At 37.6% G+C, this 72,089-nt stretch overlaps 1 protein-coding gene across 1 annotated transcript; it reads right to left on the minus strand.

Annotated features, from left to right (window-relative positions):
• Positions 1-4,001: 4,001 nt before the first annotated feature.
• Positions 4,002-46,467, minus strand: E2f7 (E2F transcription factor 7). The gene is made up of 13 exons (XM_046430596.2): positions 46,255-46,467; positions 45,515-45,607; positions 38,175-38,450; positions 33,411-33,576; positions 28,765-29,055; positions 27,414-27,572; positions 25,956-26,090; positions 14,610-14,792; positions 14,061-14,133; positions 11,642-12,125; positions 10,320-10,575; positions 8,368-8,783; positions 4,002-6,714 (listed from the first exon to the last, which is right to left on the minus strand). Exons 2-13 carry the CDS (start codon positions 45,605-45,607, stop codon positions 6,544-6,546), a joined length of 2,703 nt encoding a protein of 900 aa, XP_046286552.1. The 5' UTR covers positions 46,255-46,467; the 3' UTR covers positions 4,002-6,543.
• Positions 46,468-72,089: the final 25,622 nt, after the last annotated feature.

The following is a 72,089-nucleotide window of genomic DNA, read 5'->3' on the forward strand; positions in this document are numbered from 1 at the left end:
TATTAGACAACCTAAGACAGGCATGATCCCTAAGCCACATTGCTTGTTGTTTAATTAAACAGAAGGGGGGAGATGTTGAGAGCCACAGCTGAGTCGGAATGGCCCCTGGCATTTTGCCAGAAGTAATGGTTGAGAGGCGAGCCATGAAGATGATGCTGGATTGATTCAATTGTATATAGACCCCCTGCTGTCCGCCTCAGGCGCCCACTAATTTGGAGTTCTCAAGGGAATTCCTGGGGAGTTCGAGTTGGTTGGTGAAGTTCCGGTGGAGGGAGTTCTGGTTGGTGTGGTGTGCCTGAAAGGGCCGCATGGGTGGCGTTCGGGAGAGTTCCCGGGGAGTGTGCGTGGAGTGCTGGTGGAGTTTGGCAAAAAAGAGTTGCTGTTTTGAACCTACAAGTGCTTCGTGGCAGCTCGGTTATTTGTGCCCAGCCAGACTGCGGCACTGCTGTCCTGGGGTCCAAGCTTAACATGTGGGCCTTTGGGAGACACCACCCATATTTGAGCCATAGCAAATATGCAAACCAATTTAGGCCATAAGAACTTGGAGTTTTCTAGGGAACTGGGAGAAAGTTCTTTCTTCTCTGAATTTCCAAAGATTTGTTTTTCCTCTTCTTTTGAACTTGGCTTGTATGAAAATGTAATTGTTCCAGCTTATGGATAAAACTCTGACATAAGGAGTAAGGAGAATCAAAGGAATCAGAGCAAAAATGAGCTAGAAGTCTACCTCTGTGATTTAGTGATGTAATACAAGAAGGCCTCTCATTGTTTAAGTTTGTTTGAATTATGTTTTAAAATATTATGTTTTAAAATATTATGTTTTAAAATATTGGCCACTTCTAGAGTGTCAGGGAGTGTATGTGTGGAGAGCAGAAACTTAACTCCCTGATACCCTGAACAGACTGAGATTAATTTCTGCCACAAGATAGAATGATGACTTGAAGGCCATCCTTGCTCCACCTGGTTCTGATATGCCCATGTCAGTTAGCATGGTTTAGTTAAACAGCACCAGTTCTTCAATAACAAGGTTCAGATTTCAGTTTCTGTGCCATGCTATATTAACTCAAATTGCATAAAGTACAAATTTTGCTGCTTCAGTCCACAAATCACTACATAAATAACAGATGTTCATCATGATCAATGTCCAATCACTTCACTTCTTTGCCCAGAGTCTGTCTGTTCATGCAGACAGAACATGGACTCATGTTGCCTCTTTGTTTCCCAGTGATGAAAACACATGTTCATTTTAATGAAATGAATAATCCAAAGGGAGAATTGGCCAACAAAGATGAAAGTGTGAAGCAAAGAAGCAGAAAGTGATAATGCTGGAAATGAAATTGGAAGGAAACATAAATAGTGGGAATGATAGTGGGGATGCTGATTGCCATCATCTGATGGTGACTCTATGTATTCAGGTGGAGGAACTAAACCCAAGTGAGAAAAGTAAGAAGGATGAAGATGCTCCAGAGGAAGTAAACTTCTAGATAAGTCTCTCTATCTAGAGACTTCATACCAGATAGGCTCTGGGGACATTTTGAAGAACTAAAATTCAAGAATAGAATGTCAGAAGCTGATCCAAACTTGGAAGGGAGTGTGACAGTTCACCAAGACAGAAATGATGTTCAGTACTTATTGTAAGTTATATGATGAGAAAGTAAGTGCTCTTCAAACTATTCTTGATAAGTGTTTCACAAAGAAAGGGAACATTTTAATGCTCAGTGTTTCCAATATTTTAAACAATATACTAAGTAAATGAGTGTTACTCATTTTTTATTTCCCTACATATTAATAGCCAAGAGTATGAGAGTTCTTATACTCTTGATAAGAGCATAAGCAAGTTTGATAAAAAATGATTGAAGGTCACAGAACATTTGCAATTGTTTCCTTGCTTTACACCAGTCATTCCCTTGGTCTAAAGTGCCTTCCTTCCTCCCCCATTTCTTATACCTGGAGGTCTCACATGCATCTCCCTAAATTCAGTGCAGATGTGAAGACTGCTCTGCATGCTTCAGACTTACAGGGTCATGTTTTTACTCTTACATTCCTCCTGTCTAAAGGGAGAACTACACACCCAGACTTGAGGTCTATAAATCCATACAACCTGAAAATTGTGTGGATGACCTGTGGGGTAGGTTTGTATGGACCGATCTTTCAACATTTTGTTGAAACCATTTGCCTTCTCCTGGGAAGTAGCACAGCATAGGAATGGGCATGCTGGACTACAGTATTTGGGGTTTGTATTCTGGTCTCTGCTTTGTGGTTGAATTACCTGTAATCAGGTAATTTACCTCTCTGTTTTTCTTTCCTCCTCTGTAAAATGGACTGAGGATAAATAGTTTTAAGGTTTCTTTGTGCACTGAATTTCCACAATTCTCTACCATTATTAAAGAGAGAAATGTGTATAATACCTCCCCAAGACTACCTGTTAGGAACAGTAAGTGTATATTGAGGGAATAAATGATTAACATGACTAGTGAGATAGGGCTGTGCAGGAAATGTTAGATTCCAGTGAGACATAGCTGTTTATTTTAGTTTTCTCATGCTGCCATTGTGTGTGAAACCACAGCTACTCCAGTATCTTAGATGCACTGCTGTGTGCCTTCAGCTTGATTGACCGTCATGGGGCACAATGCTGGGCTATAGGTGAGAAAACCTTAATTCCTGACGTGGAGGATCTCACAGTGTCCTGTGGAGGGACATGAGAAGGTTTTGAAACATGCATGGGAGACAGCCTATGCTAGAGAAATGGCGAGGAGGGCATTTTAGGAAGAGAAATGGCTCGTGTAAAGGTGTGGATGCACAAAAGATATGAACATGTGCATGGAGACTGGAGTGACAGAAAACACTAGATATTTACAGCAGGAATGTTTGTTTTGTTGTTTTTGTGGTAGTGGGAATTGAACCCAGGGATGCTCTAACACTGAGCTACCTTCCCAGCCTTTTTATTTTTTGAGACAGGGTCTCCCTAAGTTGCTGAGGTTGCCTTAAAAGTTGTGATCCTCCTGCCTCAGTGTCTTGAGTAGCTGGAATCACAGGTATACACACTGCACCATGCACAGGAAGATTTTAATACAGGGAATTGATGCTTACACTGTGTCTTAAGGAAAGTAAGTGGAAGTCAAGGGATTGCTGAATGATGTCACCATTGCTATTGCCTAGTGGTTGGGAGGGGTGCTGTTTCCTCCCAATAGTTGGGGACAGTATGGAACTACTGCTGATATAGCTGGTACACAGTCTGGGATAGTAGCATAAAGTATGGCTGCTGAAAAAACTGAGCTGGATGAACTGCTTTTACTGTAGGAGGAAGAGCCTCAGTGTCCTTTACTACCAATTTCACACGAGCATATCTTCCTGACAAAATCTCACCTAGAAGCTGGTAACAAGGGAATCTGGGGAATGTAGTTTCCAGGCTTCCAATTCTGTGGTAAAGAGAACTTAGGGGTTCAGTGGACAGTATCTGGCATAGCTAGCAAGGCACGTTGGATCCTGACTGCGAAGGGACTGGAAAGCCAGCCCAGAGTTAAGAGTATGGAATGGGATGCTGCTGAAACTTTAAAAGCAAGGTTGGCATGATTAAATTCATTTTATAAATTATTATTATAAATTATTGAATTCATTTTATAAGTTTTTATAAGCATCATGGAGCCCATTCTTCAGAACTAAAAAAACAAAACAAATTCCCCAATTTAAAAAAAGACAAGCTACAAGACAATAATTTATTGCATAGTTATTATGTAACTTGGAACCATGCAATGAAAAAGCATTTTAAAGAAAAATATTTAATAGTGACTCTTCCATCTAGTCAATAGTCTTCCCCCCAATTTTTTATTGAGTGCACATGTTGTGGCAGACATGGCAAATACAGATTTTGTGAGGGCCTGGTTGGATATGTTGTAGCTGCGAATGGTTTTACCGAAAGGGTATGCAAAGAAAGCCAATCAGGAAATACAACCAACACTGCTTACTAAATGCATTGATTTTTATTGCTATATTATAAAGCTTGATATTTTTCTAAAAAGAAAAAAAATTGGTTTACATGTAGTACAGTTACAAGTAGATAGCTATAGATAATATAACCATTAGGAGAAAGAGCAGAGCTAAATAATATGAAAACAAAAGCAGTATAAGCAGCAATAAAATTAATAACTACACAAATCTAGCAGTGCAATAAGACAAGCAGAAAGCAGCTTTACATTAATAAAGTTATTTAAATACAGAAATAGCACCTTACAAAAAGTAATTGAGTAATGTAAACTTGGTAGGTAGATTCAAGTATAAGTTATACCCCCAACTCTTGTACCAGAATGAAAGGGTTTCACAAACCCTGGACAGTGTAGGGCACACACCCTCAGTGCCAACTCAAGGCTGCATTTGCTTAGCAGGATCACCAACGATTATTTTTTTCTTTTACTGAATTATACAATGATAGACTCAAGATTGCCATTGCTTCTTCACTACCCAGAATATCCAACCAAGTCTAGCTCAGCAGCTTCTCTACCATCAGTCGCTCTGTAAGAAAGATTCATTTTCCTAACAGAACACACCACTGATTATTTGAGTGTACATATCATAAAGCACATTAAGTGGGTACTGAATACAGAAGTAATTTTTCTTGGTTTTGTGCTGCTAAATGTGGTCCCAAAATCGTAACATTTATGCATGGTTTCTTAGCACCTCTCAAGAACCATGAATTCTCTGAGGTTAATGAATAATATGACAAAAAAGTTAAGTAGAGAGCTTGGTGAGGAAAAAAAACAGGTCTATGTTTTTAATCTAAACATAGAATTTTAGTGAAAATATTCTGTCAAAGTTTTTGAGCATGATAGATTTAAATGCAGTATCCCACAAAGACTCACATGCTGCATATCCTGTAGCCTACCTGAAAAATGAATAATTTTTATTTGTCTTGATAAGGAACCCATCAGTACTAGTTCAGGGCAAACATTACCATGCAATTGATGATTAGAACCACGTTTTAAATCTAAATCTAGAGAAGACTTCAAAAAAGGGAAAAAATCCTCTTGTAAACTTTAAGTTTAGTGTTCATAGAATTTGATATAAGTAGCAAATTTATTTAATCTGGCTACCTACCTCAAGTTTTTAAAAATCTTGGGGGGGTAATAAGGCTAATAGTATTCTGTAGTTAATATAAAGCTACTTTACTCAGACTCCCAGAGTCTCTTAAATTAATATTTTTATTCTTTTATACAATATTTTATTGGGTCTAAAAATAAAAATTAGCCCTATATAAAGATTCTAAATCTAAGACAGAAACTCAGAGAAAAGAAGGAAAAGCAGAGAAAAAAGGAAGGAAGTCTTTTACTCTGAAGAGACCAGAGTGAGGTAAATATCAATACATCTAGAACATAAAGAACTAGTTTGGTTTCTTAATGAACCCCTATAGTAATATGGTTTACAAAGGGATCTTGCGTAGCAGTTTACAGTATTGTGTTTGTGCTGGAACAATAAACCCCTGCAAGTACATTATGACTATAGTTTGAATATTCTTGGAAATGGAACATAATGTGTCCATTTTCTCTTTTACCCTTCCAAACAAACAGAAGAATCACCTATTGCCCTATATCAGTTTCTACACCATTATTATTCAGAATTTGACCAAAAGGTTTCACCTGGGTCCCAATTTTCCACACAATTACTTTCTACCATCTTGATTCAGTTTACAAATAGCAATTGTTAGAAGGAATCCATACCTGATACTCTACAGTTAACGTTTAAATAAAAATGGAGGGCATGTACTGAAGGAAGCTGAGCACAGGAGAGTTTCTGAAATGAACAATAAAATCTCATTGTTTGCAGTTATCTGAGAAGCCACTGGGCTTCTAGTTCCCCTTAGTTCTCATGCCCACAGATAGGGTTAGCACAGTTCATTTATAGCCAGGTGTGTCATTCACAGTTATTTTGGTCTTGACATTTATCACGTATGTACATTTATCCACATTATTACTAGGTCGTAGAGTAAGTGCAGGGCAAATTATAGAAAAAAGTATAAACATTCAAGTCGTCATACCCTGAAATAAATGTGTTAAGCTGTAGTTGTAAACTTTTTGCACTAAATCCCATTTCAGGAACAAAATAAATAATACCATAGGATTCATAACTGAAGGCAGCTTCCTGATGAAGCTTAAGGAAGCAGTAGGTTTTTATAAACTGCAAAGTTCTCTCACCACAGATTTACTCATGTAAAGAATGCTCACCCTGGTTAAGTGCTGGACAGCCCTCCTTCAGAAAGCCACAAGGCTCCAGTAGCCTAATAGATCTGACTGCAGCAATCAGAGGATTTGAATCACAACCACGCCAGTCTATCAGTGCTTTCACTGTGACACCACGCAGAGCCTGAACTCCAGCTGGTACTGAACGCACAGTTAATAATTAATAGATGCCCCATGATGCTGGGAAGTTAGCAGAACCAGTGGGTGAGAGGACCAAGGACACGAGCTGAGGGTGGGATGGTTCGTGTTCCACTTAGGACATCTCCTGTGACAGAGATTCAGGGGGTCGGATCCCACCCACTGCCAAGGTGTCAGGTTAGTCGGGCCCACCACTCGGGATTTCTAGTCTCCTCTGGGCTGAGCTGGTGTTTCGTGACTGATTTCTTTCTCTTCTCCTGAGGACAGGGTCTCCAAGGCTGCCAGGTGTCTTGAAAAATGTTTCACGATGTGTGCGTCGGGTACTCTTGGGGGTCACTGGAGCAGGTGACTGAATAAAAACAGCAAAACCAAAAGTGAAATCAATCTAACAGTCTCTAGGCTGGGAGCCCTTTCCTGACCTGTGTCATGGCCCTGTGCAGGTATCCCCTCCTGTGCTTTCCAATCACATGATTCCAACTTGTGTTTTTCACAATCCTGGCCACAACTGGACATTAGGCTGATGTTTACTTTAGTAGAGTGCAGAAAGGCGGCCTACCAAAAGGTTCCAAGTGTGGTCAGGGTCTAGAGCCAGGGTCTAGTCTCCCATCCCTAGGTGGGTGACTTTGGGCATCTGTCTCTCAGTTCAGTGCAGTGAGGATGATAAAACCACCAACTTCAGAGATCTGTAAGAATTAACTGAGATGACCTTTGTAAAGAACACTGAAGTAGATAATAAGTGTACATGTGTGGTATTCATGTACTTGCTAACACTTATTATCATTCATGTGAAATGTTAAATATTTGTTCCCTTAATGTACCCTAAAAGGCAAAGAAGAAAAGCTTGTTTATTGCTATGTCTTCACTGACTTGATCAGTGCCCAGCTTGTAACTGGTGATCAAAAAGGCCTGTTGGGCTGGGAACACAGCTCAGTGGTAGATGCTTACTCAGCATACGAGAGGTCCAAGGTTCAATCCCCAGCATTGGGGGAAAAAAGTTTAAGTCATGCTATAATCATCTTATTTAAAAACCAACATGATTATTTCAATACCTAGCAAGCTTCTGAGCCTTTAAATAACTTGTCTAAAATAATTTTGGTCAAACATTACTTTTATGCCAGGTGTAGTGGCGCACGCCTGTAATTCTAGTGGCTTGGGAGGCTAAGGTAGGAGGATGGCAAGTTCAAAGCCAACCTCAGCAAAGGCGAGGCACTGAACAACTCAGTGAGACTCTTTCTCTAAATAAAATACAAAATACAAAATAGGGCTGAGGATGTGGCTCAGTGGTCAAGTGCCCCCAAGTTCAATCCCTGGTACCCTCCCCCAAAACCAAAACAAAACATTATTTTTTCTAGGAGAGTAAGTAATCACTCCAAAGAGATGTTTAATGACAACTACAAATGGCATTTGAGGGACAAATACAGTTCTGATGAACTTGTATGGATTACATATGTACATTTTTAGAGTATTTATATAGGTAGATATCTAGATATCACATTCTTGAAGAAATGATTGATGTTAAGAATCATTCATTCAGCATTGGCTGGGTCTGTTTCTGCTCATCAAAGTGTCACCAACACTGATGACTACGCTTAGAGTAAGCACTTGGAGCTCAAGAAATGACAAGAGTTAGTATCAAGTCTGTTTCTCTGGATTGTTTCTATACCTGAACGATTAAAATTTAAGATGGTCTTCTTAAATGACCTAATGAAATAAAAGCCTGGAGATCACTGAAATCATCTAAGTATGTGGCATGCCTCAAAAATCTCCCCTAACTATGCCTAAATAGGTTCCTTCTAATTCTAGGATACAGAATGACAACTGAAAAAATTACTTTTGTCTTGAAAATATAGGATCTCCTACCTTATATCTCATATATAATAAGCAGATAACTGTGGGTTCACAGTGGAAGCCAGTAACACCTCTGTCCTGTAGCCATGTGGCTAAAGTGACAGCTAACTAAATGTAGACACCCCACCACAGTGACAGAACCATCAGGCCTCACCTGTTGTACTGCTGAGACTGGATGACCCATGTACACAGGAGAGTCAGGTTGGATGAGGTGGTGTGACCTTGACATCACTGGACTCAGGTTCAGAGAGGGCTGACTCTGAAGCTGAGGGTCTGCAGAAGGAAGCGTAGAGGACTTTGGATTGACCATGGCTGCAGGGCTGAGAAGAAGATGTGCTGTAGATCCAAGGCCAGGCAAGCTGAAACTCACAGGTACCGTATTTGGGAGAGTGCCAGGAGCAGAAGAAATCGGGCTGGGCATCGTGGGAGAATAGAGAACAGAAAAAGGGCCCAGAGTCGGAGATGGTAAGACCATACAAGGAACACTGAAGGATGGCAGCTGACCTGAGGATGGTCCCATAGCATGGGGAGTTTGACTGCCAGATAAGAGCACATTGAAACCATTGATTCCTGAAACAAGAATAACAAAGTGAAGATCAACATGACATAAAGGTTCCACTCCTGCTGACATTCTTCATGGCCCTTTCAAATGGGAGTCCCCAATAAATCAGCGAATGGTGGAAGCTTCCCCCACCTGATCAGGTCAAATGCCTTCTCTTTGCTCTTCTAGCCCACATGGCTCCTTCACACTGGTGGCCAAGACTGTACCCCCAAATTACTTGCATGAAAATGCAGGTCATGCCTGTGGAAGGTTCTTAACGTGAGTACCACTGAACTCAAGGAGGAAAGTGAAACTTGGATGGGAAAAAGCATATCTTTATTTTTATGAATTTCTAACTAAAAATTTATCTTTCCCTCGATGATCACAGGCAACAAATTACAACAGTATTTACAAAGATGTTCATATTTCTTTATATAGTTATTGGGATGATTTTAACTCATCACAACTTTGAAAAAAATGGCAATTTTAGACTTGCTACCAGTTCTTTTTATTGCTACAAATAAATTTCAAATATTATTTTTCTTCTTTATTTTAATATAATTGGTTCTTTGTAATTCTATGTATTCAATTCTCTGCATTTGTAAACATTTTGAAGAGAATCCACAGATCTCTCCAGGCTATACAATGGTCTATTGCTGAGAAAAAGTACAAAATTCCTATGCTGGGATATAATTTTCATTCAGCATTGGCTGAGTCTGTTTCTGCTAATCAAAGTGTCACCAACACTGATGACTGTGCTTAAAGTAAGCACTCAGAGCTCAAGAAACGACAAGTGGGTAATGGACTAAGGCCTACCTAATCTGTTCTGGAAGGTCAGGTTTAAGCCACCAAGAAACCGAGAGTCAAGTCTCTGGATATTCTTCTGTGCATGTAGAAACTAGCTTTATCGTACAAAGAACATATCTTAAAAATTAAGTTCCTATTGTAATTCAGCTTTAATTCAAAACAGTAACAGCATTTGACTAAGTCTTTCTAAGTACCAGACACTATTATTTTAGATCCTTTAGACTTATTATTAAATCTAATTCAATTTTCACAGTACTCTTATGAAACAGGTGCTATTATTACTGTGTTTTACAGATAATGATGGCTGAATACTTAAGTTCTCTCAGATTATAAGTGGTTTTAAATGTCAAGCCCTCCAGATCACCAAGTATACAGGACTTCTGGAATCTCAAGAGACAGAACCTAGCTGCACACAATGGCCAATAGATTCACACTATTACTCTTAACCAATGCCCAAATTCTGAAAATAAAATCTTTTAAATTTGTTTTGATTTTTAAACAAAAAAATTCTAACGAATTTTTAAAAAAATCATTCGCCCTAACTGTTTTCCTGTTGTCCTGCTGTTGGTGAAGCAGAGCAGCCTCATCCTTCATTTTATACATGAAGAAAACAAGGAGGCTGAAAGTAAAATGGCAATAGGTAGCAGCCAAGTCAATGAACTTCTTTCTTTGGTCAGATGACACAGACAAAAATTTAAAAATTCAATTTATGATCCAAATCCCACAGGGACTCTTTAAGACATGATGACATCTCTTACCAGCTGGAGACTGCACATAAAGACACTGCAGCAAAGAGGGCTCTTTGGTGCTTTCATTTTCTTTTGAAGGCTTTTCAGTATCTATATTTTTTGAAGGATTTCCACACTCAGCAGAAGTGAAGCAGTTTGCTGCAGCCTTTCCTGAAACCTCTTCTGCAACAAGGAGTTGACTATTCACATGAGCATCTTCCAGGGGCATAGATCCCCTGTTTCCCGTTGACTTGGGAGACGCAAGGTCTGTGGAACCTGAGGATTTCTAAGCATAACCAAACCAGGAAGCAGAAAAGCAAGTCAAAATTCCAGTACTCAGTCTTATAATAGGTTTGTCAAAATACCTAATACAAAAACAAAAAAAGTACAACACAGCTGTGTGCCTCAATGACTTGTGTATGTTCTTTTCATCCTATTTATAGGAATAGCGTGAAGATGGATGTAATGCCATGTCTATCTATAGACTTATGACTCCTCAGTTAGAAATGATAAAGATTTTAGTAATGGAAATCTGGCCCTGGTGTTTAGATTATGAAATAATTTTCTGAGCTGTTAACACAAAAAGGATGTTGATGCTGCAGTCTCATGTGGCTTTCTAAGAACTGTGGCCTGGCTCAAAGCCACATCAGTGGTCTAACACGTGTTTGTCAGTCTTTCACTTCGGATCCGCAACCCCAAGCTATAAACAAAATTAGGAAAATTCATCCTGTCAAGAGTAGAAAAGAAAGGTTCATAATTAATGGAATGACCTCCATGCAGTGTGCCCAGCTGACTCCTGAAAACTGCTCTAAGGACAGTCCTTCTGCTTCATATTTTACTGGGCACATCTCATTAACCTCTGCATGGCTACTAAGTGGGGAATGTGGAAAGCTCATATTTTTGTTTTTTATTCATTTTGTAGCTATGCAAATGGACTCACTGGGCAGTAAAGAGAACCAACCAAGTAAGGGCACAGCCAATCAGCTAGCACCCATGTTCCTGACTCTGAACTCAGCTGCATCCTGGACTGAGCTGATTATTGCAGGGATTCCAGCTTGATTTCTTTTTTTTTTGTTAATCGCATATAAAAAGACTGGGAAGAAATATGCAAACAGGTTAGCAGTGATTGCACTATGGGTAAGTTAATGGATAGGTTGTTTTCTTCTTTCCTACAGTACTATTTTGTGGCAAGATTTTTGGGGGAGCCAGTTCAGAGTTTAATTATTGATATAAGTGACACATGAAATATCCTTATATTCCAGATTCTATTGGCTATTAGTATCTGTGTGTCTATATTAAGAAGCTCAGGGATAATGGGAAATCACCAGACACATCTACCCATATTCCTTTACCTTGGGCATGACAAGGGATAAGGGGCTATCTTCAAATTCCTGACTTTGTCTTTTAGCAGCGGGCTCATCCTCTTGCAGCTTCCTCTCTACACAGAGGCGCTTCTGAGCTGAGGGTGTGAATGAAGGCTCTGATGCAGCAGGAACTTCTGAGCTTCTGCTGTCTATTTCTGATGCAGAATCAGGGGACAGTCCCTCCTGCAAGCTCCCATACAGCATGAACAGTGAGGCGGAGGGCACATACACCAGGGGCTGCCCGGCAATTAGAGCAGGCTTCAAGCTCTCCATGTCAGAGGTTGGGGAAGTAAGCGGGACACCAACTTTTCCATTGAGACCATTCTGCATGGAGAAAGCCTGCAAGTCTGTTTGAGCAACAGAAAATACTTGGTGGGCTAAAGGATTAACACAATAGTCTGAGTCAACAGGAAGGACAGGGTCCAAGCTGCTTGCTGGAGGCACCACTCTCTTACTGGCAAAGGCTTTTGCCCTGTAATAAAAAGAAACATAATGAGTACCATCAACTACCACATTCTACCAGCTCTTGACTCTTCACTTAAGAGAGCCCTACAAATCAGGAGTGAGGTACTGCTCAGGGTGGTGTTCAAATATACTCCCTGAGCTTACGTTAGCTTTTCCCAAGGCAGAAGAGCAGGCACACTATGCATGGATGGTTAGGGTTGGAGATGGGGTGCTGATGTGGGAAGAGCTGTTAGGGACTCTCAGATGATACTTTTGGCACAGTATTGAACATTTTATACAATTATTACAATAGTAGCTATTCTTATTCTCTCCCAACCCCCCACCCGTTTTAATAGTGAGGAAAACTGAAACTCAGAGGTTTAATCAACCTGCCTAAGGCAACTTAGCTCTAAAGTGGTGAAGATGTGCATTATACCATGTTTGATGGCAAAGCTTGTGTTCTCAGTCACTCAAAGAGATCTTGGGCAGAGTTTGATTTAAAGAAAGAATTTGTCTCAAATTCAGTGTGAAACAAATGAAGTGGGCAGTGAGTAAGGAAATAAGATTATTTACTAAATGATTACTTTGTCATTCTCATTTCACTCTTCTCAGTATTACTACAGAATTCAAGACAGTATATGTCCAAAGTTAGGATCCATTAATATATGAGATTATAAGTGATGCTTCTGTCTCTATCATAAAAAACTCCAAATATTCAAAAGCATATTTGCATTGTTAGTACATTTTTAGAAAGGGATGAGGGAAATTGTTCAAGAAATGGTAAACAAAAGATAGGGATTTTTCTCCAGCCCTTCTGATGGAATTGTTAAGACCCACTTTGTCCACCTTCTTATCATCCATTTTATTGCTGGGAACAAAATGGAGCACTCAGGGCTGCAGAGATGAGAACATCTCTTTAGCCATGGCCTCCCTAAGTGAGGAATTCATATTACTCAGTTGAGAAACTCAACTAGCCCACATGGAGGGTATCAACCACCAACCAACCCCAGCCAGTTGCTTTAATCCCATCTCCACCAACATCACCACCACCTGCCCCCAGATGTTCTTTCTGTCATCTCTGTCTTTTGAGCAAGTCTTGCTGACTCTGTCTTACACTGATTTCCCTTCCTTTCAATCTCTAGCTGACCTGGCTTAGATCTGCACCACAGCAAACCAGAACCAACACAAAGCTTGTTCTGTGATCTGATCTTCTTCCAATCCCACCTACTCAAAGCAGCCAGAAGGTTCTTCTTTACTAAACCTGCAATAGTTCTTTACTATCTAGTGAATCCAAACTCTTCCACCTGGAGTTCAATGCTTCTTGCCAACCTGACCTATACTCAAGTTCTTCTTATGAATGGTGTTTCCTTTTACTATTCTATTTGGACAAATCATGACAGTGAAACTAATCAGATTTTGTCCCTCTGCTTCCTGACCTTGGCTCAGATAAGACCTGGGAATTAGTAGACAAAGTTAGCTATGGTGGTCACAAAGTGATTTACGGGATGAAGATGCATCATTTCCCAGTGTCATGTTAGTATAGTGACTTGTTTTTTTGTTTTATGTTTTTTCCCCCCCAGTATATTATCTTTTAATTTTGTTCCCTACATCCTATCATAGCTTAGGGGATGAATTTTTCACACTTTCATGTCCCAGATGCTATGTTTTGAAGTGTTGGGTAGAGCAATTCTTTTTTTAAACTATTTTTTAGTTGTAGTTGGTCACAATACCTTTTTTTTATTTGTTGACTTTTATGTGGTGTCAAGGATCAAACCCAGGGCCTTGTATGTGCTAGGCGAGCACTCTACTGCTGAGCCCACTACAATCCCAGCCCCAGGGCACAGCAATTCTAATAAAAATGATGACTCAAATTTTATCTTTTGATGAGTAGCATTTCAATTTTGTCAAAAATTAATAGTACAAAATAGAAAGAATGCACTCTGAGTTTTTAAAGAGTACTTACTGTGAATTGTCTTCTATTTTCTGTCTGTAGACAGCTGCTAGACTTCCAATTTCTAAGGAATAGCCACCTGATCCTGAAAAGGAAAATGAAGATTTACAATAAGGGATTTATGCATACTAATTACATAAAACAGAATTTATTACTCATAGTTCAAGAATTATAAGACTATCTCAAATATGTTCTGGTTTTGATTCAGAAGGAAGTTTCCAGAAGCTAGCTGTTAATGGTGAATTCAAATCTCATTAATAATTAGTAAGGAAATCAAACCAAATCAGTGCTTTGAATTTCTGAGATATATTGAATAGGTCTACTATGGCAAACCAATTGATCAAGTGACCAGATCTATTTCAGGCATGGGGAAATGTCCATATACTGTGAAGTCAGCATCTCCTTTGCTGTCAATAATTATTGTACCTCAGGCAAATGAAAAGCAGACTTCTGAAAAAACAGGCAAGATCTAGAGTCAGATCATTTTAGAATGCTAGCATGTGGGGAGGGCTACAATTACATGGTAACCGATGGATTCCATGGGTCATGTAGGGCAGATACCTTGTTCTCTGCACGGGCTGCTGGGTTCTGAGCTCACTTTCCTCTGTATCCTCTCAGAAGTCTGAACTGTGTTAAAGGAACCATAACGAGCCAGCCTCTGTTTTGCACATACTTGAATCTTGCCATATGTTTCTCTTTTTAATTCTGGTAAGACAGATGCAGAAACATCCACTAGTTCTTCATCTAAATAAATGAGAATTGGTAGTGTTATTATACAGCTATAATTCAGGATAAGTTTAGTCCTTTGAAGAAATGGCTTTGAACCTATAATTGAAATGAAGTTACCCTATAAATCAAAAACTAAGACAATTAAAGGAATTTTATAAGCCTTGTCTCAAACCCCAATTTCTTTCAATGTACTCAATTTTTTTAAAGTTAGTGGATGACTATAAAGTAAGAATGAATCCATATATATTCTAAAATTATCTGAACTACAACAAAAGTAGAGCAAGATGTTCTTTAACCCAAATTAGAACAGGCCTGACATTTTAATGCTCTGTTGGGGCAGAGAGTATCAAAGGAAAACCTGACCATGTTCAACCCAACATGCATATTTTCAGATTCACTTTCAAGATTAATTGAGATCAGCTCTTATGCCAAAGCTCTAGGGCAATGAGTAGGAGAATCTTTGTTTTCTATTGTACTTTATTATTTCTTTCTTATGCAGCAGGAGGCTCAGTTACTAAGTGACCAAAGGAATATGGTCAACAGATTTTGTGGTTGAAATGCTGCAGAACAGTGAGGATAATAGAAGCCATTTTGTGCTTAAAGGGTCAGGATAGAACTTCCCATGTAGACTCTGGCAGTTATTCCTATTTGTCCAGGTAGTCATTTCTTCCTTGCTTGTTTTTTCTAAGCTTAAAATATGCCTATTTTAATTATAAAACTGATTTAATACACTGAAAAGTACAGCAAGACTTACATTTTATAAAATGCCTACTTTCATGTTAAAGCAACTTTAAAATTGAAACAAAAGAAACCTTATCATTTTGTTTTTAATATAACAAAAGCCCAATAAAATTCCTTTTAGAAAATCAAATCACAGAACCATAAAGAAGAAAATTAGACCAAGTCAGAAACAGGGACCATATTTGCCCTCCATCCTGAATTGAATAAAAATATTTGACAAAATATATAAACAATGGCTTTTAGGACACTGGACATCAGACAGTGACCCCCTTAGGGACAGGTATAAGGTGAGTTCTATGACTGTCTTGAAGCCAGAGGAAAGACTGAGTACATTATTTGGAGACATTAAAGAAAAAAGTCTAAATTAAACATTTAGAGGTAAAATGCTGAAGATGAAAAATAGTGTATGAGATTAATGGTAGATTAGATATTAAGGGAAAAATGAAAAAAGAAAAGTGAACTTGAAGATACAGCAAGAGAAACTGAAATGAAAGAGTTAAAAAGATTGAAAGACAATTTCAAGAAGCCAAATACAACTGGAATTCTAAAGGACAGGAAATAGGAAGACAAAAAATATGTGAAGAAATAATAACTGGAAATTTGCCAGATTTGAAGAAAACTTTAAACCTGTAGATCCAAGAAGCTCAACAAACCCAAGAACATGAAACACAAAGTACACCAAGTCACACATCATCAAATTGTTTAAAGTCAGCATAGACGTAAATTTTAAAGCATTGACACATTATATACAGAAGAGGATGACAGCAGATTCTTTGTTAAATAATGCAAGCTAGCAGACAGTGGAGCAAGTTCTTTAAAATGCTGAAAAGAAAAACTTTTGGGCTCGGGAGGAAGCTCAGTGGTAGAGCAGTTGCCTACCATATGTGCCCTGGGTTCAATCCCAAGCACCATAAAAGAAAAAGAACAAAAACCAAACCAAACCCCAGCACCAGAAAAGAAAAAGAACAAAACAAAACCCTTTAACCTAGCATCCTTTATCCAGTGAAAATATATTTCAGATCTAAAGGTGAACTAAAGATGTTTTCAGACATACAGCAGTTGGAAGAATTCTTTACTGGCAAATCAGTACTACAAAATGTTTTTAAAAGTCCATCAAACAGAAGAAAAATGATACTAAATGGAAATCTACATCTACCAAAAGGTAAGATGTTTACCAGAAATGGTAGCTATAGGAAAAGATAAAATTGTTTTTATTAAAATAGTTTTAAAAGATGATCATCTATCTAAACTAAAAAATGCATGGTGGGGTTTATAATATACATAGGAGTAAAATGTTTGACAATAATAGCATAAAGGACAGGCAGAAAAAATGAAAGGTAAGGTTCTTATACATGTTGTATAATATCACTTGAAAATAGACTGTGATAAATGTATACAATGAACCCTAAAGCAGCCATTAAAATAATACTAAAGAGTTACAGCTGGAGCTCAGGTTGTGGTCAGCAGTAAAGTGCTCACCTAGCACAAACGAGGCCCTGGGTTCAATCCTCAGCACCACATATAAATAAATAAAATAAAGGTATTGTGTCCAACTACAACTAAAAAACAAATATTAAAAAAAAAAGAGTTACAGCTAATAAGCCAACAAAGAAGTTAAAATGGAGACCAAAAAAAAATAATAAATCCAAATGAAAAATAAACAATGAGCAGATGGGACAAATTGAACACAAAAAGCAAGAAAATAGATTACAGATTAGGAACTGTATAACATGTGAACGGTCTAAATAATACAGAAAGCAGAAATTATCAGATTAGATTAAAAAATAAACAACAATACAGTGCCCACCAGAAACACCCTAAATGATATAAATTGTTTACAAGTAAAAGGATGAAGAATATATACTATGCTAATGAATGGAAAGCTGAAGTGATTATCTTACTATCAGATAAAGCAAATCTTAGGGCACAAAATGTATCACCAGGAATAAAGAAGGTTATTTCATAATAATAAAAAAATTCATCATGAAGTTATAGCAATCCCAAATTCATAGAGCAGAACTTGATAGAACTGCAAGAATAGAAAAATTTGCAATTATAATTACAGATCTCAATATCCATCTATCAATAATTGATAGAACAAGTAAAGAAATAATAAGTAAGGATATAAAAGAATTGGATAGCACTATCAACTAATCTGATCTAGTTATCATTTATAGAATATTCCACCCAATAACAATATACATGCTTTGTAAGTGTACACAAAATATTTACCAAGATGGATTATATGCCTCAAAAAATAAATCTCAATAAATTTAAAAGGATTCAAGCTATAAAAAGTATGTCTTCTAATCAAATGGAATGAAATCAATGAAAGATATGTGGGAAATTCCAGCACATTTGGAAACTAAAATGCATGTCTAAATAACTTGTGAAACTGAAGAAATAAAAAAAAAAATTATTTGAAATTTAAAATGAAACCATATCAACTAAAGAAGTACTGAGAAGGAAACTTATATTACTAAAATGCCTCTTAGAAAAAAAAGGTGTCAAGTTAAGAACTTCAGCTTTTACCTTAAGAATAAGAAGAAAGGAAATAATAAAGAAATTACCTGAATAGCCCTATAGCTATTAAAGAAAAGTAATCTATAGCTAAAAACCTTCTTAGATAGAAAACCCCAGGGCCAAATGGCTTCATTGATAAATTTTACCAAATATTAAAAAAAAAGACACTAATTCTATAAAAATTCTATTTGGGATGGACTACTTTACAAAACAATGTCAGAGGCCAATATTATCATGATACCAAATAGATGAGCAGACTAGGACAATAGTTGGGAGAGTCCAGAAATGGTACTTTACATATATGGCCAATTTATCTTCAATAAAGGTTCAAAGTTTGGAAGAGAAAGGACAGTATTTTTTTTTTCCTTAAGAATTTAACCTTTATTTTATTTGTTGTTGTTGTTGTTTATGTGATGCCAAGGAATGAACCCAGGGCCTCACCAGTGCTAGGCAAGTGCTCTACCGCTGAGCCACAACCCCAGCTCCAGTTAGTCTTTTTTAATAAATGGTGCTGACACAAGTAGATGCTTGTTTTTGAAGAACCTCTACTGTTTTTCATAATGATTAGTTTACTATCTCACCACTAGTTTATGAGAGTCCTTTCTCTACATCCTTGCCAACATTTGTCTTTTTGATAATAGTCATTCTAATTGGAAATGACATTTCATTGTGGTTTTGATTTACATTTCCCTGATAATCAGTGATACTGAACATTTTTTGATATATTTATTGGCTATTTGTATATTCTCTTTTGAGAAATGCCTATTCAGGTTTTCCATAAATTTTAAAATTAGATTATGCTTTGCTGTTGAGTTCCTCATATATTCTGGAAATTAATCCTTTGCCAGATGAATAGTTTACAAGTTTTCTCCCATTCTATAGATTGTCTCTTTACCGTGGTTTCCTTTACAGAAGCCTCTTAGTTTGATGTAATCCCATTTGTCAGTAAAACTTGCTGACTGTGCTTTTGGGGTCCTCCAATGTATGTTCTTGCTGTCCTTGAAAATCAGTTGACTATTAATACATGGTATTATTTCTGGTTTCTCTATTCTGTTCCATTAGCTTGTTTTTATGCCAATATGTTGTTTTGGATACTATAGCTTCATATTAACTCAGGTATCATAATACTTACATCTTTATTGCTTTTGCTCAGGACTGCTTTGGCTATTTGGGGTTTTCTGGGGCTCCATACAGATTTTAGTTTTTTTTCTTTTTCCTTCTCCATTTATGTGGACAATGGCATCGATATTTGATAGGAATTGAAATAAATCACTTTGGGTAATATGGACATTTTAACATTCTTGCAATTCAAAAACATGTGATATCTTTTCTGTTTTTCTTTTTTTTTTTTTTTTACTATTCAGTTTCTTTTATCAGTGTCTGTAGTTTTTGTTGTATGCATCGTTTACTTCCTTTGATATTTTCTAGGTGTTCTGATTATTTATTTTGTAGCTATGGTGAATGGAATTATTTTCCTTGAGTCCTTTTCCTCAGCAATTTTGTTATTGGTGCTGTTTTAGTCAGCTTTTTCCGCTGCTATGATGAAAGGACCCGACCAGAACAATGCTAGAAGAGGAAAAATTTATTTAGGGGCTCATGATTTTAGAGGTCTCAATCCGGAGACAGCAGGCTCCATTCCTTGGGGCTCAAGGTGAGGCTGAACATAATGGTGGGAGAGTGTGGTGGAGGGAAACAGCTCACACGATGATCAGGAAGGAGAGAGAGAGACAGACAGACAGACAGACTCTACTCTCCAGATATAAAATGTATACTCCACAGACACGCCCCTAATGAACCAACTTCCTCCAGCCACACCCCACCTGCCTCCAGTCATCACTGTTATTCCCATTAGGGATTAATTTGCTAATTAGGTTAAGGCTATAACCTAATCATTTCTCCTCCAAACCTTCTTGCATTATCTCACAAATGAGCTTTTGGGTCTATAGTAGTGTTCTGGTCTATAGTAGTGTTTCATTCTAAAGTTTCTTTGTTGATTCAAACCATAACAGTGCATAAAAAGGCTACTAGGTTTTTTATATGTTGATTTTGTACTCTGCAACCTCACTGAATTCATTTGTCACTTCTAACAGTTTTCTGGTGGAGTCTTTAGGTTTTTCTATACATAAAATCATGTCTGCCAACAGGGATAATTTGACTGTTTCTTCCTTTCTGATTTAGAGGCCCTTTATTTCTTTCACTTGCCTTACTGCTGTGGCTAAACTTCCAATACTTTACTAAATGAGAATGGTGAAAGTGGACATCCTTGACTTGTTCCTGACCTTAAAGGAAATGATTTGAGCTTTCTTCCATTCATTATGTTTGTTGTGGGTTTGTTACATATAGCACTTATTGTGTTAAGGAACATTCCTTCTACACTTAATTTTTTGAGGGGTTTTTAATCATAAAGCAATGTTAAATTTTATCACATGCTTTATCTGCATCTGTTGAGATGATCACAGATGGTCCTTTATTCTGTTGCTGTATTACACATTAATTGATTTTTATATGTTGAAATATCCTTGCATCCCAGGAATAAATCCCAATTAATCATGGTGTATAATTTTTATGTCCTATTAAATTCAGTTTGGTAATGTTTTATTGATCATTTTTTGCATCTGTTAATCAGAAATATTGGTCTATAGCTTTCTTATTTGTTGTTGTTGGTTTTGGTATTAGGATGATGCTGGCACCACAGAATGAGTTTGAAACCCCTTACTGTGGAAACCTGGAATAGAGAATTGGCATTACTTCTTTAAATTTTTGGTAAAATTCAGAAGTGAAATCATCCAGTCCTGGGCTTTTCTTTGATGGGAGACTTTCTATTACTGATTCATTGTTGTTACTTGTTATCAGATTTTCTATGCCTCATAATTTAATTTTGATAGGTTATATTTGTCAAGAAATTTGTACATTTCTTTAAGGTTTTCAATTTGTTGGTATATATTTGGTCATATGGGATCCCAGTGTTCATATATGTTTGTTATTAGTTGTAACGTCTTCTTTTTCCATCTGATTTTATTTGGCTTCTGGTCTATAGTAGTGTTCCATTCTAAAGTTGCTTTGTTGATTCAAGTGGATACTATTTTCAGTGATAAAAGTTGAAGTCTCCCACTATTACTGTATGACAGTCCATTTTTCCTTTTATATCTAATAATCAACATTATATAATTGGGTGCTCCAGTGTTAGGTGCATATATATCCACAATTTGCCTCAGAGAGGCTCTTATTTTGTCAAATGTAGTAAGGTTTTTTTGAGTTTCCTGAAGTGGATAGTCTGTCTTTTCTAAGACTTAGAAAGTTTATAGCAATTACTCCACCTAATAGTTTTGTATGCCTTTTCCCCTTCTACTGACTTGCTTAATGGCATCTCATAAATCCTAAGAGGCTTAAAAAAAATTTTTTTTTGAACTTGACTAGGTTATTTCAAAAGACCTTTCTTTAAGCTCAGAAATCCTTTCTTCTGCCTGATCTGTTATGCTGTTTAGCTCTTAACCATGTTTTTTTTTAAAAAAAAAAAAAAAAAAACTTCAGTTATTTAGTTCCAAATTCGTTTGGTTCATAGTGATGATCTTCCTAATTCCATTGAATTGTCTGTCTGTATTCTCTTTTCTCATTAAGTTTCTTAAATCATTCTTCTGAATTCTTTGTCAGGCAATCTATTGATTTCCTTTTATACAGCATCTGTTTCTTTGTAGACATCATATTACCTTTTATGTTTTCCATACTTCCTGTGTCCTTACTTTAATACTTGTGCACTTGGTTGATGAAGTGACTATCAATTTTATTGGGTGGCTTTCAGAGTAACAGATTTTCTCTTGGTCGTATGTCTTAGGACCTTGGACAGGCTATTTTGACTTTGATTCCAGGTAGATGTTATATGCAGTGTTTGTGCAGCTTCTTTAGCTGTACTCAACATCAGCATTGTCTGCACCTGATTCAGTGGCTTAGGCTGCAGAGGTTGTGGGCTTGTACTACCAGCTGGGATCAGATATTTTAGGTGGAGCCTGTTTTCTGGCAGCTCTGAATGCCCATCAGTTTCTACAGGCTGCAAAGAGTGCTACCATTGTGGACTCACATGAGTACAGCACAGTGTGCCTGGTAACAAGGTATCCATCAGTGTCTGAGGATTGCATGGGGATAGGCCTCACCAATGGGCCAAAACTGTGCACCTGTCAATGTCTAAGGTCTATGCAGATGAATTCTCAAGATCTCTAGAAACCAAATGCTCAGGGTAAACTGCCTAGCTCCTTCCAGGAACTAGTGGCAAGGGGATATTTGGCTGTTTTCCAGATAGGCTGGGCCTTTAGGGAAGCCTGCTTCTCAGGATCATGGATGGGTAGGCATTCAACTCTTCCAGGAGCTCTGCAGACAAAGCTACTCAGCACATGCTTCACAGCTGCTTCCTGAGATTGAAGGTGTCTATCTGATTTCAGAGCAGCAGGAGCATGGGCAAGGCCACCTCATGATCTCCCAATGACCCTTGCAGGGCAGAGACACTCAGGGTGGGTTGCCCAGGTGTCTCCTAGGGATTTGGGAGGGTAAGTGGAGCTACTCTGCTAGTTCATAGGGCTTAGGTGGCTGATTTGCCAGGGGCAACTTTCTAGAATCCTGGGTGGTAGAGTCTTAAGAGGGCACTCAGCAGGTGCCTCAGCAGGGAATAGCACAACATGGCCAGGCAGTGTAACCTGGTAGCTTCCAAACTGGACTCAGAGCCTCTTTGTTTTTTCTTTCCTTGCTGAGCAAAGTCCTCCTTGGTTCAAGATTGATCTGGAGAGACTGGAGGAAAAATGCAGTGTGCTTAGTTCCCTTCTTTAGATGGCTATGTATCTCTGTGCTCCATAATGTTTCTGTCCACGCAGCACTCCAGTAAAATAGCTGTTTTTCTTTGTTTTGATTCTTGTGTGAAAAAGAAAGTGCAGTAGTCACCTCTAGTTAGCCATCTTGCTTACATCACTCTTGGGAGCCATTTTAAGTAACAAAACCATTAACACAAAGCACAAAAATGTAAAAACGTGATACTACAAAGACTGAAACTAAAAAAAGGAATCTTGTTCAACCAAGGTGTGTACTGGGAAACTCAAATTTTCTGCATGTCCACAAATGACTGTGACAATGCCAATGAGTGTTGCCTTTGGAGTTACAAATAAATTTTACTGGGCAGATAAATTCACAACTATGGTATCTGTGAATAATGGGCAACAACTATACATAATTCATTTGTAAAAAAAAATTCTAGAAACACTAACAAACCTACCTAGAGAGGCAAAAAGAAGATTAGTGGTTGCCTAGGGATGGAAATGAGGGCCAGGAGGGAGGAAATACAAAGAAGCAGAAAAGACTTTTGAGGGTGACAGGTAATAGATATACTCAGTTTTGTGATTACTTCACAGGGGCATTATAAGTTTTACATTTTCAAAAACTTATCAAATTGTAACTAACTCCATGCTATTTATTATATGCCAATGACCCCTCGATAAAGCAGTTAAAACTAAAACACCTATATCTATATCAAATGTGCCATACTGGTGGGAAAGACGAGAAGACATATTTATGAAATTTAACCCTGATGAACTGCTACTCTAGGGGTAAAGGAATGTTAGTCAAGGAATCAAAGGTGACTTGATGTTCCAGACTTGATTGCTGGCTTGATGATGTTATCAGTAATGGAACCAGGGAATACAGAAAGAGAACCAGTTTTCTGAAGGTCAGAGAATACTGGTTCACTTTGAGGTTCCTGACCTGATGCCAAACTGTTTTCCCTACATCAGATCACAGAGTTCTCTCAGCTGCTGTCCCACTGGTTGTGAACATGAACTTGGTTTCTCTACACCAGCTCATCTCCCCAGTGATAATTTTGTTCAAGACATCAACACCTTTAGCCCTTTCTTTTAATCTCTATATTCAAGGACTCCTGATCACTTCTGCTCATTATATCTAGTACAAATTTCTTGGCCTAACTTTTAAGGCCTTCCAAAAGTGTGGTCCCATCTGATTATATTTTATCTCATGTACTCTTTTTCTCTTTCTTTTTTTTTAACCTGTATTTTATTTACTTATTTTTACATGGTGTTGAGGATCAGATTCAGTGCCTTGCATGTGCTAGGCGAGCACTCTACCACTGAGCCCCAGCCCCAGCCTTTATCTCATGTACTCTTAATCCTACTCTCAGCATTTAAGTCAGAGTGGCTCATCTCTCCAGCACATCCCAGATTTATTCTCACATATGCTATTTTTTCACCCCTCTAAAACCTAAGAATCTATCAGAACTAAACCTGTATCTTCTTACATATGCTAATTATGCACCTTCTATAGAAGCTTATTAGTTAACTAACATAATCAAGGCACTGTTCTTGGTACTATGAGGTGATGCAAGATGAATAATGATGTCTGGCCCCAAATGTGCAGGGCAAGGGAATACCCACAGTATCAACTTCATCAAGTAAAACAACACAATACTAAATTGCAGTTGCTAAAATGAGATAGTCTGCTCTGGGTGATTAGAGAAAACATCAGGGAAGAGTTGATAACTGAGCCAGATCTTGAAGGCTGAGTAAAATATAGTCACATGCCATTTGAAGATGTTTGGATCAAGGACAGACCATATTATACAGCCGTGGTCTCATGAGATCATATTGCCTAGTGACTTTATAGTAGTCTTAGTTTGTGTACCATGATGAAATCTCCTAACAACACATTTTTCTGAACATGTGCCTGTTAAGTGATGTGTGACCTATTAATGTTGAAAAGCAGACGGTTTCACAGGTGAAGAGAACAGAAGCCAAAGGCAGAGAAGCAGAAAATGGCAAAGTTGTATATATCATGAAGGCGGGGACTGCATCACAAACATCTTAAATTTCTCATGGCAAGTAGGACAGTAATCTGCACAATCCATACTTACTAAGTACTTGGTGTGTTGAATTATACTTGATTTTAAGAGGTTTCATCTAGCTCCTAAGTGAATAATGTGTATTTAACAAGTGAGGTAGAGAATGATATCTTTTATAAGCCTGAGTTAAGTGGCATGAATTTATACCACTAAAGCCGAAATTGAAAGGATAATTTAAAAATAACTTTAATGGCTTTTTCCCAGGCATATCTGTTGCAGTAGGATCTAGTCCCTGATTGCTTAGATATTACCTGTGCAATAAGCAGAAGATAATACCACCTTTCACATCTTTTTAGTTAAAATTATGACATTTGTAACTTTTCAGATCAATTACAAAAGGGCTCATTATATCCATATTACATTTAGAAGCAATCTTACCATATATTAGATTTACAATAGTAACTGACATAGTTTTTACATTATTTGGGATTTCACTGAAAAATAATGTTTTATTCTGCTAATATAGAAAAAAACCAGAGTTCAAAAGAAGTATCACTTTAAATTCTTACTGCCAAACTTCCAGGTAAAAGCACCAGAACAAAATAAAAAATTATGAAGAGCTGTAATTTTTTTTTTTTTTTTTTGAGCTGTAATTTTTTAAAATTTTTATTTTTTAAATTTCTGGAGGGACTAAACCCAGGGACACTTTACCACCAAGATAATCCCTAGTAGTGGTTTTTATTTTTTATGTTGAGACAGGGTCTCACTAAGTTGCTAAGTGGGCAGTCCTCCTGTCTCAGCCTTCTCGGTTGTTGGGATTACAGGCGTGCAACACTACGCCCAACAAAAGCTATAATTTAATAGTTGTAGACATGCCCGTGATTATAAGCTTCTAGTTCCCTTACTACTGTGAGCCAACCAGTACATACCATTTTTAGGCTAATAAGTGAAATCACTACCCTAATTTTGTATGTCACATGGATTATTGAGAAAAGAAGATCAATTTCACTGTGTGGTAGATGACAACTTGGAAAAGGAATTAGGGATTATAATAAAAATAGATCCCTAGCAAAACCATGCCTCCTTACCACTGGAGCTGAAGTCCACAGGCCCGATCCATTTGAAGGCTGGTTTACGGCCTCGCTCTTCTGTTACATGCACTTTCTTTATCAGAGCCAAGCTGGTCAGAACATTGGCTATATCATAGAGGCGTCGTACCTTTGCTTGAAGATATAAAACACAATTATGGTCATCCCTTCTGTGACACCATTAAATTTCAGTTTATGTGACAGGTAATGTTTTTCAGATATCATATAAACCTCAAAAAGAGTGGGTGGGATGAGACTAATGGCTCTATCATGAAAGTACCCAAGATTTATGCATTGGATGTGTATGAAGACAAATATTAAAGGAAGGTCACTATGTCCTTCCATTTCTACAACTTCACACCTCTTAGAAGAGAGCATCTGGTGATAGGCAGGGAGCACTGTGATTGCAGAAACACCATGGGAGGACATGATTAAAGGCTTAATAAATGTAATTCTGATATGTGGCACATTAAGAGCTTGTCCTGAGTTTTCTCCCAGCAAGAGGTTGTGGCACCTGCTTCATAGGGAGCTGGCCTGTAAAAATGACAGGGATTCCCCAGGGCTTCCTACAAGGCTGCACTTTGGGAACACAGGAACTCAATGTCATGAGGTACAACTGTGCTAAAGACAGCAGCTCCTCATCTGGCATTCTGACCACACTGCAGTGTGTTCTCTGAATCTTACGGTTTGGGGAGAGACCTTTGAAAAATGCAGATATTAGGGGAAAAACCATAAAGTATTTCTATTCAAGAAACTTAACAGGTATGAAATCCACCTGACTTCAGGACTCAGATCAAGCAAAGACATTGGATTATTGTCTAAAAATATCAAGTTTTCACCATCTTCCTAACAGATTTGGATTTTACCCAGGCATTTCACCCACAAGGTAGCCATCATCCTAGTTTGGTGCGGGGAAACAGGTAGAAGCTAGCAAATGATGAGCTCATGATTTCCCAGCTTGAAAGGACTGCCAGGAGCCCAGGGCACTGGCTCAATGGATAAGGAGGATGGCATTAAGTGTGTCATCTGGAAAATCTCTACCTGTCCAGCATCCACGTCCCACCACCCGGGCCCTGACCATTCCTCTGTTTCTTACCTGTAGACAACTTTCATCTCCACCCTTCAGAAGAGTAGGCAGGGGGTGGGGAAAAAAGGGGAAAGAAAACTCAGATATTCTGTCTCTAAAGAGAAATGCAAAGTAATCCATACCCTCCCTGACCGTTGTTCTTGGGATGGCATTCTGCTTCTACTGTACCCTGTAACAGTTGAGGAAAAGGCTTCTGACAGGAATTTAATGGAAATTCAATTATGTGACTAGCTTATCCTCATAGCAAAAGTACTTTTATGAGCACATTCCTCAAAAATAGTATGTATATTTTTTAATCTCAGAGGTAGAAGATACCAACATATGAAATACCACCCTTTTGTGCTTAAATGGATTGAGGTGAAAATTCTTACTTTTAAATTTACTATGATCTGGGGTATCCTGGCTTTCTTCTATCAGTATCTTGGCAGCCACATCCAAAGTAACAATCTTGGTTTTGGAGACAAGGAACAGCATGACAAACTTCTGACTCATAATTCTCAGAGACTTATCTTTTCTACTGTTGGCAGATGCTACACAGGGGAGGAAAAAAGAACATCAAAACATGGAATTTACCACATGAAAGACTATCATTGGATAGTTGTTTGCCATAACTATCCAATGCCACCAGCATATGGAAGGATCATCCTTGTCACAGGCAGAAGCCTACTGGACACACATCACAAATATCAGCTCATAAAGAAATAAGAAGGATTTTCTTATGGCCTATAAAATCACTCTGTCATATGCATAACCTCTTACGTGTATTTAAAACTGCTCTTAACACTTTCTACTTATATGTTATAAAACAGAATCCATGTGGTAATTTTTCTGAAGGAACATTTTGAAAAGATTAATGTAGACAGATAAAAAGAGAGGGTAGGGATCAGGAACTGTTTACAGAATGTCAACTCTCCTCTCAAAAGCAAGAACTCCATTTTTCTTTCTTTGTGCTCACAATATAAAAAAATATACCCTAAAAACATAGTTAGGTGCCCTATTCAAGAGTTTTCAGAAACAGGGGAACAGATAAGATCTACATAAACAGACTCATTAGATGTGTGCCTTGTGGATGGCAGGTAAACCACCCCTGGCAGGTGGCTGTGGAAGGATAAGTGCTGCCTCGTGCGGTGCAACTAAAAGGCCTGACTTTTAGTGAATCTAATGAAAACCAGGCCCACCCTTCTTTCATGCTTTGTCATCTTGCCAACGAGGAGGAGGGTGAGAATGATGAAGATCAATGGCAAAAATGGAAAGAAGAAAAATACTAGTTGCGGAAAGGCGAGAACAATGCAGATACAAATTTTTAAAATTCTGTACAAAATGAAGGAGAGGGTTGTCTGTCTTTTTATCAATACTTTGTTAATGAAGCTCTCTTCTATGTAATCTACTCCAACATATAATTAAAAAATTGAGAAGATAACTTCAAAATAAATTATCATAAAAAGAAAACAGAATGGGCCCATCAATCTATAACGGGGAGCACTACATGATCCATGGTCCAGACATGCCAAATACCAAGTGAACTGCCACCAGACTGATTTTAAGTCAGGTGCGGTGCTGATGGCCCAGTTGGGAAGCCATCTGTTTCCCTTTCTTCAGTAAAAAATAAAGGGACATCTTCCTCTGGGTTATCAATCTGGCACTTCTCATTCTACTAGTGAGTCTCTTCAGAAAAGATCATCGCTCTTTCGGCCATTATTCATGAGGTTACAATGGACTCACAAGAGGGATAGTCAGGTTCAGAGAAATCCAGTAACTGTTGATCTTGGGAATCTGGACAACCATCTTTTCTGCGTTCTCCAAATTTATAATCCATCAGGTCCAGTTCCTTCTGTTGGAGGTAGGCCATCTGCTCTTCATATTTCTGCTCCTCTCCAAGTCTCTGGAGGGTCCTAAGGGTTTTTGGCAGGCTATGCCGTCCATGCCAGCCATACTGATTCTTGGCCACCCGGCTGACCAGATGCAGTGACTCTAGCACATTTACAATGTCATAGATGCGTCTCCTTTCCACACCTGTTTGAAAAATAGAAGCAAACAGACATGATGCAGATGAACATGGACCAAGTCTGGGAACTACTTTGTATGGTGCCCAATGTAATGCCCATCAGATGTGAATGATCAATAAATTCAACCCGTAAGGATGCAAGCAACAGAATTTTTTTTTCTTCTTTTGATGCAGTCCAAACAGATCTAATCTAGAACACCCTCCTCAAGATGGTGAATAGTTCCATCTGCGTGACATAATGGTACAGCACCTATTCTTTAGACCCATCAGGATAACCACACAAATATTTGTACATATTAGAACTGGTAGTATTGAATAATATGCATAACAGTATGTCTACTGGATGAATGATGAATGGATGGATGATTGTGGCTTGTATTCCCAATTATACAGACTATAAAATAAACTAACAACTGCCACATTATTATTGGACAATCCTTTCTTAGGGTTTGAATGATGTAAAAATATAACCTTGAAAACTTTCTTTTCTGTGAGGAGGGGTACTTGGGATCGAATCCAGGGGACTTTACTACTGAGCCACATCCCCAACCCTTTTTATTTTTTATTTTGAGACAGGGTCTCACTGAGTTGCTTAGGGCCTTGCTAAGTTGCTGAGGCTAGCCTTGAACTTGCAATCTTACTGTCTTGGCCTCCTAAGTCGCTGAAATTACAGAGGTGCGACATCATGCCTGGCTAAACTTGAAAACTCTTAATGGCCCAGTGAAGCAAGTGAATGGTAAAAGGGCTTTGGGTACCCTTTTCAAATGGCTAGAGGAAGCTATATCCAGGGCTGGAAGAACATGAGTCTCCTTTTTCTCATCATGGCTACTGACAACTCTCCCTGTGTTCTCTTTTACCATATCCTGCCAAGCAGTCCAACAATGAAGCACAGACAGGTGACCACTGCAATTCTGCAATTCCTCAGTTTCCTCCCACTTTCCCTATACTACTGAAGTAGCTAAGATTATGAGCTATCCACTGAATTACCAAAAATAATCACTGTGGAGGGCTCTGGGTCAGACTGCCTGGATTTGAATCCTTGATCTATCCCTTACTAGTTGGGTGATCCTGGAAGTTATTTAACCTTTCTGTGCCTTGGAATTTATCTCATAAAATGACGAGGATTAAATGTGACCATAAATGTAAAGGGTCACCAGTTGGTGTTAATTTTCTCTAAATATTTTACATAGCATTAGAGATAACCTAAAATCCCTGCTAACATAAGAGGTCACAGTAGAAATAGATTTTTTTAAAAGTCTCATGTCTAGGACTCATTCTGTTGTGCAACAGGCCCCCAGGCCCACTGTTCTTTTTTGCTCTCATCTAAGTATCCATAACAAAAACCTTACAAAAAACCAGACCAGCTACAAAGATTCCCTCTTTCATTGCACATGCCAGAAGCTGTTATGTAATCAGATCAGACTCAGTGAATATAGCTTTAGGCCCTTCAAAGATTTAATGTGAGAAAGCCACCAAATTAAAAGGAAATTCTGGAGCTGAGGGGAAGTTCTATCACACGTACAAAGAGGCACTTCACAGTCACATCAGAACATTTCAGCTCATGACCCTGAAAAATCCGCCCTACTCGGAAGCTTAGGCTTTGGTAGCAGGTGCCTGCAAGAAGGTGCTGGCAGGAGCAGCCAGCAGCCCCTTGACCACAAGTGCCTGGTTCTTGATTCCAGTTTGTTTTCACATCAACAGATCTTGTTTAGAGTGTGACAATCTATAAACCTTCCCATTAGAAATGTCATGTGAATGCAAGTGAGACACCCCAGGGCCAGCCATATGCCCAGCTATTTTGTTATTTCATATTTGATAACAAGCTGTTAAGTCTCCATCTAGTGGCTAGACATCCCAAGCAAAATAAAAGAAGATCCTGACCACTTGGAGAATAAGATGTTTATCTATGCACAAAGGGTGCTTAGCGGGTAGTATTGGTAAAAACCAACCTAGCAGTTACTTGTCTGCTTAATCATTCACAATTTCGATCTTTAACTGGGGGTTGATGCACTAAAAAGTTCCATTTCACAGGTCTTTAGACCTATAGATTACTCTGGGGGCTTGCTCTCTCAGAAAGCTTCCCCCTAGCATTCAGCCTTCTTTTTCATTTGTATTTTTAATTTTTTTAAAAAGTTGTAGATGGACACAATACCTTTATTTTATTTATTTCTTAATGTGGTGCTGAGGATTATAAACCTAGTGCCTCACACATACTAGGTAAGTGCTGTACCACTGAGCTACAACCACAGCCCCTGTTCATTTGTATTGAGCTAGTCTTATTAATTCTAGTCATGACATTAATTGTACAGTTAAGGAATTACCAACTGTTGCCACCTTTCCCTTGGTTTAGTTCCCTATGGAGCTTATTGAGAGTAACTCTCAACCTAGTAAAATAGTTTCAGAGGCTGTGCTGTTTTCTACTAAAAGTCATTCCCACTTCTTTAAATTCTTACCCATAATATCAGTGTCAGATCTACATGGCACCAGAATCTGGGAAATAATAATATTTGAATGTTCTGCTTATCCTTGATTAAACTATGGTTTTGCAGCTTGTAACCCAGGTATATCAGGGAGTTTGGATTCACCCCCAGAGGATGATCACCAATGAAATAGCTTCTAGGAAGGGATCCCATTCCCAAACTCATGTGAAGAGAAATGGCATGCTTACTTGGCAGATCAGTAATTACAGGCATTAGAAAGCTGTTAAAAAAAACCTCTGGAGTTCTGTTCCAGAATGATCTGCAGCCCAGATGAGAGAAGTCCACTCTTTCATCCTCTCTGGGAACTGGAACAAATTTCTCCAACATCTTTTTTCTACAATGACATCAGTTAAGACCCCTGAATGGAAGTTGGATACTTCCTTTCCAGTGAGGACACTGAATAAGCTATTATTTTACCCTTATTTTCTTTAAGACTAGTTTCCAGGACCCTGTGCCTCAACGGGCTCTTCACTGGGCCTCTGTCCACCTGGCTCATTTTCTTGTTTGATTATCAGAAATCTGAGAAAATTGCATTATACTTCTAGGTTTCAAAACAGATCCCTAACCCCAGCACTCTACTTCTTTCTAGTTACGGAGGCTGACAGGTCTCGGGGAGAAGGGAACAATCTAGTAAGAACTGAGTAGAAACTGTTCCATATAATAGCAAGAACTACCCATGCCAAGGACTAAGTTAGGCATGTTATTCCATTATTCCCATCTTTGCAATGTCTCTGTTGCTGTGGTCCCTATGGTATAGACAAGATTAATTAACTTTTTTTAAAGCTCTTACAGCCTCAAGAGCTGGGTTTCAAATCTACTCCATCTAACTCAAAGCTCAGCTCACAGTTTTCCCAAAACTCACTGCCTACTCATTATCTGTTTCCAGCAACCAAAATCATCTTCTTAGCTATCAGTTTGAATAATTCAGATTGACACTGATCTATTGGGGCACATTTTTTCTGGGCTATGAAAGGAATAAGATTAAGAAACAAACAAAATATTGGTCATTTATCTACTTAGCTGATTTCTTCAAAATATTTTTTCCCTGGTATGTAAAATCTTATTTTTTAAGGGGACACTTATACCTTCAGATCATTGTGATTTCTGTATTTTTAAAGATTACCAACATGATCATCCTGAATCCAACTACAATCCATATCCACTAGGGGTCTCTATTCTGAAGCAGCTGTACATATATCACAGCCTGTATACCCATCACACTACATGCTCATGCCACGTGAACACGGGTATTCTTCTTTGTTATGAGGTTTAACTGTTTGAGTTATGTCCAGATGTGCTTTTTATTGTTTGACATGCTTGCTGTGAATATCATGGTATACAGTTTCAAACACAATGCTCTTGCTCTCAAATATAAAGGAAATAAAACCACTTCTGTAGGAACTCTTAAAAACATTATTAAAAACAAAACAGGATAATTCTAAATATTTTCTGAGTCTGTCTGAAGATGAATTTAAAATGAGATGTTAGGGGCTGGGAATGTAGCTCAGTGGCAGAAAACTTGCCTAGCATGTTTCGATCCTCAGCATCACATTAAAATAAATAAATGAATAAAATGAGATGTTAATTTATAATCTAAGTCTCAAAAAATGTTGCCTCTTACAAAAATATTTTTTAAAGTTAAAACACTGACCCCCCCAAAAAAAAAAAAAACCCTGCATTTTTATTTGGACTAGGACGCTTCCTAGAATGAAGAGAAATTTGATGGTGATGAACAAAGCTCTTCCTGCTCCTCTGTCCCATCCTTTTGGAAAGAGCATTCTTTAGTTAATAAAAGAGGCCACCTGAAACCTTTTGCCTGCCCAAGGAAACCAGTTTCCCACTGTAACTGGAGACAGGCCTCTAGGTAATCTGTTGATACATACCAAGACTGACAGCAACTTCATCTAGAGAGATGGTAGTTTTCTCAGTTGACAAGGGATAACTTGGATAGCGAGCTAGAAACTTCTGGCACAGCAGTCCTAAACTTTTCTGTTTTCTGCTTGGCCTCTGCTTTTCAAATTCGTCCACAGCACTGTCCCCAACATCAAGCTACAAAAGGCATAGAAGGGAGGAGGGAAATGTCATGGTTAACATCCTAATGGAGAAATCACTATGGTTGGTACTGGCAAATGGGGGTGGAGAGGTCATCCCAATCCACACCACCTGAGATTCTAGTTAAAATACATTTTTAAATATAATTTTCTTAATGTTTTCCCTATTGCTTTCTCTGGACTGAAGCTGTTCACCTTTGTAACACAAGGATGAGTCTATTATTAAAAAATTTTTAAATAAACAATGTAATCATATATAGGTTATTTGGTACACCATTGCTACTAGCATGCTCTTTGAAAACAACTGAATGAGCATCACCAGGAGCTTGTTGGAGAAGTAGAATCTCAGGCCTCATCCCAGACCTGCTGCACCAGAATCTGCCTTTTCGTAAGATATTGGGTGATTCATATTGACATTATGTAAGTTTGAGATGCACTGACCTGCACTAAATATCCTAACTTGTACATTTTACAATCAACTAAAGGTTGATAAAACTGCACAAGGGTCATTAAATAATAATCTTTGTTCTTATTCTTTTTTTTAAATTGCAAGTATACAATAGCATTGTCTCATCAACCCACATTTGAAAAAGTTCAAGAAAATAAAAGTTTCAATGAATGGATATAGGAAGAAAAGTGATTTGATTATTTCAAAAGATTCAGAAAAAGCATTTGATAAATTTCATTTATGATTTTAAGAAAAGTCCTTATAAACTTGGAATAGGAGAGAACTTCAATAAAGACTATTCATAAAAACCCCAAAGCAAGCATCTATATATAATAGGAAAACCTTGGAAGCATTCCTTAAAATCAGGAAAATGATAAGAATGCCCATTTTCATTTCTCCTCTTCCACACCATATTGGAGATCCTAGTTAGCACATGAGAACAAGAAAAAGAAATAGAGGCACAGGGATTAGAAAGGAATAAGCCTCATTTCCATTCTGTAGAATATATGAATGGCTATGACAGCCTGCTAAAAAAAATCCCAATTTACTAAAAATAAAGATTTAGCAAAGAAGCTAAATACTAGACAATGTATTTTAGAAATCAGCTGCATTGCTATATAACAGCATCAGAAAATGAAGTTGAAAAGATATAATTTTCAATAGCAACAAGACTGATAATATTTTTGTGGTTATTGTTGCTATTGGCAGTATGAGGGATTGAACACAGGGCCTTACACATGCTAACCAAGTGCTATACCAGTGAGCTACCCCTAGTCCTTTTTAAAAATTTTGTTTTGAGACAGTCTCATTAAGTTATCTAGGCTAGCCTCGAACTTCCAATTCTTTTGCCTCAGATTCCCAAGCACCTGGGATTGCAAGTATGCACCAACATGCCCAGCAAGACTGATAAGGTTTTTAGGAATAATTCTGGAAAAATCTATTTGCATAAAATATTAAAAATAACTTAGATGTGAGAGAATACTTAAAACTTAAGAGAAATACACTATCTTCATGGGTAGGAGGATTTAGTACCACAAGTAGATTAACTCATCTCAAGCTAATATACAGATTTGATGCAATTCCAATTAAAACCTAATTTAATGTATATATGAAAGAACAAAGGGCCAAGAATAGCCATATAATACATTTGAATAAAAATAAGTTGAAGGTCCTGCTTTACAATATGGTATTGGTATAAAAATGGACCAACTGTCCAATGGAACAGAAAGGAGTCCAGAAACACAACAAACATAAATGGAGATCTGACATATGGCTGAGGTTGGACTGCTAACTGAGGGAAGGAAGAACTCGCAAATAAATGGTGCAGAGACAAGTGATTATACACACAGAAACATGAAGTTGTATTCTCAACTCACTACACATATAGACAAAGGAGAATATTTTTCTAACCTTGGAATAGAAAGGATTTCTTTAAATAGACATAAAAACATCAGCCTTAAAAGAATGGATTTACATACAAGGACTATGTTAAACTTAAGACCTTTTGTCCGTTAAGAAACAACAGAAAAGGAATAGACAGTTACCAAACTGAAAGAATATATGTGTAACACATACAGTTGATAATTGTTTAGTGTCAATAATCACCTCCTACAAATCAATTAAAAAAACCACAATAAAAATTGGCAAAGAACACAAATAGGCACTGCACTGAAGGTAACACATGGCCAGCAATCATGTGGAAAGAAGCTTAACCTCCTGGATAATCAAGGAAAAGTAAATGAATTGCCCAATAACATATAAACTGTACAAAAATATTGGCAGAACTTAGTAAGTTTGATAATTTCAAGTGTCACAGAGGATATGGATCAATAAATGCTTATATATTAGTGGTGAAAGCTAACAGTACTTTAGAAAATAATCTGGCATTATATTATAAACATTTTCATATCCATTGACCTAGCAATTCCCCAATACATACCCTAGAATAGTAGCTCAAATAGTTTGTTCACAGGATTCCTTTATATTCCTAAAAATTACTGAAGATACTACAGAGCTTTTTATGTGGGTTTTTCTATTGATGTTTACCATATTAGAAATTAAAACTGAGATAGTTAAGGTGTTTAGTGAGAAAAGATCAGTGTTTTATAATATATATTTTCAAATCCCTTTAGTATCTGATTTCATAGAAAAGAATGAGATTCTCATGCTTGCTGTGTATGCAATCTGTCACAATATCCACATTTTGTAGTTATTAGAAGGTTTCAGTAGACACTCAGGAGGCAATGAGACTTCAAATGGCAAATATCTTGGTAGTATTTTGAAAATAGTTTTGACCTCCTTTGACCCTCTGAAAAAACCTTTGGGGACATTGAAGTGACAACTTTGAGAACCACTGCTCTAGGGAATGCTTGTATATATATATATATTCTAAGAGACATTAACAAGCATATCATAGCTTCATAAGTCATATTAGTCCCAAACTTCAAACAACCCAAATGGCTTCCAACAGGAGAAATAAATCATGGTGTATACATGCAATGGAAAGTTACACAGCAATGAAAATGACAGAATTATAGCTGTGTGCAAACATATGAATGAGTCTTAAAGAGATATGTTGATTGAAAAAAGACTGTATATTATGTATAGTTTCAATTTTACAAAGCCTAAAACCCAAACACTATATAGGAATACACACATGTAATAGGGTGATTTTTAAAATGGCAAAGAAATGATAAATACAAATTAAGGAAAATGGTTATTCAGATGTAAGTTATTCTGTTCTGGTTTGGGGCTGGGATGTAGGTTCCTGGGTACTTCAGTGATCAAACAGTCTATAAAAGGCAATAAAGAACCATTTTTTAAAAGATATTAAAATACTTTTAAGGCCATTCAAATTTTAGGCACTTACTTCCTAATAGTAGTGAGCACATCAAGTGACTGATCAGTTAAAATCTCCTTATAAAGTTTGGGTTGAAAGCCAAAAATTTGATTGTTTTAGGGGGCACATTAAAAATTAGGTATAGCAAGTAGATATTAATTATGTTACCTTCTAAAGAGGTTATAACAATTCCCATTGGATGATTTTTACTTTTCTATCGTTTGTCAATAAAATTAAAAAAACAAACTAATATTTATATTCCTTTGACAGCAAAAAGCACACAATTTTATTTAATTTTTATGATCCCAATTAAATCAGGGCAGGCCCACAACTCCTATATTGCAGATGAGTAGACTATAGTACAGAGACTATGCCATTTTCCCCACTCATGAAGCTGGTGATTTGAAAACAAGCTCCTTGTGCTTTCTACATCAAATATAGAAAGGAAGCCAAAAAATAGCTTAGACTTAAAAGAGGAATTATGAAAATTTTCTAGCTTCAAGCATGTAGGAATTACTCTCAAAACTGTATGATGTGCATCTAGTTATATGAGAGAATCTGTTCTACTAAAGCAATGATATGCATAGTAGACCAAATTAATTTTGTTCTATTAATTTCAAGTTGAAATTCAGGACATCTTTTTCTTAATTTTGGCAAATTTTATAGCTTAAAATATATACCACAAGGAGAAAAAATAACTAAGAACACTAATATCTGTAAGTAACTTTCCTTAACAAATCTAGAGATAAGTTTTGATGTAAGAGTAAAAATGAATAACCAGAGTTTTTTAAGTATAGACATGCTGCTTTTACAATTCTGGTTCTTCATAGAACAGGCAATTTAAAGATGGTTTAACATTAATAAAGCTCAAAACAAATGAACTGATCATATATGAGCATAATGGGATTTCCCAAGTCAACACTATTAAACTTAAGATCCGAGCAAAATTAAAATTCAAAGTTTTTTTTTAAACTAAATTCCTTCATTAAATCAAAATCATTACAACTAAATAAAAACATCATTTTAAAATCTGTTCTGATCAAGGGAGTATGATACAAAGGAGAAAAAGCATTCATTACCAAAAAAAGATATAGGTTGAGAATACAGCTATTAATAAAAGATTTAAGTTTAAATAAACATAAAGATATTTACAGCATAAAAAAATATGCTTATATATAAGTAGAAATAAAGACATTAAAAAAATAAAGACATTTTTCAGAAACTGAAAAACTAAGTATTCTGACTTTTTAATTAAACAAGTAAAATTTTTTGAGTTCTAACAACGCCCAGCAGAGCACAGTCTTTTTACCTGTAAAGAGTCTGAAAATGCATCATCCTTGTTTTCAATGGGTCTGAATAGTCCCTTTTTCTTCTCCCGGTCCCTTATGTCTGGACTGGCAGCACTAATGAGCATCTTCAGGTTAGCTGTGGGTGTCCATGGCTCTACCTGTTGTTTGTCGACAAGCTTAACTGGAGTAATGGGATTTCTTTCTGGAGTGAAGATTTTTTGCTTTGATAAATCAATTGGTTCATTTTTTATTGGAGTCTTTGGAGCCATCCTTGATCGATCAACAAATATATTCTCCTATTTAAAAAAAAGAGACCTTTTATCAAGTATGAGAAAGGACAGGTGACAGTCAAGAATGAAGTTTATTCCCACCATTTACTAAGACCTGGGAAGACAGACAGTACCATATGTTTAGGAGTGAAAGGTATTCAGGATTGGATTAATGAAAATTAGACAGAGGTTTTATGGGCATTGAACTGTGGCTCTAGTGAGAAATGGATTATAATCATCTACTTCTTTTAAATATATTTTTCATGACCTCTCTGTAAGAGAAGTCATGAATGTATTTGTAACCTGTAGATGCTTGTAATAGTTGAGGATGATGAAGGCCAATATGGGTTAAGTCCACATTGCTTCTAAGCGCCAGATTTTTTGGAAACTCTACTTAGAAGTTTGCATTAACTAGTTAAGAGCAATTATGCTTTTGTAGTACAACTTTGTAATATAGCAATTAGTAGCAGGGACAGTTACAGAAAATGCATCCAACAAAATACATTTTAAGCCAACCCAGAGAGCTATTTAATGTTCTTCTCCTAGAGCAGTGTTTCTCATTCCATCCATGGTAAAGGACCAGTTTTTTTTTTGTTTTTTAATTTCCAAACTCCCATATGCTGATACATGATCTTACTCTATAGGACTAATATGCAGTTCTCACCATAAGTGGTTTGTTACTTAAGTTTGTCACTCAAAACAACCAACAGCCTAATCAACAAGAGATCACTGACCATAGTTCAGATGTCCCACAGATGGTATCAAATTGCTATCAAGGTTTCTAAATGCTCAACTCACAAATTTCATTTTTATTTTTTTGCAGTTCATGTACTACCACCTGCCTCCAGATCACACTTTGAGTAGACTTAAGTAATCCTAAAAATATATTAAATTTGGGTCCATTATGAAAAAGGACTAAGCACACAGAAACTACATTTGGAACTACCAAGTTATTAAAGCAAACTGTTCTAGCCATTCAGTGCCAAAGATAGTCTGTTCTTTATATAGTAGAATTCATTTCCTGTCAATAGTGACTCACATGATTATGAAGGTTAATTACATATCTGTCACTCCTTTTCTTGTACAGGTATCACTCTATAGCTACTGCATGCTTGGATCTTGGCTGGTTGGTGGTTTAAAAAGTATTTTCCTAGACATGAACAACACTGTGAAGAGGCAACGTTGCTTGGAAAAAACTAGAGTTTATGTTTGTAAGCAACTCTTGTTTCTTGGATCAGTAGAAGCTGCCAGCTATCCATGGTGATGTTCTGTCCTCGTATATACGGTTGCAGGAAGGGAGTAGATGGGGGTGATTTCTCATGCATAAGAGCAGTAAGCACCCCAACCCCAGAAGGCTGCATCTATCCATCTATCTTTTAACTAGTCCCTGATAGTTAGCCATTCTGATAGAGAATTCTAAAAGTGAACTCTTGAAGGAGATTACTGAATATTTACTATGTCTCATATCCTATTTTATGTACTATACATGTACCAACTCCTCAACTGATCCTGAGGCATAGGTATATTATTTTTCTAGTTTACAGATGAAGAAAACTAAAGCACAGAGAGGATAAATAACTTGCCTGAGGTCACATACAATCCTATTCTGTGGTATGTAAGAAACAGCTGAAAGGAGACGTTTCTGAAATTCTGCATCTAGAATTAAGTTTGTCCTGGGTGTAAATTGGAAGGAAGATATCTTTTTCAGAGCTCAAACAAAAGGTACTCAGAAGCCTACTGATCCTCACTAGCATCTCAGGAAAGGCAGTATGGCAAAGGTTATGTTGACAGGATCCAGAACCAGCCTGTCAGCGTCTGCTGCTACTCAGCAGTGTGAAAGCAGCACGTTCCCTTACCCCACTATTGTTCCATTCCATCAAGTGAAAATGAATTTCATAAAAATATTAACCTCAAGTGTTACGAGGTAGTTTCTAACACTCAAGAAGCTTAGCTATTACCTTTCCCCCTTTCTCATTCCTGATTACCACTCATTCTGGCACTTAGAGTTAATATAATGTAGCAAATCCCATTATTATTTAACTTCCTAGGTATAATCTTGCCTCAGGAATGAGACTGTGCACCCGTGGGGCTCAGTTCCAGATGGCTTAGTCCTTACAATTTGTGGCACAATGACCTGCCTATTACAAGTGTGTTATGGGTTTAGACATGAGGTGTCTTCCAAAAACTCATATGTAAGATAATACAAGAAAGGTTAGAGGTGAAATGATTGGGTTATGAGAGCCTAAACCTAATCAGTGCATAATTCACTGGTATGGATTAACTGGGCAATAACTACAGGCAGACGGGGAGTGGCTAGAGGAGGTGGGTCACTGGTGGCATACCTTTGGGGTTTTTATTTTGTCCCTGGTGAGTAGAGTTCTCTATGCTTCTTGATTGCCATGTCTTGAGCTGTTTTCCTCCACCATACCCTACTGACATGATGTTCTACCTCACCTGAGGTCCATAGCAATGGAGTCTGCCATCTAAGTACCAAGACCTCTAAAACCATGAGCCCTAAATAAACTTTCCTCCTCTAGTTTTTCTTTACTGGTCTTTTGGTCACAGCAACGAAAAACCTGACTGAAACAAGGTGCTCGAAGAACACTACGCTTTGATTACCTAGTTATTCCAAGAGGTTATGGTCATGGTAGAGTGTTGCCCAGGCTTGCTGAGTAGACAGAGATCTACTGTTTCTCTACAGTACCTGTCCTCACAGAGACAGTAAGTTACTACTATCTCCCTAGTGAGAGATAAATTCAGAATGGATTATTTTTCATATCCTTTGATATATTTTTACTACAGTTTAATACTTAAAGTAGAAGAGTTAGTCCACATGGTCAGGTAGGACTGTCTTACATTTCCACATCAAAATTATAAAATGCCACGCATATTGTGTTCTGAAATCTCAAGGGGACATCAACTGCAATCTAGTCACACCCTGTTCCACCTGTTTATCTTGTTATATTGACAGTGCACAGGGCAGAGAAAAGGAGTCTAGAATGGCAATTTAGCAATCTGGTTCGTCTCAGCTCCGTATTGTTTACTGTCTGGCCCCAAGTTTCCTTATGCATTAAGTAAGAGGTTCAGACTAATCTAAAGAGCTTTCTAGCAAGGCTGCCTAGCAATGCAGAGGACCCTGGGGTGCGCCCAGATCTATGCAGGAAGCAGTGATTCATTCCTCCAGCTGCTGGTAGCAATGCCAACAGTAAGTCCTTAACTGGATCACCTTGGCTGGAGAGAGAGGGTTGACACACCACTTCCTGGGAGGCCAGGACTGAATTCAATGGCTGGTAGAAGTAGCACTGACAAAAGTACCTGGCCTGGTAACTTACCCTTTCTTTCCCTTCCTCAGGCCTTGAACCTGCAAAATCTTAGAAATCACTTTCTCAACTGTAAGCCTAGAAATGTTACCTATGAAATAGACCTTCAGTTTTCTGACAAAAAGGAAGTAAGGTATTACTTGCCAGAGGTGCCATGAGGATCAGCTCAGATAATGCAGACAAAAGCACTGTCATCCATGAAGTGTTATATGAATGTTTATTATTATCATCAATAACAGTACCTGTGCTATGATGACAGGTTGAATGGCAGTATGCAGCTACAGAAAGGGCTCAGTAGTTGAAAGATCTTGGTTCTAGTTCTGGTTTTGTCACAATACAGCTTTCATACCAAAACCTCAAATAATATATCTAGTCATAAGCACTGTCAAGACCTTTGACTATATGTGACCAGCCTCTTTTCCTGTTCCCTCTCATGCACAGCCCACAGTTTTCCCCAACAGTCCACTTGCTTTACTTTAAATCTGCCCTGAACTTTATCTCATCTAAGCTGTTTCTCACACATTTTGTTCTCTTTAATGCCATTAGACAAGTTTTGCCTATGGGAATCCTACTATTGTCAGGAAATATCTCCTTCTGGCTATTGATCAACAACTCTACTTCCTGCCAGAGCACACTTTCAAGGAGTTATTCATACTGAGGGCTTTCTACCACCTTCCTCCCAGGCATTTTCAAACCACCATAGTAAGTTCCAATCCATGCCTCTCCCTTAAGTCACCTCTCAACTGCCAAATCACATCAATGGTAAAATATCTTATTTGACCTCAACAGTTATGAGTGTCGATGGCTCTTTATAAAACTCTCACCCCTTAGCTTCTGAAATACCATACTTTTTCTCCTGGATCTCTTCAGACCTCTGACTCTGCTGTCTCAGTCTACTTTACTGGTTTCTTCTTTCGCTCTTACAAACCACAGGAGTCACACTTAGCCCTCCCTTACATTTACTCTCTCTGGGATGCTTCACCCAATCTCATGTGTTTGACTAGAATAGTCAACCTATATGCTAACAATTCCCAAGTTGGGTTCCAAGGCTAGACCTTTAATGAATTCCAGTATCAGAAAACCAGCTGCCTCCTGCACATATTTTTCTACCTGTAAATCACACACGTACAAACATATTCCAAGTTAACTTCACCTTTTTTCTCCACCACTCCCCAAAGATGTGAATAACATTTAAAGAACAGCCATGCCCGCTAAGTCGGGGCATTGTTCCCAAACATGCCTTGCTCATTTCTGCTCATTTACTAGCTCCCTTCCTATCTATCTGCCTACACCCCTAGCTCAAGTGTTAGTAACTTCACAAGTCCTCCCAACAGCTCAATCTTTACCATTCACTACTCCATCCCCAAATGTCCACTTTTTACTTTTGCCATCACCAGATACATTACAGGATCTTGCATCCCCAAGGTACAGGGGAGTCTTATTTAAAATCCTACAACTGGAAGTAGTAAGTTTGGTAATAAGTTAAAATGAATTTATGTTTTAAAGAAGTTTCTCCATGAGTAGTCAGAAGAAGCATGTATTAAACAGTACTTATAGATCTTGACCCATGTATAGACACCAAGGAAGAAGATCCTCTAAATGACAAGTGATCTAGCAGGACATCATTCCAGGTATCCATCCCTCAGAGGGATTTCCAGAGAGAACAACAGAGCATCACCGGTTTCTGGTCACTGATTTCTTGAACGTTTCTTGAATGCCCAGCCTCACGTTGTTTCTTCCATCTGAAACGTCCATCTCACTTGCTCTTTTTTTCTTATAGGTTGAACTCCCTCATTCAGTAGGGCTTAACCCAAATGTAACCTTCTCTGTGAAACTTTCTAACTCTTAGGAATTTATTTATTTCTCCTCTAGTCTGCCAAGGCACTTTGTTCCCTCTCCTATTTCAGGACTGTATTAAATCATAGTACAGTTTGCTAGTTTTATATCTGGGTCCCTGAAAGTCTCTGATGACCAAGGGGCCAGACCTGCATCATATTCACCTTGTGCCATCAGTTTAGTTCAGTACAGTGTGAAGAGTATGTGCTACTGGTGCTTTACAAAAACCCAGTGGGAGCAGTATTATTATTATTAGGTCCAATTTTTTAAAGGAAAAAAAAAATGGACTAAGAAAAATTAGGAGACCCATTAAACTACTGAATCACTAACAAATAAAATAGGCTTTAATTAGAGGTTACATAGCTAATAAACAAAACAGAAAATCAAACTTGGGTCTCTGTGACTCCAATCCCCACCATCCCTAGAAAGCCTTTTTCCTTTACTTCTATAGCAATGTGGAAGTAAAGGAAAAAAAAAAAAAACGCCTTGTGGTCTGAGGAAGCACTCTGTTCCCATCTCTTACATTCTGAGATGAAATGATCCTTGATTATGTATTCTATTTCAAACATTTTAATCACTTTCCCAACCTCTTCTGAGTCATCTGAACTTCTCTGCACACCCATTAAAATATCAAAGTGCAAATGGACATAGTACTTAACTGAGGGTAACTATAGTAGAAGGGCCCTTGTTGAAAGTACTTGATAAGTAGAAGGACCTAGAAGAATAGACGTGGAGCACACTGACTTAGACTATATATAAACATATACATAGTCTTTCAAGGTGGAACAATCCTAATTACAAAAAAAAAAAAAAAAACTTTTGCTCTGAAACTCCTAAAGCCCAAATTCTGACCATATCTTAAAGTCTGGACATGTCTACCCTCATATGCCTTAGGTAATTTTTTTAAAAAGCCCTCTTTAAAATTTTTGGTATTCTTCTTTTCCCAATAAAAATCAAATGCTGGAAAAACATATAATTTTATACCTATCCAAAGCTAATAGCTGTTAAATATTCTTTAAAGATCCATATAACCAGAGGTGTTTTGCAACCAGATTCATTGTTGATTTTTAAGCCTAAAATAATACCAGGATCCCAGAGAAGTTCAATGCCTAAGGAAATTGCTACTCACAGCTTTACGTTCAAAGTTTCTAAAACTAGGTTTATTATATGTATTTGCCTCTGCCTAAAAGTGCTCAGACGTTCATTGTTACCAAGCTATTACACCTTTTTGGTAAGATCATTTGCTGCTTTGTGCAACTGTGCTGATGTGGGTAAGGTGACATTTTAGATACTGCTATGACCAATTTACTTGGTAATGCTTCTTGATGATACAGTATCACAAATTCCAAGGGATTAAAAAAAAAAAAAAAAGGATGGGGGGGAAATTAATGGCTCAGCACAAAACTAGCAATAGTGTTGTAAAATATTCAAAGAGTATGTTGGTCACTTTGTCTCCCCATATGGTAGGCACAGATCATGCTCTCACAGGGCAAATGGACAGTCTCTACAACTGGTTTGTTGGTATGAAGATATTTGTCAGGATTTTAATAATCCAGCATTTATATAAGTACAACAGCCTATTTTCTTGGGAAGTGAGGCTAACATTTCTATAAAGATTAGCTAAACCACCCTTAACAACTGCAAGTATTACAAATTTCTGATTGCTATGTCTACATATCTTTGATTTATATAAGTTGGCTCCAATACTACATCTAACCTGACCTCTCTTTCCACTGCACAATGAGTGGGAGTAGATTTGAAAAAATAGTGCTTTAGGTGGCTCCATTTTTTAAAAAAAGTATATTTCTATTAGGTTCATCAAAAATTATTAAAATGCTTATACATACAAATAAAAGTTGTACTCTGGAATACTAAATTGGATTAGACATCACTTTTCTTAATATGTTAGACATTAAGATATTTATGCGTACTTACCTTTTGTGCATTTTCCCCATCTTCAATTGTAAAATCTAATCTGGCCTGCCTGGGATTGATCAGGTCTTTTAGTGTTAAACAATTCACCTCCATCTGAAATGCACAATTACTTTAGAAAACCATTTTATCATTAGATATTTTCTCCTCCAAAAAATATTTATTACTCATTCGTGAACATGAACTTCCCCTTCCCTAAACAACTCCTGGGTATTTCCAGGAATGCAGCCACTCTCAAACCACCCTCTCTAAAACTCACATGGACACTTAAAATGATTAGTAATTACAAAATTCTGGGAAGAAAAAAAAATTAATATGAATTCTTTATGAAAAGCAAGAGGGCAAAATAAAGTTCCCAAGTCTGAAAGGTGTTGGGTAAATCTGTCAGAAAGTATAGGTCTCTGCAGGTCAGTTAATTTTGGCGCAAAGAACTGGGAGGAATTAGGCTTTGAGGGGGTTTGAATCAGGGTGAAGGAAACCTGATCGCTAGAACAAACCCACTCAGCTACCTCCGCAGCTCTTTCCCAGGCCTCCAAGCGGACCCCAAAGATAAACCCCAAATCATGGGGAAGGCCAGTCCATTTCACTGAGAGCTAGAGGCGACAGAGCCCCACGCGGTAGAGCACCTCAATCCTCCGCCAGCCCGGGAAGGAGAAGGGTGGCAGCCTGGCAGCCAGGCGGGAGGGTCCACTTTTCCCCAATTCCCGCCTCCCCACCAGCTCTGGGGCCGCACGCGTACTTACTCCCGCTTTGCGAAGGAGGCTTTCTGCCTCTACAGGGACCTGCGTGGCCCCACACCAGTGCGGGAAGAGGGTGCAGACATCAGCAGCCGGGCGGCGACATCGGCAGGGCAAGGCGAGGCAGGCAGAGCCCCGCTCCGAGTGCCCCGTGCTGGCGGGGACCCCGCGGCGTCCGGGAAGCGCCAGCGTTCCTACGCGGCGAGCGCGACTCCAGTCTGTACCGCGGTCCCCGCTAAAACACCTCCACTGGCGCCTTGAGACTGAATTTGAGCATCAGCCAATCAGAGGCGGCTGGCGGGGCGACCTCGGCCAATCGCGCGGCGGCAGGGCCCGGGCTGGCCGCCCCTCTCAGTCTTGGCGCTCCAAGCCGCGCGTTTCGCCCTCACCCGCCCAATTGTGTCCGCTTCGGCCCCCTCCCCCTTCCGGGTACCTGGAAACCTCGTCCCGGGAGCCAATGCGGGCGGTGGACGCGGGGCCCGCGGGAAGCAGCGGGGGCGGTGGCGCGGGGCGGCGGGAGGAGGAGGAGGAGGGCGCTTTTGTTATGCATAAAAGACCCGCTCACGTCCCCGCGGCTGGCGGCGCCCGGCACCAGGGGTGGGGAGAGCAGATGGAGTTTGGAAAAAACGATACACACACACACCCTGGATGCTACCGCCGCCGCCCCTTCCCCCAGCAACCTGCGAGGTCGCGAAGTTGTCCAGACTTGCTGGGGCAAACTTCCTGACACCCAAAGGCTGGAGTGACACGTGAGCCATAGTTACCACTTTACGGATCGAGCAGATGGCACGCCGGTTAGCCCTGGAAACTGGACTGGAAGCCCAACCAAATGTTTCTTAACCCCCCCCCCGCCCCGCCACCCCGCCCCAAGTCTAGTGATGTTTCTTGGTGTCGCCTTTTCTGAAAAGTGCAGGAAATTTCCTCAACATTGCTAATTTGTATTAAATGTTTCACTTCCTCCTTTGAATGTTAAGATTCAATACTAAAATGAGAATGTTAGTAGAAACAGTCTCCCCCTACCCCTAGAGATCTCTTTGTTCAGAACAGTTTTACAGAAAAATTGAAAAAAGTTATTTCGTAGAGTTCCCACAGGTCCAGCGCCCAGTTTCAATCACTGTTAACATAATAGTATAAGACATTTGTTAAAATTAATGAACCAATAATATACCAATTGGTATATTATTCTTAAAAGTCACTATTTTAGTCATATTTCCTTAATTTTTACCTAATGGCTTTTTTTTTTCCTGTTCCTGGATACAACATTACTTTTAGTTTTCATGTCTCCTTAGGTTTCTTGGCTGTCAGTTTCTTCATTTTTGATGACTTCCACAGTTTCCAAGAGTACTGGTTAGATATTCTGTAGGGAATTCTTCAGCTAGATTTTGAAGTAGTCTTTTTTTTAAAAAAAAAAAAAAAGCCTGCCTATGGACATTCCCTACAAACTACATACTTCATTGCAAGGCCAGCATTTTCATTATCCCTTCAGGGCTCCACTCTTCATCCCTCTGTCCTCAAATGTATGTGAGGGACCGACAGCAGAATTCACAACACCAGTCAAGTCCTTTACTTTTTATGCAATTTAGATTGCTAGTAAAAATCACCACCAGGCCATATGTTAAAAAACAAAAACAAAAAACATAAAGGCATGCAAAACATGAAACATAAAGATACTTTTTATAATAGAAATAACATTTTGAACTGAAATCTTTCTTATAGGAAGCATAGAGAAGTAAAAAGTAAATTGCAATTTATTCAGTTACATCCTTATGAAGTAGAGAATTTAGATGAAGAAACCTTTCCTTCCTAACTATGAATTTCCTGTCCTGTGCCATGATATTCTAATAAATGACCACAAACTGGTTGGCTAAAAAGAATAGACATTTATTCTTTCATTTTTGGAGGCCAGAGGTCTGAAAGAAATCAAGGTGTTGTCAGGGCCTCACTTCTCTGGATCCAGAGGAAAATCTAGATTCTCTTCCACTTTCTGGTGGCTGTTACCAGTCATTGACTTGTAGCTGCCTGCTCCAATCTACCTCCATAGTTAATTAATTGCCTCCTCTTTTGTTCATTAAATCTACCCTTGGTTTCACATAAAGACACTTGTCATTGGGTATTCCAGGATGTTCTCATCTCACGATTCCTAATTGTTATAGTTTGGATATGAAGTGTCCCCCAAACTCTCATGTGCTGAAGGCTGGTCCTCAGTTTAGGAATATTCAGAGGTAGAGCTTTTGGGAAGTATTTGGATCATGAGGATTCTGACCTCATCAGCAGATTACTCCATTAAAAGCTGAATGGACTACTGGGAACTGGTGGCAACTATGAGCAGATGGGGCATGGCAGGAGGAAGTAAATGGGGGGTATAGCCAGGTATGCCCTTGGAGTCTATATCTTGTCCCTGGCTCTTTCCTCACACTTTTTCTCTGCTTTCTGGCTGCCATGAACTAAGTAACTTTTCTCCACCATGCTGTGTACCATGATATTCTACCTTACCTTAGGCCAGAGCAAAGGAATTTGCTGACCATAAATTGAAATCTCTGAAACCATGAGCCAAACTAAATCTTTATTCCTCTGTTGTTTGTGTCAGGTATTTTGGTCACAGTGATGAAAAGCTAACACATTAATTTAATTATATCTGCAAAAATCCTTTTGTAAAATAAGGAAAATGATCATGGGTTCTAGAGTTCATGATGTGGAAATGCTTTTTGGTGGGCCACCATTCATCCTTTCACATTATTAAAGTCCATTCATTTCTCAGATATTTCAAATTACTGTGTTTGTTTCTTTGAATTAGGCAGTTTTATGTTACCTTTTCCTGGCATTTTCAGAATTAAAGTACCTTTTTTATTTCAATTCAAACATCTAATCGAATCAAGAACGCAGTTACTATGTATCTTCAGGCACCTAAAGTTTCACTGATTTGGAAGAAAACTGGAAAATATGTGGTTAATGGACAAATTCAGAGACATTATTTCAATATATATTTATTAAATTAATGATTTTGAGTCTCAGATTTCATAGGTAATCTGTCAATCTCTCAATTATTCAGCTAATGGCTATGTTGACTAAAAATTAGCCTAAGATTGCCCCTACATGTGGCTTCTCCACCTAGCCCAATTTTTCCAATATCGTGGTAGTTCAGGGTAGCTGTATCTCTTACATGGTGGCTTCAAGGATTCAAAACAAGTGTCCCTTCCTGGAAAAGTGGATGGCCTTTTGTGACATAGCCTAAAACCTGAGATAGAATCAACCTATAATATTTTTTTGGATGAAGTCATCAGAAGGCCACCATATTCAAGGGAAGAAAACACATACTCCACCTCTCAATGGGAGAAGTGTCAAAGAATTTGGGGCCGTATGGAAAAACTGCCATACCAAGTTACCTGCCAATGAAACTATTTTCCGGTTCTATCTTATTAATGTCTACTTCCAAAGTCATTGACTTTGGAATAGCAGAGTATTACCTGTGTGGCAGCAATCCAGCACAGTACAGCATTGTGTATTGTGCTAAGCTTGTGGTTCTCAACTGTCTATTCTTTAGATTCACCTGGGAAGATTTTTAAAAAATTCTAATATTTTGAGTTTCACACCCAGACATTCTTAATTTACTTGATCTGGAATTGGACTTCAGTAATTCTTTGAATTTTTAATGTCCAGTTCCTCAGCATTAAGCTAGTTGTATGCTTCTTCATTGATTCCTTGAATGTTTCTGATCCAGTGGTTTTGGAAATGGGTCTTCATGTCCCAGCAATGAGGATAGGAAGTGTTGTACAGATGCGCTATACTCGGGAATAGGTGCAGAGGTTTCCAGGGGATGGGTCTTGCTAGTTCATAGCTGTGTCACTAGTTTTTGGAAGGAGTCAGGGTTGTAAATGAGAATTTTGATGGGTGAAGTGGACATATAACTGAAGACTAAGTAATAAGGGATGTGACCAGGAGAATATGATGGTGTCTGACATTCCTCTGGGCAAGCAACATACTTCTACTCAACACTACTTCTCAAACCTAAAATAGTCTTTTACCCTTTGGGAGTTCCAGCTTCCAAGATTTATAGAAATGAGATTTTGCACAATTTACAGAAAGAAGACACTATCATGAAGTAGAATTCTTGACAGCTCTAGAGCTAGACAATCTGGGTTGTCTAGTTAGTGTATCAGCTTCCTCAAATATTTTGCTTTTCTTTTATTACTGCAAGCAATAGAAATGAAGTGATCTTGTTGTGGCATCTTTATTCAAAAGTGTAGTCACAGAAGATAACTAGAAGCTTTTTTTTTTTCACTACATAGATAATGGAGGATCTTGGCTTCATATCCTGACAATTCTCAAGCCTTGCTGAGTGGATCTGTGTAACATATCTTCTTCTTCTTTTAATATTTATTTTTTAGTTGTAGTTGGACACAATACCTTTATTTTATTTATTTATTTTTATGTTGTGCTAAGGATCGAACCCAGGGCCTCCCATGTGCTAGGTGAGCGTTCTACCATGCTGAGCCACACCCCCAGCCGTAGCATATCTTCTTAAATTGAGGATCCCTGTTTAAAATGGGCTTTGTCTTCAGCCCTTCCTGGATTTGAGAATGTGATGAATTTGCTTCTCTAACTGCTAGAAAGTCAGAGAAGGCAGAACATTTAATTTTGTCTGACCACAAGCAATGTGAAGAGAACAAGTCCAGTTGGCTCCTGCTCATGACCTTAGCAACAATAAAAGGAAGATAATACTATAGTTTTAACTCCCATTCTTAAATGATATCCAGATGTTCAGCTATTCAAAGAGAGGGCCCTCAGTGGTGATTATATGTCCCATAGGTGTCAGAGGGAATTCATTCTTTATCTTCTGCAGATGCCTGGTAATCCTTAGCACTAAGGAACAAGGCTAATTTTCTTAATAGTTATATGATTTTCATTCTCATCAAATGAGAAGGTAGAGCATGTAGTGTAGTATGTGTGTATGTGTGTTTGTGTGTTCATGCTGAAGGCAGGGATGGGGGAGGGAACTGTGTCAAAATAAACATGGACAACAACAAGTCAGGTGAATTTTGAGTTGGGTGTTTTGGGAATGGAGAGTACATAATGGGGTGTCCTTGACCTGGTGTAGCACTTCTGCTGCAGGCTTTAACATGGCCATTTGGAGATACTACAGTGCATGGGACAATAAAAATGAGACTGTTCTATGACACTGGAACTGACATTCTGTAGAAAATGGGCACGATAAGCTTCCCCTGAATCTCTAGTCTTATCCAGAAGGAAAGGAATTCACTTTGAAGAGTGAATAAATTCTAGACCAAGGTTGGCCAGGAATTTTGGGGGGGGATCTGGAACTAAAGATATTGCCTACCTAGGCCTCAGTTTTCTGTAATGGTGGGCCTAATCTGGTGGACCTCTGAAAAACCTGCTTATTTTGTTATTTTAAATACTTATTGAATGCTTAGTATCTTCTTAAAACTCTTTGTGACTGACTTCTAATTAGTGTGAATGTGAAAGAATATTTGAAACCACATTTTAACTTCTATATTTGGTGAAACTGAATAATTCCCTACTCAATAAATCACAGTATGTACATCCCTAGATGTATACATATATTTTAATAATGAGAATGTAAAAAAAAAAATCAGGCCAAAGACTAACCTTTGTGACTTTCATTGTTCTCACCTCAGAATTAAATGGCTGTGAATGTAACTTTTTGTACCTACCAAATAGCACTATTTTAATAGCATTTATTTTATTATAATACTTTGTAAGACCAAATGAAAATATTTTCATTGTATAGTGGAGGAAGGAGTTTGGGGTTAGTGGCTTACAGATTCAGAACTTAAGTTCAAATATTATAAACATTGTTTTTTTTTTAAACCCAGGCCCACTTTATCATTTTCTACCTTGGAAAAAAACCCAGAGAAATGGGATATTGAGCCCAAATGGAGTGTTTTAGTCAACTCTTGCTACTGTGATCAAAAGACCTAACAAAAACAATTTTAGAGGAGGAAAAGTTTACTTGGTGCTCACAGTTTCAGAGGTCTCAGTCCACAAACAGCTGGCTACATTGTTCTGGGCCCAAGGTGAGGGGGAACATCATGGTGGAAGAGTATGGCAGAGGAAAGTAGTTCAAGACATAACAATTAGGGAACATAGCTAGTTTTTCACCAGGGACAGAATATATACCTCAAAGTCATGTTCCCAGTGACCCACCTCCTCCAGCCACACCCTACCTGCTTAGTTACCACTCAGTTAATCCTTATCAGCAGATTAATGAATCAATTAGATTAAGGCTGTCATAACTCAGTCTTTTCACCTCTGAATGTTCTAGTATTGTCTCAACATGAACTTTTATGGGGCACCTTATATCTAAACCATAACATGTACATACATTAGTCCAGGGCTTCACCAGTCAGGTGGGAATGTAATGTACAAAGATGAAAAGCATTGTCTACATGAAATCTCTGAAGCCAGCTATTCCTGGAAGGAGTAATTATTTAACCAACATCATCCATGTAACATATTAATGTGTCTTTCCTTGGACCACACTTGGGGGTTTATCATAGCATGAACCTTGAATTATAAAACAGTTGTTTTCTCTGGAAAACATTATATGACTAAAGATGCTCCTTGATTTACAATGGGGTTACATCCTGATAAACACCTCCTAAGTTGAAAATATCATGCCAAAAAATGCACTTAATACACCTAACCTGTCAAGTTTCATAGCTTAAGTCTAAGTTACTTTAAGCATGCTTGGAAATTGTATACTGGCCTATCGCTGGGCAAAATCATCTAACACAAGGCCTATTTTATAATAAAGTGTTGACTCATATAATTTATTGAATAACTATGTCCAGAAAATGCTGGCAACATAGTGTACCATAGAGTAACAGTAGTTTAGCCTCCTGATCACATGGTTGAGTGGGAGCTGCTGCTTCCTGCTCTTGCCCAACTTGGCAAGGCAGGACTGGACTGCGTATCACTAGCCCAGGAAAAGATCAAAACTCAAAATTCAACTCACAGGTTCTACTGAATGCATATTGCTTTGGCACCATTGTAAAGTCTTAAAATGTAAGTCGAACTATTATAAGTTAGGAACTACCCATGTTGGAATTTTCTAGGCTTATTCAAAGACTCACCTTTCCTTCTGAGTGAATTCCCTTAGTCTCCAGTAATACCTACTCCTAACAGGTCTTTGCAACCTTCCCTGACACCTGTGCCCCCCCCCCACTGCCACTGTGGGTTTTTTTTTTTTTTTTTGCCTCCATGGTGAGGTGAGATATCAGGTGTGTCCATACAGTGTGGTTTCCTTCTGCCACCAAGCTGTCACCACTCAGAAGGTCAGGGATGCTCTGTGATGTCACCCCGCCTTCACCAAGGGTGCCAGTTGCTGCTGCCATTGAGTGAAACCAGATCTAGATCACTGTGCTTCCAGGACTGGTGTGGATGCTGCTGGTGGTCCTGTAAGGCCCTGCTGCCACAGAGTATGGTGGTGGCACCAGCCCCCTCTCTTCTACCCCCAGCAAAATCATATCAGGCCAGAGCCTTTCTAGTATCTAATATTTTGTTGGAGTTATTCTTCCCCTTTAGGCCTACATCTGTTTAGTAAACTTGTCTAACATCCATCAGGTGGCTGACTAATTCCTCTTAATTTCAATTATTCAACCACTTTTTAGTGGATGAAGTTAAATTCTGCCTATCCTTTTGCTGCAACGAGGATTTCTTTTTATTTTCAATATCTATTTTGACTGGATTTCTTATTGTTTGATAGTGTTCCCATGTGATCACTTCTACTATTTTCTTAAGCTTACTGAAATTTGCACTAGAAATCTGTTATTCCATTTTACTATTCTCTTTACTTTTCTGGTTGTTATGAAATATTTTATTGGTGTTTGCAATTGCAATGACATAATGCTAAAATACCCTTTTGGGTAGTTTGTTTTTTTCTCATTTCCCCAAACTTTCTGTAATTTGGGGTTTTTAAAAAATAATTAAAAATTCCAAAAAGATTCCACCTTAGTCATTGTCAATATAAATCAAGCAAAATTGTTAGCTGAAAAATAATATGGTTATATTAACAATTTCTAGTGGTACTTTAAAAGGAGTAAAATATTATAAACTGAGCTGAGGCGTAACTGAGAACACATTATGCAGACAAGAAAGCAGATACTTTCACCAGAATAGGTTAATGTATGTTATAACCATAGGGCTTAAATCAAACAAATAGAAGGAAGAGACAAAATTTGCAGAGTCATAAGAAAATAACTGGACTCTCGTCATTGTATAATGATTCTTTAGTTAAATATGTAATTAGACAGTAAAAGAAGGAAACCCATGTACAATCTGTGAGGCTGAAGAGAGGCAAGTGTTACTGAATTACAAGGCAATAAAAGAAGCATCTTGAAGTTTTCCTAATTGTGGTGTGTCTGATGGTTAATTTTATGTATCAACTTCTCTATGACAGAGTGCCAAGATATTTAAGCAAACATTATTTAGAATATTGCTGTGAAGTTGCTTTGGATGAGATTTCTGTTTAAATTGGATTTGAGTAAAGCAGAATGCCTTTCATAATATGGGTGGGTCTCATACAATCAGTTGAAGGCAGAATAGAACAATTGATGACCTCTCCCAAGAAAGAGGGAACTCTGCCATCAGACAGCCTTCAAATTTCATCTTCAATATTACTTCTCTCTGGTTCTATAGCAGTTGGACTCCAACTGCAACTGTTTCCTAAGTTTTCAGTTTGCCAAATGCCCCCAGCAGATTTTGGACTTGCCAAGCCTCTACAATCACAGGAGGCAATTAGTTGAAATCAGTGTCTTTCTATATACACATCCGGTGGGTTAGACTCCTGACTAATACAAGTAGCCTAATTTTTTATTTGTTTGTTTGGAAATCATCACAGTTGGCTGTTTGAAAGACCTCAAAACAATCTTGTCTATTGGATCAAAGGCAATCTCATTGCCACTGAAGAGGAATCCATATTAATAGCATTAAATCTCAATGAAAATTATTTATGGGCTGGGCCACTCAGAAAGCATTCATAAAACTTTTGGCTAGTTCTTTTTAGACATTAGTTATTAATACTTGCAGTGAAACAATAATACTATTATGTATTGGCAGTCCTTTTTACTATAGAGAATATCAAGTACTTTATGAGCTACTGGGAGCCAGTTTCTGCTCATAATGCATATATAGCTCTCAGACTTGAGTCAGCCAGAAGCATAAATATCATTCATGCTTGAATTTTAGACAAGAAGCCCTTGGCACTACCATAAAGGTATGTCCAGGATCCAAGTCCTATTTACCACCTTCACAGCAACCATCTGATTCCAAGCCAGTTTCATATCTCTCCCTGGATTGTTTTAATAGTCTCAAAACTGATCTTCCTTCTTGTTATCCCTCTGTGACTTCGTCCTAAACAACAGCTGTAGGCATCCAATTAAAATGTCAGCTCGTGTCTTCCTTCTGCTCCAAACACTCCACTGACACTCCAGCTCATTCAAGGTAAAAGTTAATGTAATGGCCTACAAGGTCTTAAGGATCTGGCTTCTTCTTCTTCTTCTTCTTTTTTTTTTTTTTTTTTTGGTGCTGGGGATTGAACCCAGGGCCTTTTGCTTGAGAGGCAAGCTCTCTACCAACTCAGCTATATCCCCAACCCTGGCTTCCTTCTGCTACTCTAATCTTATCACCTTCCACCATTCTCCTTGTTTGCTTCACTTTAGCCACACTTGGCTCCTTGCTAATCCTTGGTCACCCTGCTAGTCTTCTGTGAACTCTTGTCTTCCTCAGAACCTCGTAGCTCTCTGCTTCACTTCTTTCAGGAGCATATGAATTTCTATACCAAGGAAACTTTGAAAACTAAGTGACTTAACAAAGCAGAAGTTCATCTCTCACTCACGTGGTACTCTGATAACAGTTTTCTTGGATGGCAGGTGGCTTTCTTGTATGTGGTAACTCTGTGTGGCTTTCCTGTATGTGGTGACTAGGACCCAGGCTCCTTCCATCTTGGTGCTCTTCTGCATGTCCTCAGGCAGATCTTCAAGTCCTCTGTTTCCAACTCCTGGCAGGGGAAAAAGACAGTGAACAAAGCGAGTATCACTTTCCTCACACTCTTGAGAGAACAACCAGTCTCACAGCCACACTGAATTCAAGGGGAATGGTGATATGGTTACTGGCTCTGCTCTGCACTATGGATGAAGGGCAAAGACTAGGCGCAGCTAGCCATTTCTGCCACAGACTTCCCCCTGTCCATTGAACACCTCTGTGGTGTCTTGCCTAAAGAAGACAACCCAAAGTTCAACCCAGTGCCCCACTTATGACAAAGTCTGGGAACTCTGGCTAATGGTCCACAGATTTCTGAATTAAAAGACAAGTCTGCTTACCTCTTTACCCCTCTACACCTCATATAAGAAATATGGACCAAGAACATAACTATAATAAAAACTCTCATTTGGAAAGGGGAGGGTTGGGAGATCTATAGCACTAACTGATCTGAGTTAGTAATGAGAAAACCCAACGGGGCAGGCTCTCCAGGTGGAGGAGATTCCTCATTAGACTTTAGGGGAGGAAGTTCCTTGTTTCTTGTCCTCCCAGGTCCTGGACTCTCTTTTCTGAGATTTTCTTTCTTGTCCATTATCCTTCCCAGGAAATATCTGAGATTGGCATCTAGGAATATGACCTCAGTACTGTGTGATTTTCACAGCCTGCTTCCTGCTGGTGCATATTTGCAGTCCTGGGAGTATGTTTTACAGTTATAGGATTTTTAAGGCCCAGCTCACTACTTTTATGATTTCTTTGGAAACATTATTTCATTAATTCCTAGTCAGTCCTATATGCTGGCAACCATATCCAAAGTTCTTTCTAGAAATAATTCTTAAGTCTGCTCTATTTCTTTCTTATACTTTCTTACCCCTGTATTTCTTTCTTAATGTAATGTGGCCAACTTGGAGCCCCTTGAGACAATAGGATTGAACCTTTGCTTAATGAAAACAACCTCATGTGTGTTTTTGCTCAAAACATTTTATTTATTTTTATTTTTTAAATTTAACATCTTTTAAAAATATTTATTTTTTAGTTGTACACAATACCTTTATTTTGTTTATTTATTTTTTATATTGTGCTGAGGATTGAACCCAGGGCTAACTGCTCTACTGCTGAGACACAAACCAGTCCTAATTTTACGTCTTTTTTTTAATATTTATTTTTAGTTTTAAGTGGACAAAATATCTTTATTTTACATTTATGTGGTGCTGAGGGTAGAACTCGGTGCCTCAATCATGTTAACCACTGAACCATAACCCCAGCCCCTCAAAACATTTTAGATAGTTTTATCTCCTACTTCTGTGTCTACAATCGGTCAGCTTTCCAATCTTGAAAATTCCCCTTGATTTCTAGATTCATTTTATCTTTCATTTCTGTAATCCTTGTTCAATTTAGAGGATTATTCATTTAATATCTCTTATGACCTAAATTATATTCCCCCATATTCTTATGTTGAAGTCCTAGCCCATAATGAAATTGTATTTTGAGACAGGACCTTACGGAAATAGTAAAGATTAAATGAGATCACAACCAGGCACAGTGATGCACACCTGTTAATCCCAGCGACTCAGGAGGCTGAGGCAGGAGGATCATAAATTCAAGGCCAGCCTAGGCAACTTAGTGAGACCTGTCTCAAAATAAGTGAGGTCACAAGGGTGAGGCTTTTATCCAATAAGACTGGTGACCATCAGAGAGAGGAAGAGATACCAGTAGTGCAATTGCATAGAGAAAACGCCATGTGAAGACACAGAGAGAAGGTGACCATCTGCAGACCAAGGACAGAGGTCTCTTATTGAAATCAATCATGCTGATACCTTGATCTTGGACTTTCAGCATATACAACTGTGAGAAGACACCACGTTTCTGTTGTTTGAACCACCCAGTCCATGGCATTTTAATATGATCGCCCTTGGGGACCACTGTAGCATCCCTGGTGTTTTGAATCTTTCATGTCACTTGCTCTAATGTTACAAGGCTCGCTAGTTCAGTCTTGCAAGTGTTCACAGGTATAGTTTCCTATTTCTTAATGTGAGTCTCTGCTTTAATTTTTATAGTTTAAAATTAATTAAAAATTTTAAATTTAATTTAAAAATTAATAGATATTTTAATTCTATACTTTAATAATTTTAATAACAAACCTACAGGAACAACACAGAAGACAGACAACTTTAAAAACAGGTACTTGCATGTAGGACAACTCAGAAAACTATAGTGAATGGAGGGAATCTAGTGTAGAATAAAAATCCACAAGCATCATTTAGTTTTCATCAAACAGGAAATGGAAATGTTTTAAATGGAGTGTTTTAAAACCATCCCAATGCTGGTATTTTACAAAGAATTTTAACAGGTGTATTTATAAATGTTGTAAAGTCAAACTGCTGAAACTTGTTCCCTGAAATGTTTTGACTTGCATTAGTGTTTTTAAATGTCTGCATTTAAATCACAAATTCACATACAAGTGAAAATGGAAAAAGTGTCAATACCAGATTTCTGTCCTCTGTTTTTTCATTTTTAATCATACACTTTGGTATCTTTTGACCCCATGGGGGAAAAGAATCCACTGTACATATTAAAATGTTCAGAACTGCTGATAACAGGAAGAAGATATATATATTATTTTTTTTTGAAAATGAAATGTTTCCCATCATGGCAGATCTTGAGTTGTCACATATGTGGTATGCTAGCTGGATGTCTTTTGGCATAATTGTTAGGTATTTGGCATGGATAGCACACAGGTTGGTATCTTCAAAAATAACCAACCAGATAGGTTTCACTTGCTTCCTGAAAAGTACCAACAGCTGCGTTCAGAAGCACAGATTTTTTTTTTCAAATTACTTGTTCTTTTTAGTTATACATTGCAGTAGAATGTAATTTGATATATCATACATACATGGATTAAAACTTCCCATTCTTGTTATTGTACATAGTGTGGAGTTATACTGGTCTTGTATTCATATATGAACTAGGAAAGTTATATCTGATTCATTCTACTGTCTTTCCCATTCCCATCCCTCCCATCCCTCTACCTATTGTGAGTCATCATCCCATATCAGAGAGAAAATTTGTTTTTTTGGTTTTTTGGGACTGGCATATTTCACTTAGCATGACAGCCTCCAGTTCCATTCATTTACTGGCAAATGGCATAATTTCATTCTTCTTTACGGACAAGTAATATTCCATTGTGTATATATGTATTACATTTTCTTTATCCATTCATCTGTTTAAGGGCATCTAGTTTGGTTCTATAGTTTAGCTACTGTGAATTGAGCTGCTATGAATATTGATGTGGACTTGTTACTATAGTATACTGATTTTAAGTCCTTTGGGTATATGCCAAGGAGTGGGATGACTAGGTCAAATGGTGGTTCCATTCCAAGTTTTCTGAGGAATCTCCATACTGCTTTCCAGAGTGGTTGCACCAATTTGTAATCCCATCAGCAATATATGAGTGTAATTGTTTTCCCACATCCTCACCAACATTTATTGTTACTTGTTTTCTTGATAATTTCCATTCTGACTGGAGTGAGGTGAAATCTCAGTGTAGTTTTAATTTGTAGTCTAATTGCTAGAGATGTTGAACATTGTTTCATATATTTTTTGATCAAATGTATTTCTTCCTCTGGGAAGTGTCTGTTCAGTTTCTTAGCCCGTTTATTGATTGGGTTATTTATTTTTTTGGTGTTAAGTTTTTTGAGTTCTTTGTATATCCTGGAGATTAATGCTGTATCTGAGGTGTAAGTGGCAAAGATTTTCTCCCGTTCTGTAAGCTCTCTCTTCACATTCTTGATTGTTTCCTTTACTATGAAGAAGCTTTTTAGTTTGATACAATCCCATTTGTTGCTTCTTGATTTTATTTCTTGCACTTTAGGAGTCTCGTTGAGGAATTTGATTCCTAAGCCAGCATGATGGAGATTTGGCCCTACTTTTTCTTGCAGAAGGCAGAGTCTCTGGTATAATGTCTAGGCTCTTGATCCACTTTGAGTTGAGTTTTGTACAAGGAGAGAGAGAGAGGAGTCTAATTTCATTTTATTACATATGGATTTCCTGTTTTCCCAGCACCATTTGTTGAAGAAGCTATCTTTTCTCCAATGTATGTTTATAGTGCCTTTGTTTAGTATGAGATAACTATATTTATGTGGGTTTTTCTGTGTGTTTTCTATTCTGTACCATTGGTCTTCATGTCTATTTCAGTGCCAATACCATGCCATTTTTGTTTTTATGTCTCTGTAGTATAATTTAGAATATGGAATTGCTTCACTTTTCTTGCTAAGATTGCTTTGGCTAGTCTGGGTCTTTTATTTTTCCAAATGAATTTCATGACTTCTTTTTCTATTTCTATGAAGATGTAATCAGAACCTTAACAGGAATTGCATGAAATCTGTATAGCACTTTTGGTAGTATGGCCATTTGACAATATTCCTATCCAAGAACATGGGAGGTCTTTCCATCTTCTAAGGTCTTCTTCAATTTCTTTCTTTAGTAGTCTGTAGTTTTCATTGTAGAGATCTTTCACCTCTTTTGTTAAATTGATTCCAAAATATTTTATTTTTTTTTTTGAGGCTATTGTGATTGGGATAGTTTTCCTCATTTCTCATTCAGTTGACTCATCACTGATGTATATAGGAACACAATTGAGTTATGGGTATTAATTTTATATCCTGCTACTTTGCTGAATGAATTTATGAGTTCTAGAAATTTCTGGTGGAATTTTTTGGGTCTTTAAAATAAAGACGCATGTCGTCAGCAAATAGGGATAGTTTGAATTCTTTTCCTGTTTGTATCCCTTTAATTTCTTTCATCTGTCTAATTGCTCTGGCTAGAATTTCCAGGATTATGTTGAATAGATGTAGTGAAAGAGGGCATCCCTGTCTGGTTCCAGTTTTTAGAGGAAACGCTTTCAATTTTTCTGGAATGATGTTGGCCTTGGGCTTAGCATACATGACTTTTACAATGTTGAGGTGTGTTCCTATTATCCATAGTTTTTTCTAGTGTTTTGAACATGAATGGATGCTGTATTTTGTCAGATGCTTTTCATGCATCTATTGAGCTGATTATATGATTGTTATCTTTAAGTCTATTGATGTGATGAATTACATTTATTGATTTCAGTATATTGAGCCAACCTTTTATCCCATTGTGTGGGGCATAAATATTTATGATTATTAGGTCTTGTTGATGTACAATTCCCTTAATCAGTATTAAATGTCCTTCTTTGTGCCTTCTGATTAACTTTGGCTTGAAGTCCACTTTATCTGTTATGAGGATGGGAACCCCTGCTTGTTTACAAGATCCATGTGAATGATATACTTTTTCCCATCCTTTTACCTTCAGTTTGTGGATATCTTTGCCTATGAAGTGAGTCTCTTGGAGAGAGCATATTGTTGGGTCTTGTTTTTTAGCCAGTGTGAAAGGAAATGAGCTTCCACCTGTATCTTCCCTACTCTAGTCTCTGAGGTAGAAACCAGGTGCCTGTACAGTTGTTGTTTTGCGTTGATAGCTACAACCTCCAAAAGCTTGTGGGAAATATTTTGAGTTATCGCAGCTAAGGGTGGGGGAGTTGGAAACCGGGTACCTGGATCAGCCTCAGAACCGTGCTGGTAGCCACACCCCCTTTGATGGATTTTAAGGGTTGATGGGCTTCCTCCGGACTAGCACATGGGGCGGGGCCGGGCTTCCTCTGGTCTGGCTTGGCGCCGGGCTTCCTCCTCCGGTCAAGGGTCTTGTGTTTTAATCCAATTTATCAGTCTGTCTTTTGATTGATGAGTTTAGGCCATTTACATTCAATGTTATTATTGAGATATGATTTTTATTTCTTGTTGTTTTGATTTTTTTGCTCTTTAATTTGAATTAGTTTATCCATTGATCCTTTAGTGTAGTTCCTCCCTTTGCTGGAGGAACTACACTAAAGTAGTTTCTTTTATTTTTATTTTTATTTTTCATTTCTTCTTCATAAAATATTTTATTTAGTATATTTTGTAGTGCAGACTTTCTATTTGTGAATTCTTTTAACTTTTGTTTATCATGGAAGGTTTTTATTTCATCATCAATTCTAAAGCTTAATTTTGCTAGGTGTAGTATTCTTGCCTGACATCCATTTTATTTCAGAGCTTGGTATATATTATTCCAAGACCTCTTAGCTTTGAGGGTCTGGGTTGGTAGACCAGCTGAGATCCAGGTTGGTTTTCCTCTAAATGTTACCTGTTTTTTTTTTTTTTTCTGGCAGTCTTTAAAATTTTATCCCTTTCTATATGTTAGACATTTTCATAATAATGTGCCTTGGTGTGATTTTGTGTATTTGGGGTCCTATAAGCTTCCTGTGTTTGATTTTCCATTTCATTCTTTAGGTTTTGGAAATTTTCTGATATTATTTCATTGAAAAGATTGTGCATTCCTTTGGTTTGTATCTCTGTGCCTTCATGTATCTCAATAAGTCTTAAATTTGTTCTTTTCAGTTTATTCCATATTTCTTGTAAGTTCTGTTCATAGTCTCTTAACATCTTTTCTCCATGTTCAACTTTGTTTTCAAGATTATATATTTTGTCTTCATTGCCTGAAACTCTGTCTTCCTAGTGATCCAGTCTGTTGGTGAGGCTTTCCATTGAATTTTTGGTTTACTGATTAGAAATATGGTTTACCGATTCCTTCATTTTGAAGATTTCTGCTTGGGTTTTTTCCCCTCAGAATCTCTTTTTATTGAAGTGATCTTTTTCTTCCTGTATTTTCTCTGATTTCATTCTATATATCATCCTTTCCTTTGCAGATCAGTTTAATTATGTATATTCTAAATTCTTTCTCTGACATTTTTTCCACTGTGGTGCTGATGGATTCTATTATTGGAGTATCTTGGTTTGTTTGGGGCAACTTCCTTCCTTCCTTCCTTCCTTCCTTCCTTCCTTCCTTCCTTCCTTCCTTCCCAGGGACTGAACTTGGAGCACTCAACAGCTGAGCCAATCCCCAGCCTTATTTTGTATTTTATTTAGAGACAGGATCTCACTGGGTTTCCTTAGTGCCTTGCTTTTGCTGAGGCTAACTTTGAACTCACGGTCCTCCTGCCTTAGCCTCCCCAGCTGCTGGGAGTATAGGTGTGTGCCACCGCACCCAGCTCTCTTGCTTTTTCATCTTATTTGTGTGTCTATAACAGTATGCTTCTGAGGCAGTAGAGTTTCTACCCTGTGGACTCATAGTGTCCCTAAGGGTTTCCAGAACCTCACTGTTTAGGGGGAAATAAATAATAACATCAACCTGTGCAAACAATATACAGCATTAAACCATAAACCAAATAGTTCCTACTATGACATCTACAATGTTAATTATCACAATAAACATGATATGATGATTATTGCCTGCAATAAAAACATCAAGTTTAAAAAGGATTTACAATTTCAAATGGTGGACAGGGAGAGAACAGAAGTGATATAAGATGTGATGATTATGAGGGAGAAGGAGAGATGATAGAAGTAAAAAAGGAGGAGTGAAAGAGAGAAAAATAAAGATTGACTATTAACAGAAGAGAGAGAATTAAGGAAAACAGATAAGATAAAAATATATACAAAATAAAAATTTATTAAAAAAGAAATGAAAAGAATACAAAACCAAACCAAAATATACTAATCAAACATCCTAGTCCACAAATAACTAATCCATGAAAAATAACTTTTCAAAAATGCTAGCAATGAGGAAAGAAAATATGAGTTTGCATAAATGTCCATGTACCATCAAGGTCACAATTAAACAGAGAACAGAAGAAGAAAAAGGGAATAAAGAAAAAAGAAAAACATAAGGGAACAATGATCTCTATGAAAAGAATTCTTTCCATTGGAGTTCAAAGATTCTCAGCTTCTCTTCTCAGCAGTTTTAGGTGGAATTATCTGGACTGTGATGCTCCACCCTCTGGGTTGCTAGAGTGAGAGAGGTAATCCCATAGGTGGAATTCCTGGATGCAGGATTTAGGTTTAGGTGGGCTCCAGGTTCTTTGCTGAATGTCAGTTGGTCTGGAGATTTTAAATCAGTGCACCTCCAGTGCCCAGTAATTGCCACTCCAGGCTGGAAGATTGTACCCCAGGGATCTTTCCTGGGTTCCACTGGTGTGGCGGAGGAGCCAATTCTTAGTCCCTTATGTCACCTGAGGACCCCATGTTTCCTGGGCTGGGGTTCAGTCTCCAAAGTCAATCTCTGCCATCCTGCCTTTTCAAATTCCCACCAAGGTGCATCTCTCCCAGCCAGTCCCACAAGCAGCTGTATTGGAGGGTGAGGGGTACAGTCAGGGGTGTTTCCATGGCCAGTTGTCCCTCTCTCCATGTTTGATTTTCTCCGCGTCACTTAAGCACATTCTATATTATATAGTGTACGTTTACTGGGTCTGTACTTTGGGCCAAACTCTAGTTTGCCAGGAATTGGCTCCCTCAGCTTCTGGCCCCCATGCCAGGGCTGCAAAAATAGTTCCTTCCTTTGTCCTCCAAAAGATGCCTGGAGAGATAGCAGCTTTTTTCTTGCACAAGAATACTGTGCAGCACATGTTTCAGTTTAGTTGGGCAATGTCCTTGATCTCTAAATGCTTCATTCCCAAACATGCCTCAGGCCTCCTAAAAATGCAGGTTCCTTTAATTCCCTTATCCCTCCACTTTGCTTGAGGGGGGACTGCTCTGGCTGGTGCTCCCCATGACATCTTTATAGAACAACAAGGGAGAGCAATGTCACAGCCTAACTTGGGATTGACAGCACCACCTAGCTGAATTAAATACAGAAGTTTAAGATGCTGGGAGGGAGAACTCTAACCACACATTCAGGCCAAATCTCTAACCTCTAATGGGGTAATGGTTGGCAAGTTTTGTAATTTAAATATGAATATCCCCAGCACCAACCTTTTGCTGCCCTGTCTTTGTCTCCTAGGAATCCTGTGGGAAATGTGGGGTATGACCTAATTTGAGTAAAAGGTGAAGCCTAAACTAACTCTTGCTGCCTTGTGATTGGCCTTACCCTAACTAGAGCCTGCCTTTCAGGTGGGGATTACTTGCTGTGGAATAAAATTAGAAAAGCTGTTGCTCTGAACAGGCAGAAACTAACCAATTATGTGGAATAAATATTACCTTAAAAACAAAGGCAGGATTTCTCACCCCAGACAAGGTGGATAGCAACTGCAGCTGGTTGCTGGAAAAACTCACTGAGTATTGCCCACCCAAAGAAGACATGACAACTCCCTGACCAGGAAAGTCCCAGAGCAGCCAATAGTCTAACTCTAGGCAATCAACCTTGGCCACCAGGAAAACTGGGCCAGGCCCACAAGATGAGAAGGAAAATGATAAGCAGATTGGAGTCACCAATGCCACGAGGGAACTTAGGGTCCCATGGAACACACAAAAGAATAGCTCTGACCTCCGCATTAGCGGGCTTTGCTTTAGCCCTGCCTCTGTGGCCATAGCCCCCACCAAACAAAGAGAATTGGTGATTATCTTTGGTGATTTGCATTCTCGGGTCTCTTAAAAGCAAGCATTCAACTACAACCTTTCTTTTCTCAGTTAAATACTCACTAAAAGAAAAACATCTTTATAGGCTGAATTCAGACCAGCAACCTTCTGCTTGTGTGATGAACTTGGTAACCAAGCGCTTCCACTTCAAATCTAACATGCCTAAGAGCTAGGTTAACCAAGTGTAATTCACAGTTCCACCAAAAAGTCTTACCAAAGAACTCAATCATCCTCTCTCAGTCTCTCCATGAGTAACCAGCAAAATTAAATGAAGAATTTTAAGGTTAACAAAAGACCTTCCAATTATACCTTTTAATGGAATTTTTTTGTAATTGTTTTTTAGGATTGATACTAAAGACAAATCCGAAAATTATTAAGAAATATTTTATTTTATTTTATCAGAAATATTTTATTTTGCAATTTTTTCAAAACTGTCCGATTTAATTTATCCATTAAAGCAGGCCTGCCTTATAACTGAATAAAATAAAAGTTATAATAAGTATTCACCAGTTTTTACAACCTTTGGAGTTCCACTTACAAAAGGTTATAAAATTTTTTTTTGTTTATTTGTCTGATTTATAAATGTGTATACACAATGATTATATTTACATTATGACTACATTACATGATATCTCAAATTGGGGTAAATTAATGAGTGGACTCATAATTTAAAATTTTTAAAAAATTTTGGATCTGAACAACTTTAATTCATGTGATTTAATAGCACTCAATTTAAATTGGGTAATCAAACGAATATAAAGATGTCTTTAACATTATTAATACAAATTTTTTCAGCTGGTTAAATAATTAATAAAGTTGCTAATTCCTATAATATTTTAAATTTACATCCATTTGCTTCTAACAATTGTCTTCAACAGGAAAAATATAACTAATACTGTGATCTACATTTCTTGATGCCCTGAGTTTTACAGTTATATATAAATAAATTAAATTTAAGATAAATGGAATTAATTATATAAATCTTTATTACAGGAGGTACATATTGAATAGCAAAGTTAAGTTGCTAACTGTTAAACATAACATCAAGTACTCTTAACTCCTTAAACTCCATGGGGTAACATACTTAAACATTATTTTTGTTTTCATAAACTGGTAAAAAAAAGAGATTTAAAATTGTTTTGTCATCACTAAAAACATGTTTACTAAGTTAAGTTCTAACAGGTATAATTCTATACAAAGGGGTCCAAAATTTTTGACTACATTCCAATTAAAATATTTCATCTTATTAAAATGGAATAATTTATCTAAATTCATACACTTACAAGGTATGTATGAACAAAATAAGGTTCTACAGATAGGAAAGAAGAATTACAGGGATCTAGAAGGAAAAAGGAGATATTTCTGGGTAAGAAAGTCTTTATGTGATGAAGTCTTTAATAGAAGGAAAAGGAATGGTGTTTCTAGATAAGAAAGTCTTTGGTGATATACAAGAGGGTCTAAAGTAAGTGACAAGAAAGTTTGAGTACACAGACTTTTCCCTAAGATCAAATATTGATGTGCTGGTAAAAACCAAACTTTAATCTATGCATTGAGATGATAAGGACTTCCTAAAACGTTAATCTACTCCCATCCCAATAGAGCAATTTCTTATGTCTGGTGAATTTTATTATTTAAAAAACTAGATTTAAAGAAATTAAGATTCATACAATTTTGGCTAAACAATAACTATTATTTTAAAGTACCAGCTTACATCCCAGATTTCAAATTTTTCTTTAAAAAATAATCTCATTAATATAAAAACATTAATGTAATTATGATAATTATTATTTTTTATTTATAAATTGTATCTCTACTTCCCAAATATATGTCTTTAAAGTATAAGATTTAAGACAACATTTTACTAAGCTGATGCTCTCAGGTATATTTCAGCTTAACTATATTTCTAAAGGCAACAATATGAGATATAAGAATGTTTTAACACCTTCCCTCAAGGGGGGTTAAAAGTTCTCTTGAGGGCTGGGGTTGTGGCTCAAGCGGTAGCACGCTCGCCTGGCATGCGTGCGGCCCGGGTTCGATCCTCAGCACCACATACAAACAAAGATGTTGTGTCCGCCGAAAACTATAAATAAATAAATAAATATATTAAAAAAAAAAGTTCTCTTGAGTTGCCTGTTTCTTGTTTCAGATATAATATATAAGTTAACTAATTTATATTGATCTAAAATTATAAATAAAAATTTTTAAAAAATAATATTCAAGTAAGAAACTAAGATTAGTTTCAAAATTAAAGCACCTTACCTAATTTTCTAAAATGGCCAAAAGACCCATTTAGAAAAATTAAGAAGTACACATAAAAGTCTCTTAAAATTCTACTATCCATAGATAACTACTATTAACATCTATCATATAGCCTTCTAAACTGTTTTCTATGCATATACCTATAGATATACATATTTTAAAAATATAGAATCTTATTAATATTTTTAAAACTTATAAAATTATTTAAATTACTTATAATAAATGTTCTTTTACAATATTATTTTTAATGCCAATTTTTTATCATATAGTTCATTTATCCAAAACCCTATAGTGGACATTTAAATTATTTTTGCTATCTTAAAAACAGAATCATTAACAATATTTATGCAGCTGTATCTTTATGCATAAAACTATTTTAGCATAAATCCCTTAAAATATTGTTGCTAAACTCTATGACATGTAAAATTCTAAGTTTTTTGAATAATTTATTAAATAGTTATCCTGAAAGATACTGTCAATTCACTTCTACCCAGCAAGATTTGAAAGTGCTAATTCCCCATACTTGGATTAATACTAAATTTGATGACAATGGAAATTTTTCCTATATTGGTAGGTAAAAAGCTATTCATTCTACCATTTCATTTTTTTATATTATTAACAGATGGAAGAATTTTTTCCTATACTCACTGAACACATATATTTCTTATTTTTTAAAAAAGGTATCTATTTATATGTTGCTTAGCCTATTACTAGAGATAAAATAAAATCATACGTTTGGTAAAAACTAGGCTTTCTTTCACTGTAATGCCCTCTTCACCTCAATAATATTGACTTTCAGGATCTTCACGTGCCTAAAAAGTAACTTTTGCTAATTTTCTTAGCCAAATAAAAATATTTATTAAGTCACCTCTTATGCTTTAAATACTTGTATAATACTTGTATATACTTGTGTAATGTAGGCCATTGTCTACAATTTAAGGCTAAAAATGCTCCAGTTTATATTAACTTTTTCTACAATTTTAAATAATAAAAAAGGGGAAAACAGAACCCTACATCACCCCACTAAATCTCACAAAATGAATTTTAAATTTTTCTTTAAATTGTGATATTAAAAGTTTTCTCACTGCTGCCAAGCAACACAGAATCAGCCAGATCCCGTAGGGTAGAGGCTATACTTGGATATTCAGAAAAACCAACCTGTCATCATGGAGACAACTGAAGAACTGACACTTCAGACTGTCAGATAGCTCCACAGCAGGAAGATAGTAAGTCTCCAACCACAATGTTTATAGCCATGCTAGCTTTGTTGACCTGTCAGGTAGGTACAATCCATGGAAAGACTCATTGGATCCATTCCAGGTCCACTTTTCATGCACCTAGCGATGTGGACTGAGGGATCCATCCCAGTATTTGCTAATGATACTTACATGATGAGAAATTTTACAAATAAACATATTAGACTTATTCGTGCTGCTGGATTTAATTATACTGGCTACAGTGGGAAACTACCTGTATTTGGTCCCCTTATAAACTTGCTGGCTATTTAAAGGTAACTTTTGAGGAAAAGACAGAACAGGAAGGACCTAAACCAGCCAATCATACTGGCCCCTGGAACTTAAGATTATAGGTCCAGACAATTATTAAAATGGGACAGTTAGTAACATTGAACTTTCTCATAAAAAGCCAGTCATTTCCATGGAATATCCACCAATATCTTATTGTCCTAATCATTCTGCAATAGAATTTGGCATCTTTCCCAAATGGATAAAATGTATAAAGGTCTTGCCAATGCAACATAAAATCTCTAAAAGTGGTGGTATGTTTTGGATTGATCTTCAAAAATTGATAAAGACAGTTATATCAGGATGCCACTTCCTACAGAAAGTCCAAAGCCAGGAGAGCTTAATGTAGCAACATTAAGCTATAATATGTATTATGTCAGTAAATGTATTTCACCTTTACTTCTTGAAAATAATTTGCAGGCAACCATGTTTAATTTAAATTTTTAATATAGTAAAATCCTAAGAAATTAGGAAAATAATTGAGATATCTAGAACTATTTTCAGAATACAAAAATAAGATTAGATATACAATCATTTCTGATGTTTTGAAACTCCATGTGATTTAGACTACTCCTTATTGTGTGGATATTACTTTGCAACCATGTAATGAAGGTCAAATTAGAGCCCAACCAACTAATTGATGTTATACTAGAAAGATTAATAATTCACATTTGGGTTTATAGCAGTTATTCCTTATTTGATGATAATTTGGTTCCTATATATCTTACTGTGTTCTTTCAGGCTTCTGTCTGTTCCCATATTCACTATATCTGTGGACATAATTCATTCTGTCCTGATGCTATGACCCCTGGAAGTTCTGTTGGTAATATTCTAAATTTGGGAGAGAATGATATTCAAAACAATCTCTGGTGTTTAATTGTTGCCTCAGATTTTTTTTCCATCTTACAGATGGCCTCATATCTAACTTTATAGGCAGGAACTACAAGGAGGATTCCTGCTATGGCCTGCGAACCTATATTCAATCCTCTTATGCTTTAATTACTAGAAGTGTAAGAATAAGGAAAAAGGATGATAGATATCCTGTAAATTGTAAGAAATGTAATCTAACTAAGCTCATTTTCTTAATAATTTGGCTCAAAATATTTCCAAAGTCCTATACAATTAGGTAAGTATTGATGAAAAGATTAAAACTAAATTAAATACTTTAAAAGCTATTGTTACGAATATCAGTAATGAGCTTTCTGCTCTCAAATTCAAACAAAGGCTTAAATGCCATGCTCACTATAAGTATGTCTGTGTTACTGCAGCCAAATATCGTTCTTCCCAATGGGATTTAGAAAAAATTAGAAATCATCTAATGGATGTTTGGCATAACAATTATCATGGCTTGAACCTTATGGAGATACATCATTACAACCAGAATATTCAGAAAAGCAGGACCAATCTCATGGACCCTACAACTCTAGCTTATCAAATACTTCATGAATTAATTGGCTTCAATCCTGGAAACATGTTGAAACATTCTGCATGGTAAATTATTGGAATGATACGTTTGTTGCTAATTCTTTTTATATCATAATAATAGGTTGTTGTACCCTCAGAACAAGGATCCAGAAACTCGAAGCAATTGCCCCCCACTTACATTTAAAATATAAATAAGGGGAAGATGCTAGGAGGCATCTGTGAACTGTGTGCAAACCAAATTGACATGGAAGCCATTGGGCAAGAAAGTTGGATATCTGGGAACTCCAGTGGCAATACTGCTGGTTTGAGACTGTCCAGTACATGTGATTTCCTACTCAGCTCTGTCATGTTCAGCACTGCACTGGAGATGGGGTGACACAGCCACTCAGAGATGGGTGTGGTTTCCAAGATGCCAGTCAACCTGTTTGCAGCAAGACTCTTCCTGCTGAAACTTTATTCCTGCCTTTGATGTATTGTCCCTTAAAGAAAGAACAGGAGCCATTTTTCTAGTTGTTCTGCTCCAGTTCCTACCAGGATTGGAGAACCTATTGGGAGCTCTGCTTTCCCTTTCAACCCTAATTTCTGGCTCTGTCTCTTATTTCTTTACCAATTATTTCAGACTTTCTTTATCTCAGGTGGCTCACAACCTTGTGAGCAGGAAAGTATCCCGGGGGGTGCTGGCTGCCCCACGACAGATAGTTACCCTGCCCAATGTAACCACTAAGCCCCACCCCAGAAGTCACCATCTGCCTATTCTATTTTGTCTTTCTCTAGAATACTTCCCCCATTTGTATAATATAAGTCTTTTTTTTTTTTTAATCTTCTGCCTTTCTCTCTTTACATGAACTAGAAGTCATTCTTTTTTGTCTGTGTATTTGGTGTTGTGTCCTTGTTGTTTGGAACTATGTTGTCATATACTGGCACTTGACTGTATTGTGACCAAATGAACAATGGAACCTTATTGGCCTGCTGAGCCACAATTAAACTTTAAGAAAGGAATTTAGGATAGTGTACTTGAGTGGACTTTAGTACACTCAAGGTAAATGATATGCCATGTTATATCAGTGTGTAAACGTTTTACTCAGTTTTTTCACCACTGTGACCAAAAGACCTGACAAGAACAATTTCAGAGGAAGAAAAGTTCATTTAGCAC

This window comes from Marmota monax, unplaced genomic scaffold (genome assembly GCF_021218885.2).
Source record: "Marmota monax isolate L192 unplaced genomic scaffold, Marmota_monax_Labrador192_F-V1.1 WCK01_AAM20220418_F8-fsc00056, whole genome shotgun sequence".
In the NCBI taxonomy this organism is placed as follows: Eukaryota; Metazoa; Chordata; class Mammalia; order Rodentia; family Sciuridae; genus Marmota; species Marmota monax.

What these genes read in the sequence shown, in the direction of transcription:
- E2f7 (XM_046430596.2), bottom strand. Translation starts at nt 45,607, where the DNA reads ATGGAGGTGAATTGTTTAACACTAAAAGACCTGATCAATCCCAGGCAG. An exon ending in AGATCATAGTAAATTTAAAA is followed by an intron (nt 26,091 to 27,413) that starts GTAAGAATTTTC and finishes TATATCTTCAAG; the next exon opens with CAAAGGTACGACGCCTCTAT. An exon ending in CAGCCCGTGCAGAGAACAAG is followed by an intron (nt 14,134 to 14,609) that starts GTATCTGCCCTA and finishes TTTCCTTTTCAG; the next exon opens with GATCAGGTGGCTATTCCTTA.